This window comes from Xyrauchen texanus, chromosome 40, assembly GCF_025860055.1.
Source record: "Xyrauchen texanus isolate HMW12.3.18 chromosome 40, RBS_HiC_50CHRs, whole genome shotgun sequence".
Lineage (NCBI taxonomy): Eukaryota > Metazoa > Chordata > Actinopteri > Cypriniformes > Catostomidae > Xyrauchen > Xyrauchen texanus.
This window is the reverse complement of record NC_068315.1, coordinates 25,045,153-25,117,241: the sequence shown is the minus strand read 5'-3', so window position 1 is coordinate 25,117,241 and position 72,089 is coordinate 25,045,153. Positions and strand designations below refer to the sequence as shown.

At 41.4% G+C, this 72,089-nt stretch overlaps 2 protein-coding genes across 3 annotated transcripts; both read right to left on the bottom strand.

Moving 5' to 3' along the window:
- Positions 1 to 10,752: 10,752 nt before the first annotated feature.
- Positions 10,753 to 16,774, bottom strand: LOC127633913 (leucine-rich repeat-containing protein 18-like). Its single transcript, XM_052113292.1, has 2 exons — positions 16,573 to 16,774; positions 10,753 to 11,590 (listed from the first exon to the last, which is right to left on the bottom strand). The coding sequence occupies exon 2, from the start codon at positions 11,583 to 11,585 to the stop codon at positions 10,818 to 10,820; it is 768 nt and encodes a 255-aa protein (XP_051969252.1). The 5' UTR covers positions 11,586 to 11,590; positions 16,573 to 16,774; the 3' UTR covers positions 10,753 to 10,817.
- Positions 16,775 to 21,019: 4,245 nt separating this feature from the next.
- Positions 21,020 to 52,312, bottom strand: LOC127633912 (V-set and transmembrane domain-containing protein 4-like). Of its 2 annotated transcripts, XM_052113290.1 has the most exons (8): positions 52,223 to 52,312; positions 42,941 to 43,339; positions 28,184 to 28,237; positions 24,368 to 24,475; positions 24,136 to 24,169; positions 23,911 to 24,032; positions 23,017 to 23,081; positions 21,020 to 22,517 (listed from the first exon to the last, which is right to left on the bottom strand). In XM_052113290.1, the coding sequence occupies exons 1-8, from the start codon at positions 52,272 to 52,274 to the stop codon at positions 22,392 to 22,394; spliced, it is 960 nt and encodes a 319-aa protein (XP_051969250.1). In that variant the 5' UTR covers positions 52,275 to 52,312; the 3' UTR covers positions 21,020 to 22,391. The 2 variants fall into 2 exon arrangements, with proteins under 2 accessions (XP_051969250.1, XP_051969251.1); XM_052113291.1 differs by lacking the exon at positions 24,368 to 24,475.
- Between the last annotated feature and the right edge of the window lie 19,777 nt (positions 52,313 to 72,089).

Here is a 72,089-nt window from a genome sequence, read left to right as displayed (position 1 = left end):
GTGTGTCAATGAACTTAGACTAAAGTCATTCATGTATTGCTTTAACTTAGGATCTTATACATCATTTTGACTATTTATGTAAAAAAATATAAATTATTTATATTCAATATTTTTTTTACCTCACTTTACTGACTATAATATAACTCTTTTGTGATGACTTTATGGTAATGTACATGAAAATTCAAGAATCATGATAGATATTAGGGCAATCCCACTGATCTGTTCTTCTTCAATGGTATTGGTCCACAATTTGACATATGTAGCACTTGATGAATTAGTTGTTTGAAGCTGATTTGCAATAAGTTATGTGCTGTATCTGTTCTTTTGCATCACAGATGATTCAGGGAGGAGAGAGGATGAGTTAGTCGAGGATAGTACTAGAGTGGAAGATTTAGGAACTGTAGAAACAGGCCCAGCCAGAGCAAAACTCAAAGAATACCCTCTCACCAGCTTTGGACTACAGGGAAGTGGTTGCTTGTGTGAAAATAAAATTGTCTGGGCTAAGCCCCGGATGTCCTTCAATGCTGGAAACGCCTCTGCATCTGATGATAAATTACAATTTAAAAGTGGATTGTTTTGTGCATATTTTTCCATCGCTAGCAGATGAGTGAGGTCTGACACAACAAAAATCCAGTTTAAGCCCTATAGTCTAATAGGGGCCCTGTGCCTATCTCTGGGTACCTGGCTTAGAAAAAGATATGCACTAAAACAGATTGTGTGTAGTATAGCTTAATTTTGCGCCGATTTTTTCAATTGTTTATGTTGCCCCCCCAAACAAGCCAAATGCCCCCCCCAAACATGATATCCTGGTAACCCCTCTAATAAAAAATATTACATTTTCAAAGTATTTAATTATCTTTTGATATATTCTAAATATTTGTTTTTAAACTATATTTTCCAATAATTTGCATTGGATTTACAGTATATTATTTATTATAGCAGGTGATTTACATGAGGACATGCACAAGCAATTTATCATTACTGAGCCAAGAAAACGCACAGTTTAGCAGAAAATGTATAAGAAAAATATAAATATGATGGTAATACAAAGTATTGTATATTACTATATTTTTTTGCAATTGTCTTTACTAAATAACATAAACTTAGAAAAAAAAAAGTTTATGTGATTTGACAATTGATTGTTTACACACAGAACTGAGCCCAATATGTGTTTTTAATTGCATTTGATCTGTAGGGCAGTATTTGACAGGCTAAGGCTTATTAGGTCTTTGCTACTCCCTAGTGGTACAAACATACCTTAGACAATGTGGCAGGGCGGAGGGCAGGGCCGGGTCATGATCCTACACACCCGGTCCCGTATTAGGCAAATCAAGCCTTCGAGAGGGATAAAGGTTGACTGCAGAGGATCGTGTGGGAGAGAGAGATCGTTAACGGACATGTCCGTCACGTGTGTTTGTCTTTTAAGTTTATCATTAAAACTATTATTTATATTATCAAGCCGGTTCTCCGATACGCCGCAGCTTGTTCCTCGGCCACTCCTCCACCCTCTATCGGACAACAGCCGCACCTCTCCGGGCGGATCAGTGGCAGACCTCCAGCCCCTGGTGGACGGAATGCCCCGCCGCATTCTCGGGGAACAGAAGAGGTCTCCCCCACCCCTGGTAGCGGTTCTCCCGCTCCAGGCAGTCGGCGGTCTCAAACCCTGCTGCGTTTCAGCGGCCGGTAGGCAACTCTCCAACTGCTCCAGGCAGTCGGTTAGGAGCCCCTTCTCCCCTCGCGGTCGTCGGCCATCGTCCTCTTCCAGGCGGCTGGGCTCCTCGTCCCCCGGCAGATGGCTGCTCTGTTGGGGTGGACGGTAGTGGCGAGAACTCTACTACGGCATATCCCTCCTCCTTCCCGGGTTTCGTCACCAGTGTAAAGGGATCAATGGAAAAGAGGAGGCGAGAACCGGCTTGATAATATAAATAATAGTTTTAATGATAAACTTAAAAGACAAACACACACATGACGGACATGTCCGTTAACGATCTCTCTCTCCCGCATGATCCTCTGCAGTCGACCTTTATCCCTCTTGAAGGCTTGATTAGCCTAATATGGGACCGGGTGTGTAGGATCACGACCCGGCCCCACCCTCCGCCCTGCTAGAGACTACCACACAGATTCACTAATGGGGCTTCTCCACTGCATGGTATGGCTCGACTCTTCTCTGCTCGCTTTTTGGGGGTTTTCCACTGTGGATAGTACATGATACTTTTTTAGTACCACCTCAGTCATGGTTCCAAGCGAGCTGAGCCAATACTAAATGTGATGTCAAAACCCTGCAGATTACTGATTGGTCAGAGAGAATTTATAAGCTAAGTTGCAGGTTAGCCAACTCATATCGTTTCTGCTGGAAGAGATATTAGGAAAGCCAGCAGGGGGTGCACAACCTGCTGTCTGTGTGGGTCCTGATGCCCCAGTATAGTGATGGGCACACTATACTGTAAAAAGGCACCATCCTTTGGATGAGGCAAGGCAAGTTTATTTATATAGCACATTTCACACACTATGGCTATTCAAAGTGCTTTACATATGAATTTTAAAGAAAATACAAGATACATAAAAATACAAAATAAACTAATTAAGAAATACAAAATAAAAAGTTATAAAATAAATCTGAAATATTTTTAAATAATTAAAATGACTAAGAAGAAAAAGAATATTAAATTGTTAACACCATCCATAACTGTTGTCAACCTGACAAGTGATTTATAATTGAGTCATAGTGCCTTTAAACCAATTCTAAATGTATTGAAAGCCAGTGTAAAGTCCTGAGGACTTAATATCCTCAAATTATTTTGGTTTGGGTGAGAGTCCTGGCAGCGGCATTCTGAATGAGCTGCAGGTGTCTAATGGTATTTTTGGGAAGGCCAGTTAGGAGTCCATTGCAGTAGTCCACCCAACTGGTGATGAATGCATGAACAAGTTTCTGTAAGTCTTGACTGGATACAAAACATCTAAATCTGGCTATATTTTTTAGATGATATTAGGCTGATTTCGTTGTTGCTTTGATGTGACTATTGAAATGACAAAATGACAGCAAGATTTCTTACTTGATTTTTTGTCTTTAGGCCCTTGGAGTCTGTAACCCGCACAAGAAGAGACAGTCACAATGTCGAATTCAAACAGCTTTATTAGATAACAAAAGCGTGCAAAGTACACAAAAAGGGCAAATCCAGTGAAGTGTAGTCAAAGGGAGCGTGAGGTCGAAGCCGGGGAATCAGTAGATGACAAAGGGGCAAATCCAAAGAAGCGTAGACAAGGGGAGCGTTAGGTCGAATCCGGGAAATCAGTATACAAAGGGGCGAGACAAGCGAGAGGAAAAGACTGGGGATTCTAGGGGAACAAGGGGAGCTGGCAAGCTAAGGGGTAAACTAGAGGAGTACAAAACTAGGCGAGACTAGCGGGGGGCAAGGACACGGGAAACTAAATACAATAACCAACAGGAGTGAGACGAACGGGTTGTGATATATATAGGGGCGAGTGCAGGTGTAAACAATGATAGGTGATGAGACGAGTGCAGGTGAAACTAATGTGGTGACTGAGAGCGGGCGCAGGTGTACATAATGTTCTGGCCATTGGGAGCGGGCATGTGAGCCCGAGGGGGGAGATAGTGTACGAGCAAGAGAGCTCGTAGGAGCAAAACGAGCGTGGAAGCTCGAGGGAGCAAAACGAGCGTGCGAGCTCGAGGGGGCAAAACGAGCGTGCGAGCTCGAGGGGGGCGTAACGAGCGTGCGAGCTCGAGGGGGGCGTAACGAGCGTGGAAGCTCGAAGGGGCGGAGCGAGGGAGCGGGGTTCGTGACAGTACTCCCCCCTCTAAAACGGACGGCTCCTGACGGCCGCGCTCTGTAGCGAGGAGCGCGACCTCTGGGAAGTGGTGCTGGACGATCCCAACAAACAAAAAACCCTGAACAGACAACCCACAAAACATACAAACAAAATTGAGGGCAGTCCAAGGGGCACAGAGGGAAATGAGACAGTCCATGGGGTCAATGGGCAGTTTCAAGGCAAGGTCGGGGGGAACATAGTGGACAGGCGGGTGGTCGGGAGATCTAGGGGGCAGCCATAGGGCAGAGACTGGGTCAGGGGGTCTGGAAGGCGACTGGAGGACAGGGACTGGGTCCGGGGGTCTGGAAGGTGACCACCGGACAGGAATAGGGTCCGGAGGCCAGGGAAGAGGCCACAGGACAGGAAGGGGGTCAGGAAGTCCGGGCTGAGCCGTGAAAGGCGGTGCCGTCAGAGGCGGCACTGTAGGCGGCTCTGGAGGTGGGGTTCTGGAAGGCTCTGGAGGTGGAGCCGAAGGAGGCTTTAGGGGCGAAGGCCTGGAAGGCTCTGGAGGTGGTGCCGAAGGAGGCTTTAGGAGCGAAGGCCTGGAAGGCTCTGGATGTGGAGCCAAGGGAGGCTTTAGGGGGGTAGGTCTGGAAGGCTCTGGAGGTGGAGGCCTGGAAGGCTCGTGGAGCCGAAGGAGGCTTTAGGGGCGAAGGCCTGGAAGGCTCAGGAGGTGGAGCCAATGACGGTGGCGCCGTGGGAGGCTCTAGCGATGTAGGCCTGGAAGGCTCTGGAGGTGGAGCCAAGGGAGGTGGCGCCGTGGGAGGTCCCCGAGGCGATGACCTGGCAGGCTCTGTAGTCTCAGGGGGTAGAGCCGTAGGAGGCCCGAGAGGCGGAGCCGTAGGAGGCTCAAGAGGCGGAGCCATAGAAAGCTCTGGAGTCTTTGGGAGCAGAGCCGTGAGAGGCTCGGGAGGTGGAGCCGTGGGGGGCTCTGGAGGGGGAGCCGTAGGAGGCCCGAGAGGCAGAGCCGTAGGAGGCTCTAGTGGCAGAGTCCTGGAAGGCTCGAGAGGCTTGGGGGGCGGAGCCCTGAGAGGCTCGAGAGGAGGAGGAGCCCTGAGAGACTCGAGAGACGAAGCCGTGAGAGGCTTGAGGGGTGGAGCCATGAAAGACTCGAGGGGCGGAGCCCTGAGAGGCTCGAGGGGAGGAGGAGCCCTGAAAGACTCGAGAGGGGAAGCCCTGAGAGGCTTGAGAGGGGGAGGAGCCCTGAGAGACTTGAGAGGCGAAGCCGTGAGAGGCTTGAGGGGTGGAGCCATGAAAGACTCGAGGGACGGAGCCCTGAGAGGCTCGAGGGGAGGAGGAGCCCTGAAAGACTCGAGAGGGGGAGCCCTGAGAGGCTTGAGAGGAGGAGCCTTGGGAGGCTCGTGGAGGCGGAGGCCGCGAGGGCTCTGAGGGGCGAGCAGAGCCGTGGAAGACTCTGAGGGCGGAGCAGAACCCGGCAGAGCCGTGGAAGACTCTGAGGGCGGAGCAGAACCCGGCAGAGCCGTGGAAGACTCTGAGGGCGGAGCAGAACCCGGCAGAGCCGTGGAAGACTCTGAGGGCGGAGCAGAACCCGGCAGAGCCGTGGAAGACTCTGAGGGCGGAGCAGAACCCGGCAGAGCCGTGGAAGACTCTGAGGGCGGAGCAGAACCCGGCAGAGCCGTGGAAGACTCTGAGGGCGGAGCAGAACCCGGCAGAGCCGTGGAAGACTCTGAGGGCAGAGCAGAACCCGGCAGAGCCGTGGAAGACTCTGAGGGCAGAGCAGAACCCGGCAGAGCCGTGGAAGACTCTGAGGGCGGAGCAGAGGTCGGTAGAGCTGTGGAAGACTCTGAGGGAACCTCTGCGGTCTTGAGCACAAGACGAGACTGGGGAGAAGGGGCCCTCTTCCTTCTCTTACGTCTTCGGCCAACAGGGGACGTGGCCATGGGGACGGTCGAGGCTACAGGCTCTGGCTCGCTGACCGTGGCAGACATGGGCGCTGGCTCGCCGACCGTGGCAGACATGGGAGCTGGCTCGCCGGCCGTGGCGGGCATGGGCGCTGGCTCGTTGGCCATGGCGGGCATGGGCGCTGGCTCGCTGGCCGTGGCAGGCATGGGCGTTGACTCGCTGGCCGTGCCAGGCTTCGAGACTGGGGCCGTGACAGGCTTCGGGACTGGGGCCGTGACAGGCCTCAGGACTGGGGCCGTGTCAGGCTTCGGGACTAGGGCCGTGTAAGGCTTCGGGGCTAGGGCCGTGTAAGGCTTCGGGGCTAGGGCCGTGTCAGGCTTCGGGCTAGGGCCGTGTAAGGCTTCGGGACTAGGGCCGTGGTAGGCTTCAAGAAGGGGGCTGTGGTAGGCTTCAAGACGGGGGCCGTGGTAGGCTTCAAGACGGGGGCCGTGGTAGGCTTCGAGACGGGGGCCGTGGTGTGGAGCGCTGGTTCAGTGTCTGCCTCCCCCACAGTAAACGAGGAACCAGCGTACAGTAGGGCGAGGTCAATAAACTGAGCCAGGTTGAGAGAGCAGCGACCACCATGCATGAATGATGAGGCTGGCTCATTCAGTCCATATTGAAAAATGTCTTTTAGAGCCACCTCATCAAAATTCACCTGGTTAGCCAGGGCACAAAAGTCAACCACATAAGCCTCCAAGGGTTGACTCCCTGACGCTAAAACCAAGAGTTGGGCCGCTGGGTCCATAATGTTAAGGGCACGGTTTAAAGTTCTACAACCGCTGCCCTGCATAAACAACCCTTGGCAAGTGCCCGAAGAGCCATAAAACCTCTCAGGGGGTTGAAGGCTTACGGCGCTCAGGGATGTGTTGGGAGCATAACCGGGCTCAGGGACAGACACAGGTGGAACAGGGTGAAACAAATCAAAAATCGCACGTACCTGCTGTCCCTGGGCCGTGAGCGCTCGGTCATGCCTCCAAACCGTAGCTCCTCGCGCTGAATGTGACGTGTACCTAGTGAGCTGCGCGAATCCTCAGCGTGGGACATTGTGACTGTCTTCAGTAAGGTTGGTTATTCTGTAACCCGCACAAGAAGAGACAGTCACAATGTCGAATTCAAACAGCTTTATTATATAACAAAAGCGTGCAAAGTACACAAAAAGGGCAAATCCAGTGAAGAGTAGTCAAAGGGAGCGTGAGGTCGAAGCCGGGGAATCAGTAGATGACAAAGGGGCAAATCCAAAGAAGCGTAGACAAGGGGAGCGTTAGGTCGAATCCGGGAAATCAGTATACAAAGGGGCGAGACAAGCGAGAGGAAAAGACTGGGGATTCTAGGGGAACAAGGGGAGCTGGCAAGCTAAGGGGTAAACTAGAGGAGTACAAAACTAGGCGAGACTAGCGGGGGGCAAGGACATGGGAAACTAAATACAATAACCAACAGGAGTGAGACGAACGGGTTGTGATATATATAGGGGCGAGTGCAGGTGTAAACAATGATAGGTGATGAGACGAGTGCAGGTGAAACTAATGTGGTGACTGAGAGCGGGCGCAGGTGTACATAATGTTCTGACCATTGGGAGCGGGCATGTGAGCCCGAGGGGGGAGATAGTGTACGAGCAAGAGAGCTCGTAGGACCAAAACGAGCGTGGAAGCTCGAGGGAGCAAAACGAGCGTGGAAGCTCGAGGGAGCAAAACGAGTGTGCGAGCTCGAGGGAGCAAAACGAGCGTGCAAGCTCGAGGCGTAACGAGCGTGGAAGCTCGAGGGGGCGGAGCGAGCGTGGAAGCTCGAGCGGGCGGAGCGAGGGAGCGGGGTTCGTGACAGAGTCAAGGTATGTATTCACATTTGGAGTTTCACCTTTGTTGCCAAATACAATTACCTCTGTCTTGTCATTGTTTAACTGAAGGACATTTTTTATTTAATCAGTGCACTGGCACAGTGAGTCTATGGGGCTGTAGTCATTTGGCGATAGGGCTAGATAGATCTGGGTGTTGGTATGCAATTTGGTTCTTTTTCACAATTTGAACTAGTGGGAGCATATACCGGTTGAACATGAACGGTGCAAGAATTGAGCCTTGTGGGACTCCACACGTCATGTATGTCCACTCAGATTCATAGTTGCCAATGTTCACATAGTAACCCCTACCTTCTAGATATGATATCAAACAACTGAGGACTATCCCAGGAAGCACAACCCAGTTTTCCAATCTGTCTAGGAGAATGTTGTGGCCAGCTGTGTCAAAAGCAGCACTGAGATATAATAATGCCAGCATTAATATTTTGCCTGAATAAGTATTTAGCTGAATATCCTTAAGGATCATTTTGAGCACCATCTCTGTGCTATGATGCGGTCGGAAACCAGACTGTAAGTTTTTCAAGTAGCCATTCAAGATTAAGAATTTGTTCAGCTGATTGAAAACAAACTTTTCAATGATTTTGCTTATGAAAGGAAGATTTAAAACTGATCTGTTTCATCTTTTCACTTGTGATGACTTAGAGAATTGTCACTGGACTGAGCACAGATCAGCAAAACATCTGCGGTTTTCAGGGAAATGTGCCTGAATTGAGTCACAATTTACTATTTCTAACAGATCTTTTTCCAGATAGTTAAATACAGTTTTTAAAAATGTTATGGGGAGAGTGTCAAGACAGCAAGTTGAAGTTTTAAGATGCTGTACTATTTCTTCCAGGGTTTTGCCATAAATTTCCTAAAAATAAGACATAGTGAATAATTTCTGAACTTTTGTGGTGGGTGCAGTCTGACCTCAGTTCAATATGAGGACGAGCTGGACGCCATTCTAATATCATTGATCTTCTTCAAGAAAAAAGATGCAAACTCATTGCATTTTCTGTCAGACAGCATTTCACAGGCAACCTATGTTGGGGAGTGTGTCAGTCTCTCTGCAGTGGCAAAAAAGTGTGGGTGTTGTTTATATTGCTGCTAATAATGTTTTAGAAGGTCTGCCTAGCTGTGCCTAATTCCAAATTGAAAGCATGAAGGATGTCTTTATAGATATTTTAAAGGACTTCAAGTTGTGTTTTCCGCCACATTCATTCTGCTTTCCAGCATTTACTTTTCATGTTTTTCACTTCTCTTGTTTTTTTTCCAAGGTGTTTTACGCCTACCAGTGATCTTCCTGACCATTACAGGAGCAATGCCATCAATAGCATTTTTAACTATAAGTTAAGTTATTGAAGAGATCATCAACACTGTCTGCTGATATACTCGGTTTAAGATATAACATTGATAAATTGCACACTAGTGTTCTCATTTATGTACCTCTTTTTGACAGAGACAGATCTAACTGCAGTGGCAGGAGAAATCAATATTTCAAAGAAAATACAGAAATGGTCAGATAGCGCAACAACCCTCTGAAATGTTCAGACCCATGAGCAGATCAAGAGTGTGTCTGCGACTGTGTTTAGGTCCATCTACATGTTGAGTCAGATCAAAAGTGTTTAAAAGTGTTTTGAGTTCTTTGGCAGTGTTGTGTTCAGGATTATCTATATGAATGGTAAAATCCCAGCAATAACAAAATAGTCAAATTCAGAGGAAGTTGTTGATAACAGTTCTGTTAAATCATCAACAAATCCAGGAGAGTATTTTGGAGGCCTACAAATAATTATAAATAGAATGCGTACCTTTTTGAAAAATACTTCGATATTCAAAGGTCAAGTAACCACCAAGTGACACTTGCTTGCATTGAAATACATATATAAATATTGCCACTAATCCTCCACCTCTCCTAACAGCTCTGCAGACACTCATAAAAGTAAAGTTTGGAGGGGCTGATTCATTGAGGTCTGTTGCACTGCAGCTGTCATCTAACCAAGTCTCATTTTAAATCAAATCAAATCAAATCCCTTTATTGTCACTCAACCATATACACAAGTGCAACGGTGGGAGAAAGTCTTTAGTCATTTAGAAACATAAAGTCCAGGTTGTTTGTGGTGATGTGGTAATTTAATAGAAATGACTTGTTCTTTAGTGAACAGTGTTTAAAAGTGCTAACTTGACAGTATCTGTTTTTGGCCCCACAGTAATGTTGAATTGATGTCTAGTATGCAACATATTAGATTGGACTGCCATATGTATTCAGAAAGCTTTAGTCTTCTTATCACTTAACACAACAGATATTGAAAAAGCTACTGGCACAGCAGGTTCCTGCTTGTTCTGTAAACATTTGTGAATGTTGCTGCTACCGTAGCCGGGACCCGATACACAATAGAGATGTTATCAGTTGTTTGTTGTTCACCCGAGAGCAGAAGAAGGACGAGATGTATCCTTGTGTTGTGGCAGTGGCCGGAGAGTTCTCTCAGAGAGCGGGTGAGCTGGGCCTGCAGACTTTAGTGGTAGAGGGTCCAGCCATTTTGTTGGTTAGTATCTGAAGGCTAACAGCAATGGAGTGGGAGAGGTTTCTACCAGCATACACTAGTTCCTCCATTTTCTTAGAGAAGCTCAGAAGTGGGGATGTTGACGAGCGGGAGAAGGTGTGTGTTGACAGAGACTGTGGCTCTGGTGTTTCTGAACGCTGATGTATGTTGTTGTTGTCTTGGCTCCCTTTGATAATAATTAAATCCATGAATTGCTCTCCTCTCTCCTCTCCACCAATAGCTGGTGTGTGGTGAGCATACTGGTGCAACATGGCTGCCGTTGGATCATCCAGGTGGATGCTGCACACTAGTGGTGGTTGAGGAAAGTACCCTGTTCACTGTGTAAAGCACTTTGAGTGTAGTGTCAGAAAAGCACTATATAAATGTAACGTTCAACGTTCATTTGTGCTGTGAGATTCTTTGGGAGACTAATGATTATGATATACCACATGAAATATGACATTAATTGTGTATCCCTTTATTAATACATAATTGTACTGAAATGAATGAAACCTGTTTTAGATTCAGTGATTTGATCAGTTTATTGTGATTATATGACATTTAAAAATCTAGTGCAGAAATCAATGCACAATGTTCACTGAAAATATTATTTTGTTATAAAAAGTGTTATGAATTAGATGCACACATATACCTTTCAGACAAGATGGATTTGGAATCTTTTGGGGATTCACAGGTTAATTCAGCACTTCTACATTTCACCTCCATACAGCCTGATTCTCTTGTGCTACAGAATTTGGTGTAATAAGCCCACCAAAGATGGACTTCTTTTGTGTAAAAGCTGCACTCACATGAATGTCTAACCTCTCCCTTTCCTCCTTACACCTTTTCAAGCAGTCGACACACAGATAGTCCTCCCTCACTAAGTACAGACAATCCACTCTCTGGATGGATTCCACCTCTTGAGGGTCATCTGTAGCGATGGGGTTAGACTTGATGTTCACCTTTTGTAGTTTTGGGAGGCTCTGGAGGCACTTGGGCAAATGTGTCAAGAGGTTGTTGAAAAGCCCCAGCTCCCGAAGCTCTTTGAGAGCAGCCATGGAGGGAGGGAGGGTCTCAATGCGGTTCATTCCCAGATTGAGGATCCATAGGTTCCTCAGGAGCCCCAGCTCATGCGGCAGGCCCGATGTGGTCAGATGGTTGTTGCATAGATTGAGATTGTAGAGGTTATGCATACGTCCTATAGCTGAAGGTATCTGCTCCAAATGGTTGCTGTGCAGGTCCAGCCACCGAAGGTTAACAAACCTGTCAATTGTGTCTGGAATCTTCTTGAGCAAGTTGCGGCTGAGGTCCAGCTCATCTACATCGCAGAGCTTTAATATGCACTTTGGGAAGGTTTCAATGTCCATGTTGCTGAGGTCCAGACGACGTTTGCCATCTATAGTTACCTTCAGAGCTTTCTTTGCCATCTTGAGTGTGATTTTTCTACCTGACGGATCATTTAATTTCTTCTTCCCCTTCACCATAGTGTCTATGAAAAAAGAACATTGTGTAAATTAACACTACAAACACAAAATGTGAAATGTACTCTCTCAAAGACTTTAGATTTTGGAGATATTTGAAGATGAGGTGCATATAAGCAAATGCCTTTAACCATTAAACACCACATTTATGGCTGTTCCAAAAAGCCATTACAGTATGGATGAGAAATCAGTAGCAAAATCAGTGCATTTTTAGCATTGCTGTGAGCTCAGTGAAAACAAATCCATCAAAGATGGCAGACAAAGCAAGAGAAATGTCAATAAGAAATAAATTTAAGTTGAATTTGACCCAAATCGTAATCAATGGATATACATTATTGATTTCAGCCTACAATAGAAGATACATTGTGTATTGGCAATTTATCGCTAACAAGTTTTTAATTATATGCTTTGAAAGCTTGAAAAAAGCCTAGGCTATATATATAAAAAAACTGCATAATAATGTCACCCTTTATGTTTCAATTTGCACAGTTGCATTATATTCTTTATATATTTTTTGTCTATACCATGATTAGATTCACTGTTTTGGACTGCCAACATCGTGGTATATGTGTGATATCTGTGCTTGACACTTCTCGTCTGGTGTGCAGTGTGTTAGGTTTTGGAACAGAGCCATTATATTCATGCCATCACTGAATGTTGAAGGTCTACCAATGTACATACACAAATTGTCCTTTTTACACCCAGGAAAATTATGAATAGGAATGTAATCCCTTGAGACATGTTACATGCTGTATTGGGACAAAGTGTGGCTGATAGAGGTGACTGTCATGCTTCAGTGCTGCTGATGAAGGACACACATCATAGGTGACACTGATGCAGTAGGGGTAAAATCTTTCCGTGGCAGGGAAAGCCGTCACGGAGACAGGTAGCCACAGGTAGCTCTCACTCGTCTCAACACTGTTCTTTGCATCTCCCTCTTGATGCGTCACCTTTCTTCGCATCTCCCTTTCGATGCGTCACAGTTAGTTGCGTCTCCCTCTCAATGGATCACTGTTCTTTGTGTCTCCCTTTTGATGAGTCACAGTTAGCTGCATCTCAACCCGATGCATCACAGTTAGTACCGTCTCCCTCTTGATCAGGACACAGCTTTTTTGCTAGAATGGGTGGGACTTAAGTGTGAAAAATTTGGCTTTACTTTCTGCCCCGTTAATATTTTACTCTTCAGCAGCCTCGTTTGAATCTTTAGGTTCAAGTGCAAGTCGTTTTATGTTTATTCAGTCCCACCAGAAATTTGCAGGCACATTTTCCTGATTTTTTTTTGGATTGTTTTGCAGTGAAATCTCACAAATCATCATTATATACCTCTATAACTGTGTTAATTACAGTGTAAATGCAATTACATGTAAATATTTTAGTGCACAATAACTGAATATGCAGTTGATCAGAAAAAAGAAAGAATAATACAAAAATAGGCTACTATACATTTAGGTGAAAACTATTGTTATTGGAAGACCCTTAATTGTTTTTGAATTACAATTTTCTGACTCAGACAATGCAAGCAAACGTCTCAGTTACTGTTGTAACCTCCATTGGCTGATGGAGGGAACAAGATGTTGTGTCAATTTAGTGACACTAGGGGTCACTCTTGAGAGCCCCAAACACCTCTAATCTTTGAGAAAAGGCTAATGAGAATTGGCGAGTGGAATTTGCATGCCACTCCCCTAGACACACAGGTATAAAATGAGATGGAATGTGGCCACTCATTCAGGTTTTGTGCTGAGGAGCCGAGACAAGGTCCCGGCCATTTCAGCGGCTAGTACAGCATTGTGGCAAGAGGGACATCAGGGAACGGAGGTTACAACAGTAACCGAGATGTTCCCCTTCTGTCACTCACTCAACGTTGTGTCAATGTAGTGACACTAGGGGTCCCTATAGAAAAATGCCACAACAGCTGAACTATGTTACTTGAACAGCCAATGCAGGTGCGTAATAGCAGGTGCATCAGTCTGCACGTAACCTCCCCCAACGCCACACAAGACGTCATGCAGTTCCCCACACCCTGTGAGGGGGAAGCAACGTAACTAGTATGGGAGCGCCAGCCGTGGCCTTTTCTCTATGTTTTCTCTCTCTCCTTCTTTAGATTTGGCTAGGGCTATCTAAAACTATTATATGCATCGGGGAAGGTGTTCTTTTCCTTTCCTACTCTTTCAGGGGGAAAAGACCCTGTGGAGACCACATCCTGCCCAAAAGGGAGATTAACATGTGGCAAATACATCACGTGGGATCAACAGCTGCACATGGGAGAGGCGTGGTGGTAGGTCCTGCCTCGAAGGGGAGGAGGGAGACGCAGGTCTTCTGACAGGGAGACCGTACCACTAAAAAATGTATGAATATTTATATTCAGCATAAGTGTACAGCATATATTGCTATTTTCAGATTTGTAGCCTACTGTATTAAGCAATTCAAATTCTAATCACATTTTACTACACAACTTATGGGGATTTTAAGTGAATGTTAGGATTCTTGTCTATAAAGACAAAAGATTTGAAGATTTAACACTAGTTGTGATGTAGCCTATGTGTGCTGTTTAGACAAGGATTTTGATAGTAAATCGAAACTGTGGAGGAGATGAGGCAGAGATATGTTGGCATGGCAGCGGCCTCCTCATTGGTGCCCCTCCAAGCTAGTGGTGCCCTAGCCAACCACCTAGTTCACCTATGCCTAAAAACGGCCCTGCTTACAGGAACAACACTTGGCACATATGACATACATGACCAGTAGAACCATGTATTCATAAAAATAACAATGGATCTTCACAGAAAAACAATAAATACAATCAATAAATTCAGAACATTTACAATTAGGGGTAATTTACAGTGAGCTAGATATGGGAAAGTGGTACACACATCTTACTCTTAGGGCTTTACATTGTGAGGTTGCAGCAAGTTCTCTTGTGCAAAAGACAGAATACATATGAATTGTAGAGGCAAGAGAAGTGCTAAAGAAGTATATATATATATATATATATATATATATATATATATATATATATATATATATACTGTATGTTTTAAGTAGTTGTGTATGGTAAGTGTATACATTATGAAACTGCCCATATATCCAAATGTTTATGAGTATATATATTGTTTATACTGTATATTTACGGTGACGGATCGCGAGAGAGATGCAAATAACAGTGACGGATCACAAGGGAGACACTTATGACTGTGACCGCGTGAGTGACAGGAGGTGGCAGGTCGAGTGAGAGCTGCCTTTGGCAGATCGAGTGAGAGCTGCCTGTGGTGGTGGCAGAGCTGCATGTGGCAGTGACAGGTAGAGTAATAGATGCATGTGGTGGTGGCAGGTAGAGTAAGAGCTGCATGTGGCAGTGGCAAGTCCAGTGGGAGTTGCCTGTGGTGGTGGCAGGTTGAGTGGGAGCTGCCTGTGGTGGTGTCAGGTCGAGTGGGAGCTGCCTGTGGAGGTGAAAGGTCGAGTGAGTGCTGCCTGTGGCAGGTCGAGTAGGAGCTGCCTGTGGCGGTAGCGGTGGCAGGTCGATATGGAGCTGCCTGTGGCGGTGACAAGTCAAGTGACAGGTCGAGAAAGAGCTTCCTGTGGCAGTGACAGGTCGAGTGACAGCTGCCTGTGGCGGTGGCAGGTTGAGTGGGAGCTGCCTGTGGTGGTGGCAGGTCGAGTGGGAGCTGCCTGTTGCAGTGGCATGTTGAGTGGAAGCTGTGTGGTGGTGACAAGTCAAGTGACAGATCGAGTAAGAGCTGCCCGTGGCGGTGGCAGGTTAAGTGGGAGCTGCTTGTGGCGGTACTGGCAGGTCGAGTGGGAGCTGTCTGTGGCGGTGGCAGGTCGAGTGAGAGCTGCCTGTGTCAGTGGCAGGTCGAGTGAGAGCTGCCTGTGTCAGTGGCAGGTCGAGTAAGAGCTGCCTGTGTCAGTGGCAGGTTGAGTGAGAGCTGCCTGTGGCAGTGGCAGGTTGAGTGAGAGCTGCCTGTGGCAGTGGCAGGTTGAGTGAGAGCTACCTGTGGCAGTGGCAGGTCGAGTGAGAGCTGCCTGTGGCAGTGGCAGGTTGAGTGAGAGCTGCCTGTGGCGGTGGCAGGTCGAGTGAGAGCTGCCTGTGTCAGTGGCAGGTCGAGTGAGAGCTGCCTGTGTCAGTGGCAGGTCGAGTAAGAGCTGCCTGTGGCAGTGGCAGGTTGAGTGAGAGCTGCCTGTGGCAGTGGCAGGTTGAGTGAGAGCTGCCTGTGGCAGTGGCAGGTTGAGTGAGAGCTGCCTGTGGCAGTGGCAGGTTGAGTGAGAGCTGCCTGTGGCAGTGGCAGGTTGAGTGAGAGCTGCCTGTGGCAGTGGCAGGTTGAGTGAGAGCTGCCTGTGACAGTGGCAGGTCGAGTAAGAGCTGCCTGTGTCAGTGGCAGGTTGAGTGAGAGCTGCCTGTGGCAGTGGCAGGTCGCGTGAGAGCTGCCTGTGGCAGTGGCAGGTCTCAGTGGCAGCTCTCCCTGCCATTGAAATTACTGGCCTGCAAAATTATTCCACCACACAACTTGCCATGCAATTTTAAACAGGCAATGCAGGTTATATAAGCAGGTTACAGGCAATGTTAAATTTGTAAAACAAATGACAATAACCTAGCAGCTCCTAACATGACAGAGAGAGAGGATAATAGTAGTTTGATGTTTTGCAACTAAGCAATGACAACATATAACTGTCAGGTGAACGGTTACAGCAAGCAAACTCTTAAACAAACTTGTTAAAGACACAATTTGTGCTACACACATATGAATATGCCACCACAGCTCAAAATGTAAGAGCATTCACAATGACAACAAGGTCACCACTTCAATATACTTGAATCACTTATACAGTAGCCTAATAATTAGTTTACAATTAACAGTGCAACTGAACTTTACTGTTACAGTGTAAAATATCCCATTAAATATTAAATCAGATGAGTCCCACCCCCGTTCAAAATGACAGGATTAAAGCGAAGTTGACACAGTAATGTTTACGTTATTTAGATAGCTTGCATTCTTACCTGCTGTGATTGGGTCTCTGTCTCTCAACGCAGCTTATGTCACGTCTTTAATTGTCAGAGACTACTGTGTGCTCATCATTGCAGTCCGTCGTTAAGGATCGTTCCATGTGAATAATGTACAAGCGCCTCTCGGAAACCCTGTAAATAAAAACCAGCAGGATGAACCTGACTTACTTCATTTCCTCTGAGTAGACAGCACTGCTTGTTGCTGCCTTTATGGGATTATTGTAACAGTCGTGGCTACCATGAGGACAGTTTTGTTTTCTTCTGTCTCCAGGCAACCGAAATGTGCAGTTCTGCCTGGTAGTTTTATGGATTTGTTGTGGGCTTGTTGAGTGAGGAGCACACTTTACAGTGGCTTGTTTTATATTAAATGACAAAGATATTTTGTATTGTACTTTAATGAGCTTTTATTTTAATCAACATTACGATTTTAGGTGCAATATATATTACAGTTATGTTTAAAGGAAAGTGTATATTTTAAGTGCTGTACGTGACTTTTTTTCTCCATTTGAACCCTTGTACACTTATAAACAGAGAACCCCATTTCATCTGGTCACATTAGAAGTGAAACCCCCGATATATATATATATATATATATATATATATATATATATATATATATATATATATATATATATATATATATATATATATATATATATAACGTTTAGAAATGTAATTACAATGTCTACAGTTATGGCACTAAATATATGCAATTCTTTTGGGATTCTATGAATTATTATTATTATTTTTTTTGCTATTTTATTAATCAGTGCTGTTGCAGACAATGCAGGCAATTTATATACCTCTAAATTACTCCATGTTCATTTAAAATAAGCACATTTTATATTGTTATATTCACAACAATAAACACATTTCAGTCAATTGAAAGATTGGTCAGTTTTGTTGCTGGTAGGGGCCACAAATGTCATGCATTGGGGTCTCTGGTGACATCTGCTGGAATAAAAATAGCAATTACATGAAATTAAAATTACGGTCAGTTGATGGCTTCAGTGCTCCAAGCATTGGGTGATGTCTATGAGCCAAATATTGTAAAAAAAAAAAAAAAAGAATATATATATATATATCAAGATATTATCACAAGTTATGAACTGGATATATATTAATACATTATGAAAGTTGATTATTTGTAAAATTGTAGTGTTTTTTTTTAAACCACTTTTTATTTTTGCAATGATTCCACAAATGCTTACAGTCAAACCTGATCATGGTGAGCAGCTCCCACACCTGAACATAAACTTTCTCACAGTGGAGTCAGAGTATAATTCAGTTTTGACACAAATGCTTAGTGTCTGCGGACAGTCTAACTCAAGCCTGTCAAAATATACTTCATATGACTGTATGCGCATACACAGGTGGTTGGCGCATTCATGCTACCTGACCTGGAATCATTGTGAACCCCAAATACCTTTATATTTAACAAGAAATATCACCTCATTTGTCATTGCATTTTATCACCAAGAGAGGGCAGTAAATTGATGTAATAAATAGGAAGGATTTGTTTACTTAACTGACAGATGATGGAAAGCATTTTGGAACAAAATATAAATAAAAAATGGCAAGGAAATATGAATATAAAACATGAAGACATATTTTATCTTTTAGAGTCTGGTTTTAAACTGTAACTCTGCTCAACTTTTAGGATCTCATAATTTTTGTAATCATAAAAGACTGGCTTACATTATCTCAATGTTTGAACCAGACAATACAATCCAGTCACTGATCCAATTACAGTCAGGCAGTGACTGACATGGCAAGGCATTTCACCTCAAGTCACCTGAAAGTTTTATGATATCTGTTGTTGGTCGATTAGAAAGCACTAAGGCTGATCTGAGTTATGCATTACGATATCAAATATATATATATATATATATATATATATATATATATATATATATATATATATATATATATATATATCCAAACGGTGACTGAGATTGGCAAGTAGGACATTTGCCTGGGTTAACATCCTTGTTGGTCCTGGAACACCATTCCAATAAAGTGATTAGACTTTAGGGTTAGGTTTATAGACCAACAAAAGAACCAGAAATGCATTCTTGGCAAAATTATGGTCACGCATCTGGAATGCTATAGACCCATAAAGATGTCTATCTAACCTATCTAATAGGTGGTCTTTTTGCCAGAGTTGAAACAGGACTTGCTTAGCTTAATGTATTTGTTCTAGGAAAGTGGTTTTTATTTAATTTTTTATGTTAATGTTTTTCAATAATTAAATAATAATGGAGGAAAAAATGGTCTGGGTTAAAAATCAATGGATTTTTAAGCCCATTTGTTTCAATGTTTATGACTATATTAAAACACCTTCTTTTAAACTTTTAGACATTATTCACTCATTGTATAATTTCCTAATTTTCAGCATTTGAAGTAACATGTGTATATCTGTGTCACTATTAAACATTGATATCTTACCCAAAGACAGTCAGCAAATTGCTTGTGTGGGAAAGGTGATCTAAAGGCTCCTTGGAGAGGACATGTCAGAACCTCTTTCCTGCAACTCACAAACTGCCGCTTGATAGACATGCAAGGATCTGGTTTCTGGTTCTGAGAAGCCAAACATGAGAACCTCTTGTTTTCTCCTGCTCATCTTGTCACATCTCGAGTTAGACGAGCTTGGATGGAAAGAGTGATGATGGGAGAGCTCAGGACATTTATGAGGACCGGGGCATCAAGCATGTTGTCAGTCAAAGAGCTGTAAACCTGATTTTTACAATTTCTGAAGAACATGCGAGTGGTGCTTGCCAGTGTAAAACATTTTTCTGACACAATGTTAGGGATTTAGTGGATGATTGCAGGATAATGCCATTGTTTTTTCTTCATTTTTAAAAAATTGTGCTTAATATCAGAATTTATGGTTAGAGAACTACATTACCTTTAATACTGAGGAGGAAAATCCATCAATCAGAAAAAGCTGGTATAAAATGTGCATTCCTGATTATTGTATTACACCCTGTACAGCTGAAAACAACATGCTACATAACTCGCTTTTGGCGCCCCTCTGTGGACATTTCAGTTGGCAAATTAGCCCCTGCGCCCAACAAAACTTACCACCTTGGCCATTGGAGGCAGTGTTTTTAATTTCGTTAAACACAGACCAATTGGTCTAAAGAAAATTCAATCTGCTTTTTTTCCAATTTTACAGTGTAGAATTCAATGAAATTATCCTGACCTTTCACTTTTGTATAACTCACTTCATAATTTACATGACTTTTTTTTATGAACTCTTCATTCCTGAGTGAGTAAACAGTATGTAGACCTCTTATTTTGTCATGAATTTGGTTCTGTTTGCACTGTCCCTTGAAATCATTTTAAAAATGGGAAATGTGTGACAGAATTATAAGCTTTCAGACACTCTCTGGAAAACTGGCAAATGAAAGTCAGTTTGTTTGAGGAGTCAAGGATGTGGTTTTTGCTCAGTTTTTTCCCCAGTATGTCATAGGTGGGGCACGTGCAAGTCTCAGATGACCTACTTCATAAATGTTTCTCTGGATGCCACTCAAAGAATCCTGTCTGGTCCTAAATGGAAACCTTTCTATTATGAGCTAATCCAAACCCACGTCTACTTTTAGTGCACTCTTTCACTGGCTTTGGTTTGTCTCATAGAGCTTGAACATATTTTAGGCTGATTTAGGGCATTTTGAAGCAATAAAAGCAGTAGTGTAGTCTATGGCATACGTAGGCATACTCCGTATGCCCATCAAACTTTCTTAGGATTTTTCATATGCCCACCTAAAAGAAGTAATGATATGTATAGCCACCAGAACAATGAGTAGGCTTTTGTTAATCTACTAATGCGATGCAGTAAGGGACGGGAAATTTCCAGCATCTAATGCTGATGCACAACCCTGGAGTAACCATCATTTGTGCTGTAAATGTATTTCCCAGCTAAATGTAAATTTATACATTTAAATGTAACATATGCAATCAAACTTTGTGAAAATACTGCATGTTTTTGCACAAGTGCAAGATTTTGATGCTCTTCACAGATGCTGGATAACTGTGTCCTTTAATTATACTGTATAAAATGTCTTTTATTTTGGCCTTTTACTAATGTCAGTGGTGCCTTTTTCTCATGATATCAAATAATTTCAATTTATAGGAAAACAATATAGGACAACAATTTCACTATACTCAGAAAAGCACATTATAGTACAAAAATAAAACAAATAACCATTAAATCTTATGTAGATTATATATGGTAATTCTAAATAACATGTTAATGTGACATTACTACACTCATATTAGCTATGCAGTGCTTAATTAATATAATAATTAATTAGAGTAATTATAAAATATCAACAATTTTCAACATTAATGCCACCTGTTAATTTAAATACATATTGTTTCTTACCCACACCTATCATATCACTTCTGAAGATATGGATTTAACCACTGGAGTCATATGGATTACTTTTATGCTGCCTTTATTTCCTTTTTGGACCTTCTGAGTTCTGGCCACCATTCACTTGCATTGTGAGTACTTACAGAGCTGAGATATTCTAAAAATCTTTGTTTGTGTTCTGCAAAATAAATGAAGTCATACACATCTGGGAACAGTATAAATGATAAAATAATTTTCAATTTTGGATGAACTATTCCTTTAAAGACTGACACTGAAGGGGTCAAATCAGTTGTGCCTGTATGTCCATTCAAGATATGGTTCATATGATTCAAGTTTCATTAACTTCCATTATTAAGTCCATGAAGCCATAAAAAACAAAACAAAACAAAACAAACAAACAGGCGTAAGCGAATTCTGCAAATGTAAAGCTATGTTTTGGGTCCAACACAAGTTAAGCTCAAATGTTTTTTTTTTTTTTATTACCACAGAAAATTCTTTCAACTCCCATCCCTCAGTTTGTAAAATAAACAAAAACACTTTTACATTAATGCACTGTACAATGAAGCAAGACATTACACTAGAATACATTTGTACATAATATTTGTTTCAGGCATTAACATTACACAAATGTAATAAATCACTTCCTAATGTTTGCTGTGCAAATTTCTATGCTTGCTTCATTTTTTTACTCTTATCATGACTATGTAAATTCGGTTAACCTGGTGACTTCTACACTGAATGTGCAAGACTACCCTAGAGGACACGATGTAAATATTTGCAAAGCACTGTTTTTATTAATTGCATTAATGAGAAATTGAACAGGTGTTCCTAATAATCCTTTAGGTGAGTGTATATATATATATATATATATATATATAATTCACATTTCTACTTTTAAACCCTCCAAAATCCAAAAATACATGCTCCAGACATCCATTGTAAGTGCATTAGTGTAAATGTGATTTTTGATATGGTAATGGACATTATGCAACAGATGCTTTTGTTTTGTTGTTGACTGATTTGGACACATTTACAATAGGGAGTTCATCCACAGGGATAGGACACAGATCTGAAGGCTTGTTTGATAACAGGAGTGTTTTTGTCTGAGACTTGTTGGCTCCTCAGCTACTCAGTTGTTCTCAGTTGTGTGAAACATCAGATGTAAAGCTACAGTATGTTTTGGGTCCAACACAAGTTAAGCTCAAAAATGTATTTTTATGTTTAATGTATTTTCAGATTAGAATTATCTGTCTACTGTACATTTGCTTAGTGTCCAGTTTTACATATATATTACACATAAACATTAAACATTTGGAGAGTCAGCACAGATAGAAAGAAATATGCATATACAGAAAAAAACGGTGTCGGTGATGACAAAAATCAATATAGAGCTTTTATAAATAATATTTTTTTTACCAAGAAAATGGAGTTAATGCTAGACTTGCTTATCCTCAAAGAGTATTTGAGCATACACAGTTCCTGTCTTTGCAGTTTTGGCATCGGGCAATGGCTTCATCAGTTCAAGTTCAGCATATGTCAGACTCTCCTCTGCAATTTTGGGCTGTTGGTTCAGGAACAGGAACAGCAGGGGACAGATATGTGAAGATTTTAAATAAGGTAAATATCAACATGGAATCAAAATTCTAAATTCCTATTTACTTTCTTCATGCACATTTATTGTATTATTGCACATGTTTCATGCATTTAATTCCAAATAATTGTTTTGCCTTCTTTTATAAAACCTTGTTTCGCCTTTGTAATAACTTTCCTTTTTAGCTGTCACCAATCCCTCAATTTCCTCCCCTCCAAACACCTATTATAAAAACACTTTCCATAATTGAATTAATGAAGGGTAAAATTATGTCTTGCACTGCATATTTATTTTAAATTTTTTTGTCTTTTTGAATATCCCGTTTCACTTGGAAATACATTGCCGACATACAACAAGTTGTGAATACTTTTTGCTTTTGACTTTAAAAAAAAAATGAAAAAAGAAAATGAGATTAATTACATGTATTGGCAGTTTTGTAATAAAAACAGTTAACATACAAGGAACTTACCAAAACCACTTTCCTGGGTTGAGGTTTTAAAAGCTTTGGCTTTCGGATTTTGTCTGCAATAGGGGCTGAAATGGAATATTTCAAAGTAACATTAAAAGAGTAAAATACTGTTATACACATACTGTTATACACAAATGTTTTTCTTACGATGACTTGACGAAGCCAACAAACTGTCATTCTAAAAACTTGATTTAGGGTTTTTTCAAAATCCTTAAACCGAGACCAACATTTTTAACACTAACACTTCCTAGAGCTTTCAACCTACATCTTGCAGACTTGGTATATGCCTTTAGACTACTCTGACTTTGTGTACTATATCTTTTCTAACTGATTGGAGACACGATTTACACATGACGGACAATCAAAAATAAGAAAAATCCCATAGACTAACATTGATGGAATGTTCAAACAAGCCAATGGAATTCTCATTAGTTCAAACTCTAAAACTGTCAAAAAAAATGTAAACCCACAAAAGACCTTTAATGTGCTTTAAGGTGCTCACTCTCTCTCTCTCTCTCTCTCTCTCTCTCTCTCTCTCTCTCTCTGTCTGTCTGTCTGTCTGTATATTGGTTTATCTGACTGTTTGACTATCTAGCTAGCTAAATGGCTGTTAAACTTACTGTAATGACTGTATAACCATTAAACTGCAAAATTTTACAACTAGATTAAACTTTCATACAAGGCTTTGTCAAGCCAACATCAAAGTTTGTCCTGACAAATTAGTTTATATTTACCATACAAATAAGATAAAAGTACACTGTAAAAAGTGGTAACCTGAAATTGTTACCTCATGGATTGTTGCATGCATTCCTAACACTGATAACAGCAGCAAACCATCTTGCACACTGCCTCAGAGTTCATGAGCAATTACAGGGATTGTTTTAGGAATGTTACCTTTAGCCGGAATCTCTGGTGGCACATCTGGCTGTTCCGTGATTTTCTTTTTCTTGTACTTTCTCTCCTTTTTTGGAAGAGCCGGGGACAGGCTGACTAAACTAGTGACTGTCTCTCCTGAGCTGAACACAAATAGACAAAATTCCTCTTTGTGAGGACAGTTGAACTTCTCCCCTGCTGTTACAAATTTCCCCCCTGCTGTCCAATTTTCTTCATGTTTCTCACCTGTTCTGTGGGCTCTTGACCAAATGATAGTTTTCTAGAAAAATGATGAAATACAGATTATTTAAGATGGTCATCAGACGTTTTCACAGGGGCATTAAAACTGTCCAACCCCAGGATCACATCAAATGTATAGAGTATAAATACCAACATGCATGTTAATTGCACTTCATAACTTATACATAAATTGTTTATTAGACTATTTAGTCAACAAAAGCATGATGAAAGTTCATACCTTTTAAACGTCTCTTCCTCTGCAGATATTTACAGCTCACAGCTAAAGTGAACATGCACATGCACAAAAGCCCAACACAACAAACCAGGACTGCACACAGATACACATCTGAAACACACAAGCAAAAATACACCTCATGCAAATCTACTCAAAAAGACACAAGTGTGTGTTCAACAAGTAAATGTAAAAAAAAATATCTCACTACACACACTCACACACACACATACAAATACACACACTTGACAACAGGATCTACACTGACATTTTTTTTTTGTGGTGAAATAAATATAGCAGAAAAGATTAAGTACTTTCTACATTGAATAAGATTAAGCTTGAACATGAAGATTTTATGTAAATTCTACATTCAATCATGCACTGGGCATGAATAATTAATGAGCTTGCTTGGTTTTACTGTTTTCAAGTTTATTTACACTGTTTTATTGTTAATTTGTTGTTGCATTTAGTGTCAATAATCATGGGTTCACTGTTGATTGTCACCATCACTGTGTTTTGTGCATCGAAGTGTAGCGGACAGTGTGTGCAGCTCTTTATCTTGTGTCTATCTCCAGTAATGCAAGATGATGTTGTCTCATAGGCCACGCTTCCGCTGTTGGGCCAAATAGTCCCGTTTCCACTGTCGGGCCAAATTAAGGCATACTAAGGTATGCCAAGGCCAGTTTTGTCCCACTGTCACTTTCTGGGCTTAATCATGCCTACTCTGAGCTTATTTGGGGCCAACAGCCAATGGCCTTTTAAATGGCCACCGATTACCCTTGGGCCAAAGAAGGTCAATTGGGGATTGAGTCGCAGTCCATGTCAAAGGCGGAGATAAGCGAGACACTTGTGCTGCATTTCATTCAAGTCAGATGTGGGATATTCTACTTGAATTCTCCGAACTCTGACCATAAACTAATTCCATTTCCAGATACTTGGAAAATGACTTTTAAACAACCAACACTGCAACACTCCCGTTAGCATAACAAGGTTTTGACTTTTTCCTAGCAACCCAACTGATAAAAAATGGTGCTATGCTATCATTTGTACTACTGGTGTACAATCAGTGTTTTGTACACCAGTCTCAGCAAATGTTTGATAAACAAGCTTTAATATCTAGTAATGTAGGAACTTTGACTAACTGATCGATATCATTTAATAAAAGTACATGTATATCACTAACTTTGTACCTCTCTGCTTGCCGACATATTTGTGTGACATCACGCACCTGCATCTCAGTGAAACAAATTGCGGACACATTACAAATCCATTAAGATGCACAATGGACAAAGTGGTGCCCAAAGGAGGAACTTTCCATGGGTCGAGATCATGGATGGTGTGCTGGGACATCGTCCCGCTGTTAGTGGAGAGACCACTCGGGACATGGCAGTTAAAGTCAGTGAGTTGTCAATGGTTATTTATCTTGCTAGCTAGCTAACGTTTACATACAATATAAACTTGATATTCTAGATAACTAGATAACATGGGTATTTGGTTTGGCTTGTGAAATGTTTGGGGTGTGGGACATTTGAATCAGGGCGGCATATTAAGGGTGGGTTTTAGGGCAACGTTGCGGGGCTTTAGGCCCGATGGTGGGAATGCAGAGCGATTTCAGTCTCGTGGCTCGATGTCCAAGGCTATTGGCCCAGCTGACCAGTTTATGGCCCTGAACGGAATCACTTTTGCTGATTTAATAAGAATGGTTTCCTTAATCTCAGCGGTAAAATAATTGATGACTTCCTCCACTTGCCATCTGAACATAAAAAAAAAATGGACATGATTCAATAAATCTAAAGGCACGGTCACACATATGGCCAAATTCTGCGGGCAAACAGTAACCTCAAAAGGGAATCCGCGCTATCGTGAATTTTGTGCTATGGACTTCCGATAGCAAAGTATTTCCTCACGCTGATTTTGCCTCGAGTTTGGTGAACTTTGACAGGTGAAATTGCCACGTTGAACAATAGTTCTCCAATTGACTAATCATTGGTGGCACCAACTCCCCATTAACCTCTCCCTTCTTAAGCTCCCCTCTTGTTGAGTCCTGTGTCGAATCGTTAATATTTGTCGCCAGTAGGTTGGTTCCTGTATCTGTTATAGACTTCAGTCGGTTTCTGGTTTATTGCTTTGTGAGTGTTTTTGTTCTGTTTGTTTTATCTCCTGTGAGATTTTTTTGGTTTGTACTTATTTATTATTATTAATAAAGCCTATATCCTTGCCTCCCTGCGTTTGGGTCCTGCCTTGCTCTCATACCCATGTCAGAATGATTCAACAAGATTTTGACCCAGCAGAGGCATTATGGGCATCCTCCTTTTCCCATCTCCTACCCCCTGGGGCACCATCAGAGAGCATTCAGCTCAGCTTGACTGGCTTTTCTCCCTCCATCAAGGGAAGGCTGACATGAAGGTTTTTGCCTGCAAGATCCTGAAAACAATTGAGGGGTTGAATTACAATGATAAGGCCGACCTCTGCTGCTGGGAGATGGGAAGTCTGGAGGTTTTATAATTTGATGGGTTTGTGAGTTACCTGTCACACCGCATTGGGTTACCCCTGACTACGGTCAGCCTCCCATGATTGGCAGGCCTGTTGACTCAGCCTCATCTGATCAGACCTCCAGATCTCCTATGACTCCTCAGCAGAGGAGCAGGAGGAACGTTTCAGCTGGAGCCCCAGTACCCTCCTCCCAGGCCACCAGACCCTGCCCCCGATCTGTACCCTCCTCCCAGTATGCTGGACCTCGCGGTGTGAATAAAAGGTACTGCAAGGTACTCTACACTATCTGCAAGGTACACACCATCGTTTCTACACACTGCCACAGATTCATGAATGAATAAAGACATTGCATCATTCTTTAATGTTCTTATTGTTTTTATTGTTTACTGTTTGTTCTTTTTATGCCTTTTATTGTTTATTATAGCTGTTCACCTCACTTATTTTAAATAAATTTTTACTATAGAAAGTTTGAAATTGCTACATGTTTACTCTGATTCTTCTTGATCTTACATGCTAATAGAATTTTCACAATTTTGCCGTTCATTTCTGTTAACAGCAAAAACTGACACTTTAAAATCCATTTTAAAATGGTAAACTTTGATAAATTATAGTTTAATAATGTCTAAATACATATCCAAATGCGTAACAGGTTTGTAAAAATAGCTGCAGTTAATGAAATACAGTAGTTTACCCAAAAATGAAGATTCTGTCATAATTTACTAACTTCTTCTGTGTAACACAAAAGGTGAATTTTTAAAGAATAACCTGGCTGCTTTTTTTTTACAAGAAAGCAAATCTAGAAAAAATTAATTGAAATTTTCCAGTCATAGTATATTGGGAATTAAAAATGTTTGGATACATTTCGGTCTGTCATTTTGCACAATATCGTCAACTAAACCAAATGTTATTTTAGTTGACTAAAATTATATATAATATATGTTACTCATACAAAACTATCGTATGGCTTCAGAACACTTGAGATATTTTGAGTCATAATACTACTTGAATTATATTTTTAGGGTGCGTTAGGTCATTGGAGCTTCACAGCCCCAGTCATTTTTCGCTTTATACACTGATTATATGGAAAAGACAGGCTAGTATTCTTCAAAAATTCACCTTCTGTGTTCCACAGTAGAAAGCAAGTCATATGGGTTTGGAATGATGCAAGGGTGAGTAAATTATGTCAGAATTTCTATTTGTGGGTAAACTGTTCCCTTAAGAAAAGCTATCTTTCCTTCCATTTCTAGACACTAATTGCATTGGAACATCATGTTCAGCATGTTTCTTTTTATCCAAGACAATATGGGTGAACAAAGTTCTGGGTCTTACCTTCAAACAGACTCCAGAGTTCTTTCTTTGGTCTAGCAGCTGGGAGAATATGAACTGTGAAAGGAAGAAGAGAGAATTGCACACTCATCACTGTGGCTCCAAACCATCGTAATTACACAACACACACACAGTTAAATCATGTTAATTACAAGGGGAATTGTGTGTGGGATGACAGCAGCAAGGCTATCCCTCTCTCTCTCTCTGGATATCTTCCTGCTCTGTCCACAGCTCGTGGTGGCTAACACCCACTGTGACGCCCTGAAATACGCATAACCACGGCAGCAGCTGATGACCGTAGGGCTAGCTGGTACTACAAACATAGCCACCCTGACTGCCCAGGAAAGTTTACCACCTATTTGGGTGTGCAACTGACCACTGAACAGCAAAATTGTATTTACAATCCTGTGTTGACTGTGATTTCTGTGTCAGCAGTATAGTTAAGCAATAATGTACAAGAAACCTTGAAATATTGTGAATATAGTCATAGCTAAGGGCCATTGTTAGGCACGTCATGAATATGTTTACAATACACACAACTTTGAATGCATTATTGCTTTAGTAAAATGGTTACTACATAATAAAAAATATTAATGACTCAAATTCTCATTAAAATGCTATAAAGTGACATACTTCTGCTAGAATATTATCCCTGACATCGCCTAACAGGACATTGCTATGTAACAAAAATACAAGCTGCTATTTGTGCTACACAATGATATTTAAAACAGGTTTTTTTTGTGTTAAAGCTGGTACCATATTTTAACTGGGACACTGTTCCCCTTCTGTCACTCACTCGACGTTGTGTCAGTGTAATGACACTAGTGGTCGCTCTTGAGATCCCCGAACAGCTCTATTCTTTTGAGAAAAGGCCAATGAGAATTGGCGAGTGGAATTTTCACGTCTCTCCCCCTGACATACAGGTATAAAAGGAGAAGGAATGCCCACTCTCATTCAGATTTTTTCTTCAGAGCCTAGCAGTTGTACTATCAGCAAGCTGAATACATTCACCTCTTAAGAAGCGTATGCTGTTGGATATATGGCGCATTTCCAGCGGCTTTCTCTCCTTCTGCACGATGAGAGCTGATTTCGCCCATGGGCACTTCGACAGCACTAAAAGTGTATATATTCCTGCTAAAGAGTATATTTTCTCTATTAGAGCACACACATTGACGTTGAATGTCTTGTTAAAGACGCATCTTTATAAAGATGCCTTTCCGTTATTTCTGGATGCAATCGTTATCTCTCCACCTCTGATGGTCACGAGCACTGCCTCAAGTGTCTGGGCAGTGATCACACTGAGGCAGCGTTTGTGGATGGTTCATGTTCTCATTGCGAGAATATGACCATGGCAACATTGCAGTTACATTGCCCAGATACTCATTTCAAGGAGTTCAATGGCCGTGGTTTCGCCGGGTATTTCCCCACAGACCACCCGCTCCCCAGCTCGCGACAGCACATACCTGGCAGATTCCCCTGAGGAAGGACCTTCTTTCTCAGGGATGGGGCACCATCTGGCACCCATGCCCAGACCTCTGGAACCTCCACGTCAGTGCTTTCCATCCTGCAGGAAAGGCTGGAGGGGCGGCTGTCCCCCTCCACCTTGAAGGTATATGTAGCCTCTATAGCGGCTCACCATGACACAGTGGACGGTAAGTCTCTAGGGAAGCACAACCTGATCATCATGTTCCAGGAGACTGAATCCTCCCAGGCCACACCTCTTCCCCTCATGGGATCTCTCCGTGGTCCTCCTGGGACTTCAGGAAGCCCCCTTTGAACCACTAGAGTTAGTCGAGCTGAAAGCCCTCTCCTTGAAGACGGCCCTCCTGATTGCGTTCACCTCCATCTGGAGGGTTGGGTACCTGCAAGCGTTTTCTGTCAGCGACACTTGCCTGGAGTTCAGTCCGGCAGATTCTCAGATCCTGAGACCCTGGCCGGGCTATGTGCCCAAGGTTGCTATGACCCCCTTCAGGTATCCGGTTGTGAGCCTGCCAATGCTGCCCTGGGAGGAGGCAGACCTAACCCTGTCGTTGCTGTATCCGGTGCATGCTTTGTGCACCTACTTTGATCGCACACAGAGATTTAGATGCTCTGAGCAGCTCTTTGTCTGCTTCGTCGGACAGCGGAAAGGGAACGCTGTCTCCAAACAGAGGCTTGCCCACTGGATCGTGGATGCCATTGCTCTGGCATACCAGGCCCAGACCATGCCCGCCCCTTTGGGAATCTGAGCGCACTCTACTAGGATTGTGGCATCCTTGTGGGCACTGGCCCATTGCACCTCTCTAGCAGACATCTGCAGAGCAGCGGGCTGGGCTACAGCAAATAACTTTGCAAGATTTTACAATCTCCAGGTTGAGCCGGTTTCATCCCGTATTTTGTCAGGTACAAACAGGTAGAGTTTGGTAATACAGAACAACTGACCATGTGTATCGCTTGTTTATAGTGCCCTTCTCCTCCCCTGAGGCACTTTTATCCCTTGTCGAGTTCACGAAGTTGTGGACCCTGGATGTCCTTCATCCCTAGCCTTGTGGCTCACAAATTCGTTGGAGGAGCTAGACCCACTACGGATACTAATATGTCCTGTACTGTTACTCAGGTAACCCCCTGTGATGTAGTTTCACATCAGCAGACCTGAGTCTCCTTTGGGCAGAGTCCTCTCTGCCCCCGGCTGCCGTGTTTGTAGAGCTCCTTTTTGGGGCATTGGGGGAGGTTACGTGCAGACAGATGCACCTGCTATTACGCACATTGCAGCTTGCTTGCAACAGCATCAGCAGTTCACGTAACACGGTTCAGCTGTTGTAGAATTTTTCTATAGTTAACCCTATAGTCTCTACATGACACAATGTCGAGTCAGTGACAGAAGGGGAACGTCTTGGTCCTTGATGGAGGGAACGAGACGTTGTGTCCCTCTTGCCACAATGCTGTACTAGCCACTGAAATGTCCGGACATTGTCTCGGCTCCTCAGCACAAAACCTGAATGAGAGTGGGCATTCCTTCTCCTTTTATACCCGTATGTCCGGGGGAGTGGAATGCAAATTCCACTACCAATTCCATCTGGGAACGGAGGTTACGACAGTTAACCAATCAGCATTTTTATATATATATATATATATATATATATATATATATATATATATATATATATATATATATACACATTTTATTCCATTTTTATTTATTTTTTTGTTCAGCTAGCACATGTGCATTCTCGAGTTGATTGACAGCCAATGTCTGTATCTAAAAGGTGACCTGTAAGGTGGAACTACTTTTCCTACATCCGCCATAATGGGCATTCAAATTTCTCCCATTAATTTTAATACAAATGCTCTGTCTCGGGCTTAATAGACTCTGACTGTGGCTCAAAGTGTCAAAGCATGTATGCTAATCATGTATAACTAGCTTATTTAAGTCCTGATGAATTGGTTTCATGAGTGCAGTATTCTTTATTGTATTACAATTTTTTCTTTCTTTCTTCTGAAGAACACAAATTAAGATTTTTAAAAGAAAATCTCAGCTCTGTAGATCCTCACAATGCTAGCTAAAGAGTGCCACAATTTTGAAGCTCCAAAATCCACAGAGAGTGAGCATAAAAGTAATACATATAACTCCAATGGTTAAATCCATGTGTTCAGACACAATATGATAGGTGTGGGTGAGAAACAGTCATTTTATCATAAAATCTCCTCTCTGCCCAGTAGGGGGAGATATGCATTAATACTGTGAATCACCAAAAACAGAAGAAGAAGAATGGGAATGTGAAGATTGCTTCAGCAGGGAGGAGAATTTACAGTAAAAAAGGACTTAAATATTGGTTTCTCACCCACACCTATCATAATGCTTCAGAAGACATTGATTTAACCACTGGAGTCATATGGATTACTTTTATTTTGACCTTGTGTGGATTTTGGAGCTTCAAAAGGTTGGCACCCATTCACTTGCAACGTATGGACCTACAGAGTTGAGATATTCTTCTAAAAATCTTAATTTGAGTTCAGCAGATGAAAGAAAGTCATACACATCTGGGATGGCATGAGGGTAAATGAGAATGAATTTTCATTTTTGGGTGAACTTTTCGTTTAACATCACAGCCATGAACATGCTTTGCTACTCGCTATAGCTATGTAGGTGGTATTAGTGAGAGGGAACATTCTTATTCTAGAAAGCATTTGATTGGACAAAATGAATGAGTCATGCATGAGACATCAGTATTTTTTTGTTTTCCCGAAAGCGAGTCTATACATTTTAAATAGGTAAATCTGCTAAAACATTCAGAAGTACACTTGCATATAGATGGTTTCAAAGCTAACAGACATGAACTAAAATCCACACAACTTAGATTTTTATTCCATTGGGTTTATTCCATTCCAATCTTTAACTAGATTTTTTTTTTTTTGCTTATTGAGTATCTAGTACGTAGCCTTAGACACAGATTTAGAATTTAGAACATGTATGGCATTTCCAGTTGTCTATGTATATACTGTCTTCTGCATATAGCTTTTTCTGCTTGCACATGGACTACTTTAATGTGTAGGTGCTGGAGTGAATGACCCAGTAGCAGTGGTAACAATTCCAAAAATATTTATTGATAAAGTCAGTAATGCGCCACTGCGCAGAGTAGAGAGTAGTGTGTCCGTCAGTGGAGTGTTTGTGTCATGGAAGTCAGGAGGAGCTTGGCAGTATCCTCTGTGGAAGCTTGGTGATGAGAGAGAAGTCCATCGGACAATAATAGCAACAATCATGCAGGCATAAAGCAAAATTCCTTAGTGGATTGCCAGGCTGAACTCAGCAAAGACTGGAAGGCAAACCACAACCTGAACAATACGGGCAACAAGACAGGACCAGCTAGACTGAGGGCTTCTCTGGCGGCTTTCCAGGTGTTGGCACCTCTGCAAAAAGGCGTGAACTGACGGAACCTGGACATCGGGTTCTTGTGCGGGGAAAAGAGGGAGCTGGTAACCGAGGCTGCAAGGAGTTATTGGTGTACTCGACCCAGACTAAATGATCGCTCCAAGAAGATGGATTACGGAAGGCCACGAAACGCAGAGCTTTCTCCAGCTCCTGATTTGACTGCCCAGATTGCCCATTTGTTTGGGGATTGAACCCAGAGGGCAAACTCACTGTAGCCCCCAGCTGTCGGCATGTGACACAAACCATGTTGACCGAGAGGCCATTAATTTGTAAGACGTGATTAATGACTGCTACCGCAAGTCACCCTTGCTAAAGATCCGGTCCACTACAGTCAAAATGACTGTGTTGTTATGGGAGGGGGCAGACCAGTAACAAAATCCATGGCTATGTGCACTAGTGATGGCCACCAGAATCGTTGTCTAATGAGCATTTGGGTACGAGTTGCCACAGATAATAGTTCCAAAAATACTTATTAATAAAGTCAGTTATGTACCATCTCACAGAGTAGAGAGTAGTGTGTTCATCAGTGGAGTGTTTGTGTCATGGAAGTCAGGAGGAGCTTGGCAGAATACTCCGTAGAAGATTGACGATGAGAGAGCTGTCCAGTGGACAATGCGAGCAACAGCAGAAGTGTAGATCCCCGGCATGAGGGCATAGAGTCGAATTCACTAGTGGATTGCCAGGGTGAACTCATCGAAGACTGGAAGGCAAACCACAACCCGAACAACGCAGGCAAACCAACAGAGTGACAAGACAGGACCAGATAGACAAGGAGAGTGAGGTAGTACTCAAATTAGCATACTAATCTGGCAAAGAAACAGAGAAACATGAGGGCATATGTAGGGAGTGCAATGAGGCTGGAACAGGTGTTGCTCAACAAGCAATAAGTGGAATGATCGGCACCCCCTTTAGAACAATGAACATTCACATGAAAACGCTGATCATGCCAGTCGAGCACGCCTGTGAAAAAGGAGGGAGAGAAAATGACAAAACAAACAAAACAAACCTGCAGGCTTACCAGAAACATGACGGACTACAATTTATTTCTCTATTCTTGGATCCTGCAGTGATGTGCTTATTTTTGAAGCTCTTGTTCATGCATGACAGAACTTGGGATGAACAGAAGCTCTTTTGAATCATAGAGCTCAAAAATGAGAAGAAAAAAAAAACTAAAACAAATGCCAGATAAAAAACTGCCAGTGGTTTACAGAAGGCTTGTGTCACTGTATAGGATGCCCTCGGAACAAAAGTTTTAAAAGTGTTTTAAAAAAGGCCTAAAGAATCCTTGCAGAATATGCATGAATACATGCATGTTTCAACATAGCAGCTGCATGAATTGACACACTAATGATTTCATTGCATGGCAACGGCATAATCAGTATTGAAAAGAAGTATTGAATGTATGAAAGAGTATTAAAAGTTTGTGAATATGAAAGTAAATAACAGTTTCCTCTGTATTTGCAGTGTGAATGGTTGCAGTGTATGACAGCTAAACCTCACAAAGACTTATTGGTTGAATGCCTTTTTATTTAACATGACAAGTTACTTGCCATTTAGCAATGGAAATAAAATTAGCACAGCATAAATAATACAAAATTTTTTGGAATTGTGCAACTTCTGGACAACAAGAGTAGCCAAATGGAATCATAAGAAAAAAACAGTTTTCCAGAACAAACCCCCTCTTCCATTGGTCAGCAAACAGTTATCCCACCCCAAACTCGCGCCATTGGTTGACAGAATTCTGCTGAAAGTGCTACAGAGCCACAGTAGGGGTTGGGAAATGAGAAATTTTTTTTGTTCAAAACCAGTGCCGTTTAAAAAAAAAAATATATATATATATATATACTGAAATGATGGTGGTTCTTGAATGTGTTTCACCACTGTAAGATTCTTCACTGTACTAAAATACTTTGACAGTGTTTCTTGTGGCACCGCTCAGCAGTACACACACACACACAAAACCAGTGCAACCAGTGTAGTCCGATTCCTGAATTAATGACTCTAATAAACCAGTTCTTGAATGTTCAGTGCAAAACATACACTGTGATCAGGGTAGTACGATTCCCAAATGAATTGCTTGAGCTAGTTCTTTTGAGTTTACACCACAAAACATACAGCTCTAACTGTCGAAAACATTTACTCTTATCAGCCTGTTCTTTAAAGGTGAATGAAAAAACTTGCTGAACAAGCAAGTAGTTCATTTTGTCATGACTGACCAAAATTAACCAAGAAATGTTACTGTGTTATGTTCTTAAGGCTTGTGAGACTTAAATCAGATAAATTACTGAATGGTTGTTGTTGATATGACAATGTACTGAAGATACACATTGTAAGTTTTGTTATAATTAGTGGTATCTTATAAAATTTAATGAACTAAGAAAATATTTTAATTTAAAAGTCTGTGTAAATACACCAAAAATTATTAAATCAATTCATTATTCTGTAACCGGTTGTAGAGTGGAGTAAATCCAGTAAGAATTGCAGTTCTTATAAATAAAAAGGCTTCTTCAAAATTACTAATATAATTGTTAATATAACCATTATGGAATCGCAATTCTTAAGGAATTGGAACCAGGATTTTTTAATTCTTTACAATTCCCATCCTTAGCCACAGTGATTACACTTTCAGGAAAATTAGCCTACGAATGGCTTACTTATGCATGTAGTTGTCTCTGCATATAAAGCAGGATGGGAGAAAGTATTTTAAAAATGAAGAAATTACACACTTCAACTTTTACTCAAATTGTTGCTTTTTTTCTCCATAAAGACAGAAGAAGAATTCACCAATTTACCCTATGAAGGCTTTATTTATGTCTTTCAAAGCACGTTCTGAAAAGAGTGGCACAAAACATCTCCCTGCAGCATCATAGAACCCACAAACAGTATTCAGGGTCAGTATTCCCTGCTCTTTCTGTGCTACTGTGTATTTAAAATCTTCACCACATCCTCCCTTACATGGCAGAGCTCTTCAGATCAGTCTTCTTGAAATTACTCTCAGTGGAAAATATGACCATGTTCTAGGGAACAGAAAGTTTTAGGCTTAGTGATATGGCCTGGTTTTAGGACCACTTTGCTTATTTGTTTGGAAGACCTCAAATGAAATGTTTTTTTTTTGTTTAGAACAGTGTTTCCCAACCTTTTTATTCATACAGTATGTCCCCAACAGACCCATCATCATATTCAGAAATAGCGTTATTGTCAAGTATGCTTACACATACAAGGAATTTGTATTGGTGACAGAAGCTTCCAGTGCACAAACAACACAACGACAAGACAGAGATAATGAAAAAATTTAATTAAAATAAAAAGTGAATAGAAAATATAAGTACAGTGCATCCGGAAAGTATTCACAGCGCTTCACTTTTTCCACATTTTGTTATGCTACAGCCTTATTCCAAAATTGATTAAATTCATTATTGTCCCCAAAATTCTACAATCAATACCCCATAATGACAATGTGAAAGAAGTTTGTTTGAAATCTTGGTGGAAAAAAAAAAAATCACATGTACATAAGTATTCACAGCCTTTGCTCCAATTACAGCCTGAAGTCTTTTGTGTATAATGCTACAAGCTTAACACTTATTTTTGGGCAGTTTCTCCCATTCTTTGCAGGACCTCTCAAGCTCCATCAGGTTGGATGGGGAGCGTCGGTTCACAGCCATTTTCAAATCTCTCCAGAGATGTTCAATCGGGTTCAAGTTTGGGCTCTGGCTGGGCCACTCGAGGACATACACTGAGTTATCCTGTAGCCACTACTTTGTTATCTTGACTGTGTGCTTAGGGTCCAGAGAGCTCTGGAGCAGGTTTTCATCAAGGATGTCTCTGTACATTGCTGCATTCATCTTTCCCTCGATCCTGACTAGTCTGCCAGTTCCTGCCACTGAAAAACATCCCCACAGCATGATGCTGCCACCACCATGCTTCACTGTAGGGATGGTATTGGCCAGGTGATGAGCAGTGCCTGGATTCCTCCAGACATTACGCTTGCCATTCAGGCCAAAGAGTTCAATCTTTGTTTCATCAGACCTTCAGGTGCCTTTTGGCAAACTCCAGACGGGCTGTCATGTGCCTTTTACTGAGGAGTGGCTTCCATCTGGCCACTCTACCATACAGGCCTGATTGGTGGAGTGCTGCAAAGATGGTTATTCTTCTGGAAGGATCTCCTCTCTCCACAGAGAAATGCTGCAGCTCTGTCAAAGTGACCATTGGTTCTTGGTCACCTCCCTGACAAAGGCCCTTCTCCCCCCGATCTCTCAGTTTGGCTGGGCGGCCAGCTCTAGGAAGAGTCCTAGTGCTTCCAAACTTCCATTTATGGATGATGGAGGCCACTTTGCTCATTGGGACCTTCAATGCAGCAGACATTTTTCTGTAACATTCCCCAGATCTGTGCCTCGATATAATCCTTTCTTGGAGGTCTACAGACAATTCCTTGGACTTCATGGCTTGGTTTGTGCTCTGACATGCACTGTTAACTATGGGACCATATAACACAGGTTTGTGCCTTTCCAAATCATGTCCAATCAACTGAATTTTCCGCTGGTGGACTCCAATCAAGTTGTAGAAACATCTCAAGGATGATCAGTGGAAACAGGATCCACCTGAGCTCAATTTTGAGTGTCATGGCAAAGGCTGTGAATACTTATGCACATGTGATTTTTATTTTTATTTTTTATTTTTAATACATTTGCAAAGATGTCAAACAAACTTCTTTCAAGTTGTCATTATGGATCATTGCTTGTAGAATTTTGAGGAAAATAATGAATTTAATCAATTTTGGAATAAGGCTGTAACATTACAAAATGTGGAAAAAGTGAAATGCTGTGATTATATATATATATATATATATATATATATATATATATATATATATATATATATATATATTATACAGTATGTACAAATACAAAGCTATTATATAAGGTATTTTGGATAAATATAAATAGACTAGGCCCTGCGATGGACTGGCGACCTGTCCAGGGTGTCCCCCGCCTTTCGCCCAATGTTAGCTGGGATAGGCTCCAGCCCCCCGCGACCCTGTACACAGGATAAGCGGTTGACGATGGATGGATGGATAAATAGACTAAGCTGTGTATAGCACATAATTATTGCTCAATTGGGCAGTTTTAACCATATCTCATTCACTTAGGAGATCAATTGAGCCATCACATCCACAATCGGAATGCACAAACCCGCGTGGAAGGAGTACGCTCCTCGCCAAGTCTGTCAAAATCATCGGCTCTGGCAGCAGCTGATTTCCATTAGAAATAAGTTCTTATCATATCCATCAAATGCATTCAGATTCAGTCATGGGTCTAGGCCTTCTGTTGCCATGCTGGCTGTTCATCATAACACATCTGCATCAATATCAAAAGCCAGTATTTCATGTCAACAGCGCATTCGGTCTCATAGTAACGGCATGCAATCACGTGTTCTCAGCGTGATCACACGAGGGTAGCTAGGTCAAGGTTCACTTGCATGTCATTCACCGTGTTGCATGCCCGAGTGTTCCCCATCGGGGAATTAAGATCATTATTCAGGCATGTCATTCCGTAAAGTGCTTATTATATGAGGTCCCATCACTCCATTCAGTAAGATATCCCTGTTTTGTTGGTCGCCTTCGCTCTAAATCACGTAGCAGGTTATTTCCAATACAATGTATCATCCCTATGCCCTACTTACTAGGAAAGACAGAGCTCATGATGTGGGTACTCTGAGGGACCATGGCATCACAGTATACTATAGCATTTACTAAAGTCTTGTGATAGGGTCCTTTATGAAATAATTAACTTATTTTGTTCGGTACAACATTTAGAGCTGTGTTCCCTTGCCGAGCGCTTCCATGGGCACAATAATGCCACTTCGTAAAACGCAGTGCTTTCTTACTCTATACATACTTCCACTATCTACTCAGAAGCACCACTGTTGTGGCGCATCCCTAACACCTAGCGGTATGCTTCGCACTGCATTCCCTTATTCCATGCCGAGTCAAGCTCATTAATATCATCTTGCTACTGTTAATTTCTGTTCCTGCTGTCATAGCTCCCTCCTAATGCTTTGTTATTTCTTCAACTATGTTGCCAAATGCCTTATTGAATTTAAAGCTATCGATGTTTTCGTAAACAGGCAAGCTTCCCTGCCTAAAGATAAACTCGACAGCATCAGGTCTACTTGCACGTCGTTCTCTGGTCTGTTTGGGTCTCATAACGCGATCTCCTGTCCCTATTAGGCCACCTCAATTTTGCTATGTGCATTCCTCGAGGTCGCTCCTTAGACAACCTCTCCTACGTATAAATCGATGACAGCTGCCACTCGGACCTCCACTTCTGGTCACAGCTACAGTATTGTGGACATACAGTACACTGGAATGGCATTTCCTTTTTTCACAAAACAAAAAACTCCAGATGACCTGTCCCTTTTAATGGATGCAGCTCCCTCCATAGGATTTGGGGGATATTTTCTAGGATCATGGTTCACAGGGAAATGGCCAAATTCATTTTTCAATATAGCTTCCTACGCTCCTAAATCCACTCTCTTTGAATTTTATCCCATAACTATGGCAAACATCATATGGGGTTCCCTTTTGACATGCAAACACATCGTAGTTTTGCAACAATTCCGCAATCAATACAATCAATAGTCTGATGTGGCAAAGCATTTCCAGCAACTTTATTAACTCAGCCAGACACATTTGGTTTTTTAATGTAATCGCTGACTCCCTCTCTCGTATCGCTTCCAGGAGTTCGACAGACCATGCCCCCCACCAGCAAAAAAAAACAAACTCCAACTCTCATGCAGAAAGAAATTGCCTGGTCCACACTTCCTACAACTCCACCTGGGCTCTTTATTCCTCCTTATGCCAATCACACAGTACTCCTCTATTTTCCATTCTGATCTCCCAGTGTGCGTGTTCATTTCCTTTTGCTTTCACACTAGACATCTCAAATGTCCTCCCCTATTCATCACTCCATCCCCCATGTCGCGCTACTAGTTGAGAAAATACCTCACCGCTCCATAAAACATTATGGTCTCTCCCCTCATGTCTTTTTGTCTTCATGCATTCATTTTGCATCAGAGCAGCTTCTGCTACTGCTCTTCGAGGTATAGCGTAGTCCACTGTCAAGATGCTCAGCCACTGTTCTTCCTCATCCTACATGAAATATAGTCGACCTAACCCAAATCAACAAACTAGCTCAACTATCCATCAGCCATAAGTTTTCATACCTATCTGGTGGTGGTTGGTGGCTCTCTCGCATCACATCTTTCCTTACACAATGATTCAATTCAAGCAAGGATAATGCATAACTATGTCTACCCAACTCACCAGGGCTTTCATAATCTCAAGCATGGTTTCCTTTGCATAGGAATTGCAAAAGCCAGCTCACCCTCGCTGGAAAGCTCACATAATCATGGCATATCTTTCAACAAGGTATTGCATGACAATATCGCCATTATCGTATGGCTTTATGTATGCTGTTCACCTTGGCAAAGATAACAATTAAACAGCGGCCACCCTCGTTGGAGGGTTTGAGCTTCATGGGATATCTTTCAACGAAGGGCATTGCACGCAGCGTCGCCATTATCGTATGGATTTACGCATGTTGTTCACATTTCAGCAAATATAACCATCAAACAATGTCCGCCCTTGTCAGAGGGTTGATAAACAAATGTTGTTTCCTTTCAACAAAATGTATTGAATGCAACGTCGTCATTATCGTATAGCTTTATACTACGTTATTCATCTTTCGGCTAAGATATCTCGAACAACTCTTCCCTCGTTGGAGGGTTCTCATAATCAAATGCTGTTTTCTTTCAATGAAAGGATTGCATGCAATGTCACCATTATCGTATGGCTTTACACTACGTTGTTCACCTTTTGGCAAAGAGATCTCAAACAACTCTTCCCTCATCTGAGGGTTTCCATAATCAAATGTTGCTTATCTTTCAACAAAGATACTGCAACGCTACCCTAACGCAGGATATCATACCACGCTGTTCGTCTTTGGCAAAGATTCTGGACAACCAGAGGCTCCTCGACAAGGAACCCAAAATCACTCTCAAGGACCAGGATAAAATTAATCTAAAAAAAAAACCCAGACAAGGACAAAATCAAACTCAAGGAAACAAAAACAAACAAAACAAACAAACAAAAAAAAAAACGCACAGCTTTTCCTATTGCAAAGATAATGCACAACCATGCCAGAGATGTACCATGTCAAATCTAGGTGTTCACATCTCTCCTTTCTTTTTCCCTCTTCTCAAGAATGAACACCTAACACAAGACCTGGACCTGACTGGATCTTCTCTTTTGGGGGTAGTATTTTACTTTCTCTCTCTCTTTTGGTGTAGGCTCCTCGCCTCTGCCTCCTATCTCATCATAGGAACCGATTACAGCAGGGGGCGGAGGGTGGGATAATGTTTCACCACCAGGTAAAGTTTTCCCAAACAACAACAGTAGCTACCGTATACAGCAAAGAGTTATTTGCTCCATGATAACAATGAAAAACCTATACATTTATCAGGCATAAAAAGCGCTCAGGTAACGCAGATGAAACGAGCACTCTACTTGCGATATGGTCTTAACAGAGATCTGAGATAAACTAGAGATATTGCAAAGGAAAAAAGTCTATGAAAGAGAAACGGCATGAAAATGATCCACGCCGGCTTCAAACGGACGATTGAATAGAAACACACGTAAGGGAGTACAAGGACCATAAGAAAGATCCAGGCAAAAGCGGAGGACGCAGCAATGATGTTTTGGACACCGTCCAGCCTACTTTCTAACCGGGACATTGAATTCAGTCAGTCATGCTCTTGATTAACACTGTATCTCCTGTGACCTCTGCAGCTGATCTCAGTAAGTTATTATATTTGCCAGCTTTGATAGCTTTACACGTTACACCTTACAATGTTGTCTTCTTATTTTGTGCATTGTTTTGTCCAGTAAGGTGATTTTTGGCCTACTCACCAAGTTAGGAAGATCCCGGCTAAGTAAACTGGTGGGATTCTCAATCAAGACGTAAACACACTCTTAAATGCCATGGCAAAAATCGAAATATGACCATCTGCTACACCAATGTTTATAACGATTTTACAGTTAAAGTTTACAGAACTTAGCAAGTTAAGCCATAGTTCATACAAAATAATGTAATTACATTACCTGTTGTCTTTAGCGTAAATTTAATAACACTACATGTTTGTTTGTGATCAGGTGAGGTAGTCACGTGAAACTACCACGTAGCCCGTTACGTTGGTTCTCAAGTCAGTGGAAATGCATGGCTGGTTTATGATACGGCACATGAACCGTCGTCATTTTGGTGGAAATGGGCTATGAGAAACGAAGCTGCTTTTCCACTATCGAGCTGAATGGTTGTGTTTTAGGCAACACCTTGATGACCCCCCCAGTTGAGATTCAGAGATCAAATACAGCATATTCAGCATTGCTCGTTGTAGGCAAATGAGAAAAGGAAAATCACTTTGATATTCCAGTAGTGTTTTTAATAGTCGACTAGCTAATAGTCGATTACTCATTATTACTCAATAGTCGTGCACATTATTATTCTTATCCTGATTTTACATCACCACAGTGGAAGAATTTACCACAACAGTGCCAACAAGCCTGGACTGGTACGATACGGCACTCTTCTACAACAAAATCTGTTTGGCCTGATGGTGAAGCGGCTTCTCTCTTAGTTCCTATAAGAACTCTAAAGATGGTAAATACCTCCATCATAAGGAAAAGGTTTTGAGGCACCAGCACACCAGCATCTGATGCCAGGGACCAACATATATGGTGACCATCAATGCTGGTCTTTTCAACAAGATATGGAATTGTAAGTTAGGAAATGTCTTACCTCTGAGCTGTGTGGAGGCTGAGCTGTTGGTTAAAGCTTTCCAACGTTCCTGATGCTTCTTAAACTCCTGAACCCTGCAGCTGTAAAGACCCCTGTCCTTCTCTGTGATGTTCAAGATGAGGAGGTTATACATCTTGCCCTGTTTCACCACTGTCAAATTTATTTTGGGCTTGTGGAAGCTCTTGGTGTAGTTTCCGTAGAACTTTGCTTTCTGCATGTTAACTCTGGCCACCAGTAGTTCCTCTCCTCCACACTCAGGCAGGAACATCCAGCGTACAACGGGCAGGCTTACTGACCTGCGCCGTTGGGTCACCTGACAAGACAAGGTGGCGTTATCCCCCTCAGCCACCAACGTGAATGGAGATGGAGTGACTGTTACGTTGATAGCGGAGCAAACATCTGGAATCAAAAAGTACAAATGCAACATTTAAAGGTGAAGTTTGTAGTGACTCCAAACTGAATTACAATCTGTTTGTTTAAGTGGCTTGACTGGGCCAGACATAAAAACATTGGCTTCACCAGTGCCATGAGTTTGGGAAAGAACTGCTTTTTGAATACTTTTTTAAAAACTTGTTTGAAAATAGTCATTATTTTGCAATTCTATTTGGTGATGTTAGTGCTGAAATTACACACTTTATCTTTAAATTTAAGACAGTTGAGGCTTCCAAGTGATAAGAATAATGTTTTTGTGGTAAATGTTAAACGAATACAACATGTTTAGAAATAACCCAATTTATTATTCACAGCTGCCTCGCTTCCCAGTAAGTCAATACTGTAACTTCTTGTTGCCTTCCTTCATATACTGCCTGCAAACTTTCAGACACGGCAATTGTCTTGGTCATGGCTTGTGTACGTATCAGACATTTGTCTGCAGACATTATTGCAGAAGTAATGCTTTGCTGTGAAATGTTTCCAGATTCTGCTTAGTCTGCTTTATGTGCTCTCTTTGAAAGACAATCTGGGGAACATTATTTGGGTAGATACTGGCACAAGTCCCCACAAATAATGGAAAGGAGAGAAAATGTTTTATTACGTTGATGAAAAAGTTGAGCCCCTATTTTCAAGGTTAATGCTCTGTCGAGTTGTCAATGAACAAAACCATAATCCCTACCCTAAACATAACCGGTTGTTTCAATAAAAGTATGTGACATAGAAAACGCAGTTGCTGAAGCAACCATTTAATTTTGTGGTGCTTCTATTACACTTACGACTCTCCTTAGTCAGGGTATGGATTTAACTTTTTTGCTCACTAGACACAGTGGCAGGTGAATTCCCAATTTGACCATAATATTTAAACTATTAATGCCGTGATCATTTTTCAACAGCACAGAAGGGAAACTTATTGTTCAAGAAACATATCGTAAGCTGTACTGAATTATGACACATATGACAGTTCCCGTAGTCCCAATGTTGTTGCATCTTGATATGGTCTGATATCCCATGCAGCATTCTGATAGACAGCACTATTCTTGCAAATTGTTCCCAGATGACTGACAGAGAAAAATAATGAGAACTTGCTGTTCGCATAAGCATCAATAAATCTCGGAACTCACAGAGAATCAGACACGGGCATTGACAGCTTTTCTTTCATCTGTCCTTCAAAATACAAGCAAGTGTGCTTCTTTAAACTTGCGTCTTTGCATCTATTGGCATTTATAGTCATTTGTCACTCCGAGACGTCATGCCTGCCACAGAGGCGTGTTGATGTGCAAAATTAATGCTAATTTTATACCCTGACCTGACCCCCGATCCTTAGCATCGCAAGTGCAATGCACTTTCATTTTTGCTGCGGCAAATTTAGATTGTGTGTGAACAAGTTTGTTAATGCAGTTGGTTATTTAATGCAAGGATTCAAATTTATCAAATAACAAGTTCCCTATCAAAAGCTACACTTTGATGCTGCACTTGATTTAACGCTTTGGGAACGTCTTTTAGGAGTGACCAGCTGTGATTGTTCAACACGTCAATGAAATTGACTGGAATTTATAGCCACTGCCGGTGACATCACCAGGATGCGCTGGTACCAGGGGCTATAAATAGTTGCGCCACAGGTGCATCATCAGGTCTTTTGTCTTCAGACCATTCTGAGTGTGTTGTGCTTCTCAAGCCTGTCAAACTTTCTATTTTCCTCTGATAGGAGTTAGATTTGTTAGAAAAAACAAATCAGAATTGAGCAGAAAAATAAAATTCTTCCTAAAAATGAGCAATAAGCAAGCCAAACGATGTGTGTTTCCGTGTTTACGCCATATGGCTGAAGCGAACACACACCAGGTTCGTTTTGTGTGTTTGGGGGAAGAACATGCTGCTCTTGCGTTGGGGTGGGCGGGTGTGAGCATTAAAAGCTGTTTACAGTGAAAATACTTCGCACTCGTCTCGCTTACTTCCGAGAGCCAGCTCCCACCCTTCCATCTTGGGGCTCTAGTATGGATCTGGCTGAGGAGCGAGAGACAGGTCCGTCCCTATCGCTCGCTCTCTGTCCAGATCCAACCGGTCCTTCTCATGATTTCGAAGCGCGCCCGGCATTGCGGAATCTCTTTAGTCTGCGGATTTTGAGCTACCTACATCTGAGCATTCCTCACATGATAGTAAAGCGGTTGGGGAATTACTCGAGGTAGTTACTTGTGCGGTGGCCAGATTACAGTTAGACTGGCCACATGAACAAGAGACCCCCAAACGCTCTAAATTAGAGGACAGATTTCTGTCTGGTGGCCAGAGAAAGGGAATGCAAAATCAGTCCCTTAACTTATTTGATGACCTCCATGATGAGTTTTCTTGTTTATGGGGGAAACCTTATACTTCCCATATTTTTGTGCCTTCGACGTCGACATATTCGACCATCGTGGGTGCTGAGGCACGGAGGTATTTGATGATGCCGCAGGTAGAAGAGACACTCGTGGGTTATCTCTCGCCTGGCTTGGTATCATCATTAAAAAGACTTACTCTCCCCACAAAGCCGTGCAGGACCACCTCTATGCTTGTGGGTAAAGCTTATCAGGCAGCAGGTCAGGCTGGTGCTGCCCTATACACCATGGCATACAAGGTGATACAGGCATACAAGGCTGATCTGTTGAAGAACCTGAGTGTGGGCAGTACGAGCAATGAAGAGGCTTTTTCAGAGCTTCGTTGAGCCATGGATCTGTCTCTCCATGTGACCAAACAGATGGCTCGCGCCATTATCTGGTCGATGGCTGCTTTGGTTAGCACAGAGAGACATTTATGGCTGAACCTTTTGGGCATCAGAGATAAGGACAAAGTGTTCCTTCTTGATGCCCCGGTTTCACCTTCTGGACTGTTCGGTGACTCGATGAACACAGTCATCACCAGGTTTCAGGAGGTGAAGAGTCACAAGGACGCCTTCGGGCAATACCTTCCTCGCCGCACTCAGGAGGAGGGGCCGTCGGCCACCCAGCCCTGCCCTGGTCCTTCCAGAAGGGAGGCTCAGAAACAAAGTGTGGCAGCTAGCATTGCCCCTCGTAAGGACTGGGGACCGGTTCGTTGCCCTTAGCAGCCTCCAAAGCAAGACATCAGGACCATTATCTCCAGAAAGAAAAAGTCCTGACGGTTTTGCGCCCAGCCTTGTCGGGGTAGCCCCCCTCGGGACGGGTCACGTGAAACATTTACCTGCACCTTCCCGATACCCCCACGAAACCTCTCCATTCCCGCCGCCTCTGGTGTTTCGGGAGTTAGCAGTTTCCAGCTAAATGTTGGGTGTTCCGTTGCTTCCTGCCATAGTCCAGGACACAGAACAATCGACATTCCCTAAACAGGAAGTGTCAAAATTGATACCCATCTCAGAGAACCTGGCAGCATGGAAGCTACTGCTGGGTGTTTCTATGTGGGTCCTAAGGACAGTAGAAAAAGGCTACAGAATTCACCGTACTCCTTGTTTCAACAGAGCACGGGCACAATAGTCTCCCGCTCAAATCGAGACCATTCAGAAAACCCTGAGCAAAGTCAGGCTAGGCCAAGGTTGCACTGTTCTTCAGTATCAACGAATACTAGGTATCATGGAATCTGCGTCCTCTGTATTCCTTTTGGCCTTCTGCACATGAGACCGTTTCAGTTGTGGCTCAAACCCAGGGGATTTCATCCAGTGGCCAGTCCCCTAAGGCATATAATGGTTATGCAACATGGGCTATGTACCCTCTTTATGTGGTTCAGACACAAGTTCCTCACCTTGGGTCCCACTCTAGGTGCGTCTTGCCGTCGCAGATTGCTAACGACAGACGCCTCCCTGTCGGGCTGGGTTTCTCTGCTCCCGGGAGTTCTGGCCAGAGTTCACCAGCAAGGGTCTTGCCTCTTACTGATAATGGCGCATTGGCTGAACAGGGTATGGTTTTTGAGATAATATCTCTCCTCGACGGCTTGCGTTGGGCGATTCCGGACAGGAGAGACCTTCTGACTCAGGCGCAGGGGAGTTGTGGAACCTTTATGTTTGGCCCCTGAATGGTACCAACTGAGGAACACTGGGCTTTCACGTGAAGTTATCGAGACCATTCTCAGTGCTAGGGCTCCTTCCACTAGAAAAATATATGCAGATAAATGGGGTGTTTTTGAAAGGTGTTGCACTGCACGTAATGCAGATCCAGTTAACTGCCAGATTGCTTCAGTTCTGGAATTCCTGCAGGAGAAATTATCAGCAGGCACATGCCCCGCCACTCTCAGGGTTTATGTGTCCGCACTGTCGGCTTGCTACGCCTGATTGGCGGGGTACCACTGGGGAAACATCCTTTGCCTGCTCACATTTGTTCGTGAGGCAATGCGACTGAGGCCTCCCGTTAGAACCAGGATCCCTTTATAGGATTTAGCCCTTTTGTTTTGTCCTTGATGGTCTGGTTGAGACCCCCTTTGAACCTTTGAATCTCTAGAGCCAGCGTTTTACAAGCTTCTGACTCTAAGATGGTTTTCTTATGGCTATTACTTCTTTAAGAAGAATTGCAGGCTCAGTCTGTCTTGCCATCCTGCTTAGACTTTGCCCCAACAATGGCAGCTTGTGAAGCTTTAGATAGGGAATGTCTCTGGTTACTTAACTGTAACCCTTGTTCCCTGAAAAAGTGGAAAGAGATGCTGCGCTTCATTGCCACACTGGGGATGCCCCGGGACTGCTCTTCAGACAAAAATACCTGATGATGCACCTGTGGCGCATCTATTTATAGCCCCTGGTACCAGCGCATCCTGATGATATCACCAGCTGAGGCTATAAATTCCAGTCAATTTCATTGACGTGTTGGACACATATTCACAGCTGGTCACTCCTAAAAGACGTTCCCAAAGCGCTAAATCAAGCGCAGCATTTCTTTCTGCTTTTTCAGGGAACAAGGGTTACAGTTAAGTAACCTGAGACATTCTGCGCTATAGTAAAAGTTTGTAGATGTCATTTCATTTATTTCATTTATTGTTTATTTTTACAGGGACAATGCACAATTAAAAGTAATTGCGCCAGAATTAGCTAATAGCTAGTTTACATCTGCTGTCCCTGGGCAGGAAAACAAATAAAATAACATACATTACATATACCCCACATAAAACATCACAATACATACATGTACAGAATATAAAATTTAAAACCAGAATATAAAACATATATATACAACACAGTCATTAGTGGTTGCAGATCTGTTGTGATAGTAGCCAGTACTTAAGCTTTTTTTTAAAAATTGAGAAGCTATTGAGGCTTCGAATGTTTGTAGGTAGGGAATTCCACAACCCCACTACTCTAACTGAAAAAGCTTTTTGCCCAAAGGTTGTTTTTCTGTACTGCGGTACCAAATCTCCCCTGGCAGATGCTCTAGTCCTACCTGCACTTCCATTATGGATCACGCATCCCTGAAGAGGGGTGGAGCAAGGTTATTAATAATTTTGTAAATCAGGCACACATCAGTATAAAAAACAAAATTATTCATATTTAAAAAATTTAACCTTTTCAAAATAGTACAGTGATGGTAGTCCCTTGGTTTTTATCTAACACTTTCATAATTTGTTTATGAAGGGAGTACACAGGCTTAAGTGTAGTTGCATCTGCTTGTGACCAAGTTGTTATGCAATACGACAAGTGAGGTAGAATCAAAGTATGTACTAAAAGAAGTGCAGCTGATTCAGAGAGCTGGTGCCTGATACTTTTAAAATTATTCAAATTAAATTTAACATTATTTATTACCCTTTTTACTTGCTTTTTAAAAGACAGGTGTTGGTCTATTATTATTCCTAAATATTTAACATGCGTCACAAATTTGATTGCTTCACCATTAAATATGATATCTGGATTCACAGAGTTTTGTTTTCGTGCAGTGAAATACGTGCATACAGTTTTACTTACATTTAGAGACAAACAAGACTCATTCAACCAATTTGAGACTTTCACCATTGCAGATGACAGTTTGTTTGCAACTAGTTGTTTAGTTCTTGCATGAGTAAAAAGCACAGTATCATCCGCATACATTATAACATCTATACCTGGACATACTTGAGGCAGATCATTAATATAAATACTAAATAAAATCGGTCCTAAAATTGACCCCTGAGGAACCCCGTAGGACAGCTAGCAAATGAAGAGCATTTATCAGCCACTCTTGTGCATTGACTTCTATTACTGAGGTACGATTTCATCCACATCAAGGCAGCATCTGATAAATAAAAATTCTGAAGTTTTGACATTAAACAGTTATGATTCACTGTATCAAATGCCTTTGCTAAATCTAAAAACACAGCTCCAACAACACCACCTTTGTCAAGTTTACTTCTAATTTGTTCGACAAAATAACAATTAGCAGTTTCAGTAGAATATTTTTTTGAAACCCAAATTGCATTTGGTGTAGATTTACTTCACTTTCATTTAAATAAGAAACTAATTGATCAGAAACTACTCTTTCTGCAATTTTTGATGCTATTGGAAGGATACTTATGGGTCTATAATTTGATGGAAGAGTCCTATCACCTGCTTTAAAAATAGGTGTCACTACTGCCGCTTTCCAGCAATCTGGAAAATATGAGTTTGTAATTGACAGATTTGTCAAGTGTGTTAGAGGTTTGCAAAGAATTGATTTATAAGTTTTAAAAAATCGTGCATCAGTATCATAAACATCTTCAGACTTAGATCCTTTTAAATTATCAATTATTTTCAATACAGTAGATTCTGAGACATTTTCAATAGTGAAGACAGGCGTTTCATTGTTTATGGGTTCTAGTACTCCAAATCTCGCACCAAACTTCCTAGCCAGACACTGTACAGAGTTCAAGAAGAAGGAATTAAAAATTGTAGCTATTTTTTCTTTATCTTCTATTAATTTCGATTGGTCCCGTATTATCCAATTTTGAACTGATTTATTCTCCTTCTTTGTAATTTTATCAATACTTTTCCAAATTAATTTACAATTTCCTTTAGAATCCTCAATTAATTTAATAAAATAATTAGCTTTTGCCTGTCTTAATTCTTTTACTACTTTATTTCGCAAATTCTGGAATTTTCTCTTATCATGTGGTAATTTAGATTTAAGAGCAGCCTTTAATGCCAAGTCTCTCTGCTTCATTAGCTTCCAAAGCTGTTCATTTAACCATGGCAAATGTACCTTACGTGAGTAAGATATATTTTTACTAAATTCATTTTTAGTCAGTATTAACTCTATCCATCATATTGATAAATGCTTGTTCTATGTCACCAGACTGCATAATATCATTCCAGTCCAAGTGCTTTAATTTCTCCTCGAATTGGCCGATTAAGGATTTTGGTATAATATTAAAAAGCTTTTGCCTTCTTGTCTGTATAAAAACCTTTTTTTGTCAACTTTCTTACGATTAAGGTCAAGTTGTGGTCTGACATACCTGTTACCAAATTAAATGATTTTGTAATTCTTTCAGGTTTATTGGTAAAAATTAAATCTATCTGAGTTTGTGTTGATTGAGTAATCCTTGTTGGGCCAAGGATCATTTGTGTAAGATTAAACTGATCTGATATGCTTTTAAGTTGATATCTCTTAGCTTTTTCCGCCCAGTTTATATTAAAATCACCTAGAACAATTAATTCCATTTTTGAACCAATTTCCTTTAGTACAGATTTCAATTTATCAAAAAATGTCTTTGTTGAATTAGGGCCTCTGGTGTTTATCACCAGGGAAATGCCACGACATGTACAACAAGCCATATAAATAATCTTGCAAAAATGCAGTTATAGTAACTTTAATATCTGCCACAACTGCAATTTTCCACAAGCAGTAAGCACTAAGCATGTTTTTAAAGGAAGGAAACAACCTCAACTGGTGTGTCAATTCTGTCTGTGAGGATGCAATGCTATTTATAGACTCAAAGTGACCACACACACACACACACACACACACACACACACACACACACACACACACACACACACACACACACACACACACACACGTTGGTGCAGCTATCATTATGAGGACTCTCCATAGACATAATTATTTGTATACTTTACGAACTATAGATTCTATCCCTTAAACCCACCCCTAATCCTAACCATCACACAAAATTTTCTACATTTTTTTAATTTTCAATAAAACATAATTTAGTATGTTTTTTAAGTGATGTAAATTATGGGGATACTAGAAATGTCCTCATAAACCACATTTATAGCATAATACCCTTGTAAAAGTCCTCTTAAACCACTTAAACCTGCCCAAACACACACACACACACACACACACGCTCCTATATATAAATTGAGGATGTTCCCTATACTGGTGAAAGATGAGTCAGAAACCACAAAATATTCTTAGACTAAGAGAAAAAGTGACTTGGCTGCAAAAAACAAAAACAAAACAAAACACACAAAAAAATGTGTTATGGTCACACATTTTGTCTGAAAATGTAATTTTATGCTATACATATTTTGATTATAGAGTGGGGTCCAAGATCCATGCCATTAATTAATTACAATTTATTTACTTATTCTTTTTCAAAAATCCTTAAACGTTCTATCCAGGCTTAAATGGAAAATAATCCAGGAGATCTCAGACATTTGGACCACAATTTAAACCAGCTTCACTGACTTGGACAATGCAAAAGCCAACTAGTCTATCTCTTGTATGACTGTCTGCAAATACTCACAACTATTACATTGTCCATCACCTTTTATTTAAATAAAAATTAATTAATAAATTAAATAATAATAAAATAAAAAATGTACATGAATGGAAAAAAAGAAACACACATTAGATATATCAGTTTGCAGTTAATGGCACACATAACATACTGTACATTAGGCTGAGATTGTCTTGGCTATATTAAACATAAGATTTTGTTTCAGACTGCACATACCTCCAAAGAAGACGCTAGTCAGGAGAGCTGTTACCACTGTAGAGATCTTCATTCTCCAGTCTGATAGGCTCCATGCAACTCAAGTTGAATGTGTTCTCAAAAAAAAGAACCCTTGAATTCCTCACCCCCCTTTTTTTCCTCTGTGTAACTTGATACAGGCCACACTCTGTTTTTACTTAGTGTACACCCCTCTCTCCTCCCCATTTGTATAGATCAACACACTACACTCAATAAAAGAAATGCAATTTCCACTCTGTTCTGTTTATGTTCAGTGGTATTCTTAACTAAATACAATGAAAATGTGCTGATTTGGAAAAACACAAACCACAGCTAGTCTCTTAATCAGACTAGATCTCTGTGCTGAGGTATTAATTATTCCATCTCTTAACTTTACATTTTGTGATTTACATTTCCCCTATCTAAAGTTATATTCCCCCTTTTAGAACAAAACGGTTGTTGATGCGGGATGTAGTTTTTAGGTATATATTGACAGATAAGAATGGATCTGGCTGCAGGGTCCTGCAGAAGTAACTGTATTTGTTTACAAGATCACTCTTATTCTTAAGACTAATGGCTTTCCAGCCGATAGTGGAAACAGATGTGCAACAGCAGGAAACAACTGACTGCCCTCTTCTGGATAAAGTGTGATATTGCATGCTTCTTGAAGCGAGAGTTCACCCAAAAAAATGAATCCTGTTTTCATATACTCACAAAAAATCCCATAAAAGAGTTCCATATGACCATAGGAGTATTCTTAACCCATATGATGGCTCATGTGTTTGAGATACACTGATAACTGACAGTCTTACCTTGATCACAATTTAGCATTTTTTGGGAAACTATCCCTTTCAAAGCACCAAGTAAGCCTTTTGCATGTTAATTCCACCAAAAAGTGTAAACTTGCGGTGTTGCTTTTAAAACACTGCCAAACAAGACAGTATTTGTACATGTTTAATCATGAGTGCAGGATTGTGACATTTTATTCAAATATACATCTTAGATTAACATTTACATTTATGCATTTGGCAGACGCTTTTATCCAAAGCGACTTACAGAGCCCTTATTACAGGGACAATCCCCCCCGGAGCAACCTGGAGTTAAATGCCTTGTTCAAGGACACAATGGTGGTGGCAGTGGGGATCGAACCAGCGACCTTCTGATTAACAGTTATGTGCTTTAACCCACTACACCACCACCACTCTGATTAACAGTACAACTCCCTTTTAACATCTGTATGTTAGAGTTGATGACTTGTGAACAGATTGTGATTGGAAATTATAGCATGGCTTGGATCATGGCATCTTCTCTCAAAAATTATATTTAGAGAGACGGAGGAAGTGACTATTGAATGAGAAGTGTCATTTTGTGTATATATATCAGGTTGGCAAAGCAAAGAGAGTCAAAAAGCAAGATGTAATGAAATGTTAAGTTCCCCATCCTTAGTTCAAATTTAGATTGCCCTCAAATTTAATTAAAAGAAAACCTGGAGTGAATCTTTTATGTGCTCTTGATAAACATGATTTAGATATTTACATTTTTGCCTTAGCAGACACTTTTCCCCCCCAAAGTGACTTATAGTGCATTTAAGATATGCATTTTGGAAAATTAAATCTTAAAAAAAAAAGAAAATGTAAAAAATGTGTTACATTTCAGTCAGTTTAATAACATAATATTGGTTTGTCTTCAGATGTAGCTAGTTTCTCCTGCCCCCCACATAAGCGGCCCTATAAAGAAGAGGTCATACATTTAAAAAATACACATTTAGACAAACAACTATCATACATGTGGGAAAGTAACAGCATAGTTTTATGACCTGCATATAAAATGTTCTTACCGTACAGATGGCCTTCTTAGTGTTCCCTCTTTAAAAATGCAAATATATACATATTGATATTACATATTTTTTCCCCATTTAATTAAAGCTGTTATGATTTATGATTATGATTCAATTACAATTATGGAGCAGTTCTTACCTGGTGGCTCAGTCTCAAGCACTTGTTTTTTGATCATGCAGATCATTATTACAAGAAAACAGATGGAAAAGACAAGGCCAATCATTGCTCCTATGACAGCATATTTTATTTCTGAGGCCTCGGTGGAAAGAAAAAGAAAAGAAAAAGACCTAATTAGGACAGCAATCACCTTTAAATGTCTTTTGAATTGTTTAATCTCATACTAGATCCTGTGTTTGTAGTCTCCTACCTGGTTCATCACTGGAGGAGTTTTGTCCCATTACCAGACTCACCAACAAGCAATCTGTAAGATATTAATCAGTTATCATTATTCAACATAGTTAAATTACTTCATGTGTAGATGGTTACCTTCAATTCATATTAAGGAACAATTTTGATTTTAGCATTATGTTGTCTTTAACGCTCATCATTTTCTTCTTGTCCATGAGAGAATTTTTATGTCATGCTTTATTTTCCATAGCCACAAAACTAACAATGAAATGTGTAGTTTCTGTAGTCAGCCATATAAGCCTACTGTTTTTATGTGTCTCTACTTTTCAGGTTGCTTCAAAATGACCTATTTACAATTGGTAGAACAGGAACTGTTTGAGGTCAACAGTTACAAGACCTGCACGGAGGAAGTGAGATTATATCTCTACTAGCTACATTACATCACTACATCACTTTACATTGAAGCATGTAAGAACTTAAAAAAAAAAAAAAAATTAATAAATAAATAAATAAATATACATATATATATATATATATATATATATATATATATATATATATATATATATATATATATATATATATATATATATAAAGAACAACAATACAGCGAAAGGCAGAGTCAAACTGTTACAAACTAACATGTGAAGTGATCCATCACACTTTGTATCGTTCCGACTTTCTACACGCCTTTTACAAGCTTATTAAGGGTTTATTATTTTTAAATAATAGCATGGCAGTAAACACTTGCTTCAGGATATCTATAGTTCACTTGCTACTAACTGAATATCTTTAGAATATCTGATGTCACTAAGTTGACAAACTTTGGCGAATTCAGTGATTATTTCATCCTCAAAAGCACTTGTTTCATTAACCCAGAAGCAAACATGACTTTTGTTTCCAGGCGGAGGTATATACAGTCTTTGTGCCTTTACTTGTGGAAACTGTCAAATCAGCCAATCAGATTAGAGATTACTAGGTATAAAGTGTAGTCCAATATTGTGTGCGTTATGTATCAGACAGTGAAAGTGAATGGATAGTTCTTATCCAGAAAATAAATAAACAACATATACAATCCCAATCCCTAAGTCTATGATGATATTCTGGTCCCTTGATATTGCTTGGTCCCTCCTATAAATCTATGGGATTTCCCACAAACACAAGTTTTATTGTCTGCCAGGAGAACATGGTAAGTTCTCTCATTAAGAAAAATAACAATGCACCTCTCCTCAAGATGCCATGCGATTTGAGGTATTATTTATGTTCCTACCACAAAAGGAATTTAATACTTAAATAAAAACTAAACTATAAGCAATAGTAATAGTGATGCTTGCTTTAGCAGACAGCATTCATTTATTCCATTCTATAAGTCAAAGTATACTTTTGAGGTCAACACATACAGTATAAACATTCTATACTTTGAAATCTAATTAATGTTTTATTACATAACTACTTACCAATTGTGAAGATAAAGGAGATGGCTGAGCAGTATCTTGCATGGTCAAACATTCTTAAGTGTTTTTATGTCTGTCTGTTACATTGTGTTTACATGCTGATATGCTGCTTACAAAATAGAACCATTTCCTGTGCGTTAACCAGTATGGTTTCCAGAGAAGATGAGAAGATAATTAAATGTGTGCTGCTCTTTAATGCTCTTTCCATTTGCTGAAAATCATTGCTGAAAGGCAATTAGTCAGTGCATTTCATAGTATGTTTATACAAAGATGTATCAATTCAGCAAATTCTCACTCTGATTTAAGCATCACTCTTTGATGCACTGTGTACAAAAAAAATATTGTACAATGAAAATATTCTGTCATTTATAAATCTTTCTCTCCTTTAAAAAAAGACCATTTCAACTCCAAAGTGGAAGGTCAGACAATGAAGAGTTTTATTAACCCTACCCCAACCAGGGCCGTATGAAGACAGTGTGGTGCCCCTGGGCACTATACCTCAAAAGCCCCCCAAAAAAAGTTCGATCACGCGCGCGCACACACAAACACACACACACACACACACACACACACACACACACTCCAGTATTGCAATCTTGATCAGACTGTTCATTATGCGAAATAGAGCGATATGTATCGCTATTTAGTTTTATTTATTTTTATACCGTGTATTCTCCGTGTAAATTCGTGCACCGAGACGTGACGCCCGTACCGTTTCAGTTCAATACAAATAACTTACATGTACCGTCCCACCCCTAATATTTATCTTCATTAATGTCCTCTTCCTCACCTGAGTCTTCCTCGCTCCTGTCTCCCCCAAGGACAAGGAGAATATCCTCATTCGCCTGGCGGTCATCGCCGACGCCCTGACTAACATTAGCAGCTGCTGCATCTCCCCCGCTAGCAGCGCCAGCGGTGTCAGACTAAGTGCTGCTGGTGTCTGCAATTCCCGTGTTCTCCCAAAAAACTAGTGATTTAACAAAAAATTTGTCGATCCCTGGAACATTTTTTATTGTAGCTAAACGTCTAGCATCCTTCTCTTTCTTTAATCTTCTTTTTGCGAAACCACTCAATTGCCGTCTGTCCATTTTGGATTTTGATTCATTTTCTGTAGTAGCCGTTAAAAAATGACACATTTGCTGCGTAATTGTTGTGGACCAACTCAACTGTGACAGATTGGGGAGGGGGAGTGATAGTGGTCATGTAATCTTCATTTATTTATAATTTATTATTATTATTATTATTATTATTGTTAAATTAGTGTTCATAAACAAGTTATGTATGGTCTTTCAAGAATTTCAAGTTAATAATATAACAATTTACGAAAAATATTTTTAAAGCTTGTGTCATGTGGTGCCCCCTAGTGGTTGTGAATGGTTGGTGCCCCTGGGCACTGGCCCAAGTGCCCTTATGTATAATCCGGCTCTGACCCCAACCCTAAATCTAATTTTACTCTGTGGAGTGAAAATGCAACCTCCAAATAGTTAATATCATTGATTATGTGAACGCAGTTACTACTGGTGTTCATGGGACCAGAACCTGTCTCTGAGGTGGCTAACACAATGCACAGTGAGCAATCGCGCAATCAGTAGCGCAACAAGGAAAGATGACCATGCCTGAATTGATGTGAAAATTTCTGATGGAGAATGCCGCTTGTCACTAAGTTGGTAGAATGGTGTAAATTTTCAGAAACAACATGTCGATTTCCTTAGTTATCATTTTGGTTATTAAAGGTTGGACTGGACCCAGAGCTCGTGAGTAAAGGTGCGTACACACTGCCAGCGACATCGCGCGCGACAGCGACTCAATACCATTCATTTTCAATGCGAGCACAGCGACTTCCGGCGACACGAGCTGTCGCGACCGTTGGCGCTAGATGTGGGCGTGTCCAGCGACGCGACAAAGTTGAGAAAAGTTCAACTTTGGAGCGACTAACGGAAGCGACAGCCAATAGGAGAGACGACGGGAGAGCTCACGTGATCCTTCTCTCTCTCTCTCTCTCTCTCTCTCTCTCTCTCTCTCCTGCAGTAACGGAAAGATGGATGAAAGGCTAATTCTTGCTGTTAGAAATTTTCCAGTGCTCTATGATATGTCTCTTCCCACGTACAAGGACATTTTAAAGAAAAACACTGCGTGGAAAGGTGTATCTGAGATCGCGGGGATTTTATGGACCCAGACAGACCAACATTTGCATTTTCGCCGCAGATAAACAGCCGCTATGGCAAACAGCACGACTTGTTTCTCATTCATCTTTGATATAAAGCATTTTATGTACTGATTCCATTTATATTTAGTCTTTTCCCTCCAAAATGTTTGTTTTTAGTGGCAAGAAAAGAGATTCGCTGTCAACAGCAATGGAATGACATCCGTGAATGTCATTTATAAACGTTACTAGGCAACCAGTAGTGGGAACACCCACTAGCGACTTCACCGCCAGCCACTGGCGACCTGCAGCGATAAAGTCGCTGGCAGTGTGTACGCAGCTTAAGTGCAGCTATGCACTGTATCTCATTTCACATGTGAAGAGGGTGTTTACATACAGTAGAAGTCTTAAAGGCACAGTAGAAAAACACTGTTTAATTCTAAGGATAAGAAAGAAGAGAGAAAAGAGTCATAAAAGTTAATTATGACTGTTTTAGCACAAAAACATTACTATGATTATAAATGTGTTATATGATGTTAAACAATATTATTTTAATGTTCACTTAAGTTTTACATGATGTCAGTGTAGTATTTTTCACTTATTCCACACAACCAGCACGTTTTTGCTTAATGGATCACTCAAAAAATGCAAAGCATGCCACCTCAGCTCAGTGCTAACTTTTAAGAGGTTTTGTTGAATGTTTGTTTTGATAAACTGCAAGCAGTGATCAACCTTTACAAAAGCAGCTTGGGCTCACTGTCACTGCCTTGGTCCCTCATTCTCCCAGCTGTTGGCCCCTTTGGACAGAAGGGTAAAGTTCTTTGAGCTTTGTTTGATCTTTCCTTGGGCAGGTTAATTTTAACCTTGGAATATATAACTTTACTTTATTGGGGACAACCAGTGAATCTCATTAGTATTTGTAGATATGTGAATGTAAAGTTTATATGTACATTTCTGTATGTTTGGAAATACGTTCGACTGAAACGTACAATATCAACTTAATCACAGGATCTAAAACGTAATGGCTTTTTTACGCATGAACAACTTTGGAGACACAAGCCTAATTTTGCTTTAAAAGTCTCATACAATAGATTTACATGCATCCAAGTTCAAAAACAAATTAATTTGCCCATAATTTAAATTGCAGCATTACCTTTTTTTTTCCCAGTGTCAAAAACGACTCGTTCAATGATCCGTTCTAAAGCATTCATTCTAAACTCCTCCTTTCAGAGAGCCTACTCTGCTCTGATTGGTCAGATGTCCCAGTCTGTTGTGATTGGTCTACCACTTAGTGTAGTGTTTGAGGGTGGGTCAAAGCTGTTCGCGAGCAGCGAATGAGGACCAGAGGCACTTTTTTTGTTACCAAATTACGTAGGTTAGTACAGGAAGTAAGTCTGGAATAACTAACGACCCATTTCAGGTGTTCAGAATCGGTTCTTTCTTTTGGGATTCAATAACTCAAGTTTTCGTGATTTTTTTTACATTCACAAATAGCTATTTAACACACTACATGAAAGGTGATATTTGAAAAACCATAACTGGTGCTCTTTATGAATCCTCTGCCAATTCAAACTACAAGTTCAATACATAGCAGGACTTTAATTTATCAGCGAATGTTGGTGAAACTTTGTCAGTTAGATATTTTAGCATTTCTCAAATTTCCTGCTTTGTGTGTGTGTGCCGTACCAATTGTTTGAGATTTTTGATTGTTAGAACCCCAAAGTTGGTCAGATGTAAAAGGATTTATGTTTCTGATGGCATAATCTGAAACATACAGTCAGTAGGCTTGTTTGGCGCCGTGGGGATGCCGGCACCGCCACCGCCTCCTGGGGATACCCCAGCAAGATGCCACTCTGCCCATGTTTCCCATGCCTAAACCCGCCACTGCATACAGTAGTTTCATAGTTTCATACATTGTTTCTGATGGTGTGATTTATGTTTTCGGATGCTGTCTGAAGATTTATGTTCTTGTATGAGGCGTTCAAAGTTGCCAGTACACTTTAAGTAAATGTAACGCTCCCTACCTGTCTTTAGTAATCAAGTAGGACAGCGCTCCAGATTCATTAACTATATACCTACAGATGTTGAAGTTAGGCCCCTCTGGTGTCACTAAATGAATTCATTTACCTGAATGCAGGGATGGGCAGTATTTCAGATACATGTATTTAAAATACGTATTTGAAATACAAAATACTATTTTGTATTTTGTATTTTAAAGCCTTTGGAAAAAATCAAATGTAATTTGTATTTAAATACATTTAAGATGAGTATTTTTGTATTTTCAAAATACTCAAAATACTTTGAGCCAGTCAACCTCTTTATCAGGGTACTGTTTTCATGCATCAACTAGTTCAGACCAGACACACCCATCCCCCAACCCCAACATTCATGCACGTGAGCTGAGCTGCAGCTGTACAACCCAGGCCAGCATTGGATTAGCGACTTTTTGAGGTGAGGATGGTCAATTCTGCTTGTTGATTAAAGTAGCTTGTCAAATGTGTTTAAAGCATTAACGTTACTGCATGTTAGGAATGGGGATATCATATGACATACATATCGTAGATTCATAGCGATGATGTAAATTGTGAATCGATTGAACTTTTTCTAAATCGTTTACATAGATAGGCCTATCGGGTAAGAATATATATATATATATATATATATATATATATATATATATATATATATATATATATATATATATATATATATATATGTGTGTGCAGCTTTTAGTGGGCAGAAATAATTGGAACTTTGGAGTGGAAAAAGCAGCAAGGGCGAATGAGTAATTGGGTGTGATGTGAATGTGATTTGTGTTATTATAACTGCCGCGAAAGGAAATTCAAATCCACACTTGCACGTTAGAAGGCAGTTTTTTGTGCGCGCGATCCGAGACTGAGTGGAACGCTGTCAAATAGGCCTACACTTTTGACTTTAAAGGCCCTTTCACACGTGACGCGGCAAGTGCTGATATCAGCGCACAGTTGCTGCTTTCTCTTGTAGCTTTGTGCAGTTTAAGTCTTGTTTATACTTTCGAATTCGAATGGCTATACGCCGTGAACCTGCTTACTACGCACGCTCCTCAGTAAACCGACGAGGCTTTTATGCTTGACGTGCTCACCGTTGTGTAATTCTGTGAAACGACAGGGGCTGACTCGGAGTAATTGTTCTCCAAACCACCAAAAAGCAGCAATGAGAGGAAGTAGTACGTTTGCCGAATAATTTGTCAAACACTCGTCTCATGAGAAGTTTGTGAATAAATGGATTTCTTCACATATAAACTGATTAGGTTGTGGGTCATTTTGAAAACACATGTGAAAAAGTACACATACTTTATCGAAAAAGTACACTTCTTAAACCCTCACCAAATAATCAAGTTATTGAAATTGTGTATTAGAACAAAACATATTAATATGTATAACACTAAATTGAACAATACTGTCTTATATGTGTTTTTTAATTCATTATTTTCTTTTAATTAACGATTGTATTAAACACTGACCATTACTTTATTAATTATTTCTGCTATGCAGGCTCATTTTGTGAATGTATTTGTAATTGCCAGCAGGGAAGTAATTGGCACTTAAGGAGAGAGAGAGAGAGAGAGAGAGAGAGAGAGATATTATGTTGACAGAGAGACCAGAAATGAGGTAAGGAATTAAAAGTCAGTAGGCCTGTGTAGTTTCTTAATTGTAGTTTCTTAGTGTAACCCATCCATACTTCAAAATGCGCTGGCTACCCCAACAATTGTCAGAAAGAAAAAAAAGAATTAATGAACTAGTGCTCCAGTCAGCAGCAGACCTTGGGCTTGTCACTGAAAGCGAGTCAAGTTCAACACCTGCTGATGGTGATGTGGAAGACTTTTTTGTCTTTACCGAAGATGTTGAGGTCTCTGGCAAGTCTACACACAGCAAAGCTGAACTGGAGACATTGCACTTCCTAGAAGATCAGAGGAAGGATTTGGACATCTTGAACCAGTATCCACTTATTAGACAGCTGTTTGTGAGGTTCAACACAATCATTCCCTCTTCAGCTCCTGTAGAGCTTTGTTTTCCTTTGCGGGTTTAATCAATAGGCCACACAGACGACGCCTTAAACCCAAACTTTTGAAAAGCTGGTGGTGCTAAAGGGTTTCGAATAGATGGATGTCTGAAACATGTCTGAAACACACAGGTACACCACCTGGAGGAGTACACCATCAGTTATTTAAAATATAATTGACTTTGTGTTATTGAGTTCTTGTTACTGAGTGCGAGGTAATGATGGTGATAAAACATAATAAAAGATGTTTGAAATTAGTTTTTTTTTGTAGTTTTGTATTTCCTACAGGGCGGGGGAAGGGAAGAGGTATATAAAATGAAAACGAAAGTTTCTAAGTAGTTGCACACATCTAAATAATTGTTGGCATTCAGAATAGGCCCAGATAGATTTCAGCCTAATAGGGATGCCTGCACTGAATCGCCAATTTCACATGTATTTTGTGTATTTTCCAAATACAAAATACTGTATTTGTATTTAAATACATTTTTCCACACAGTATTTTGTATTTGTATTTAAATACATTTTTCCACACAGTATTTTGTATTTAAATACATTTCCATGTATTTATGCCCATCCCTGCCTGAATGAAAATTATAATAAAAATCTATACTCACGCTTAAAATGGTTCAGTATAAACTCTTTATGAAGGAATAAAACTCTTTGAAAGTAACAAAATGAATTTAATTTGTAAAAAATAAAGAAATATCAAATGCGTTCGTACACAAATTAACAGTATGTGAGTAATTCACACAGTACACTTCTTATCTCAAATCACGAATGGACACAATATCACACCAAATATGCAATATATATTGAGTCAAGCTTAACTGAATGTGTCTATCACACTTTCACTATGAATCAAATGGTCAGAAATCACAGTTTTTAAGTGCACTGAATAACCACATATGAATGATTACTAAAACACTGTGGGCCCACACACACACAACAGTTAGTCCCCACACACACACACACACACACACACCGTTGCAGGCCTGAGACGTTGCTGGAGTTCGTGGTGGCCTTTAAAACAACAAACTGGCCGCTTCACTCTCCTGAGCGGGAAACAAACACACAAAGGTACCTGAATTCAGCTTAGAACAATAAGTGACTCAGCTGCACTGAAGAAACCCAAGGAAATCTTCCTCCTGTCGTTGCTGCGTTGCTCTGAATACGGGCCACCGACTCCGCTGCGCGATAATAGGCCTCCCGGATATCGTCCTCCGGTGCGTGGCTGCGCTCTCTCTGATGACGAGTCAGACTCCTCTGTCGCGGCCGGCAAACTCCCGATTCTCGCGTTAAACTGAGCACTATCTGTTCCTCACAGACATCAACAAACAACATCTGAAGTGAGTAACTTCAGTCTCAGAGTCTGCCGCAAGTTATCTTTAGAATAACTTGTAACACTGTCGGTATTTGCGATCTGTCCCACAAAAGTGAAGGGAGAAAAAAGAGCTGCGATGTCGATCGAACATACACAGAGAACTCAGTTACGCTACAAAATAACCCTCGTTAACAAACGTGTGTGTCTTACACACGTTACTATGCACAATTCGTTTTTTAATCAGATGAATAATCTATTTAACAACTTTTTGGTTACCGCAATCTCTCAGTGTATTTCTGATTGGCTGCACTTGTCAACATCTTCTCTCGTCTCCTCTAGAACAACCACTCACGTTACACAAAAACACCCGTGAGGGCGGGACTTAATTCCCATAAACCAATAAATTAATGAAACACCTAACTTGTTTGTTAATGCCACGTTTTTCACATGTACATAGCAATCAAACTCGACATAGGAATGACGTTCTTAAAGGAACACACGCATCTTTATACATCACTATATTGAGCGGTATATTTATACACATTTTAGCTCTGGATTAGCTACAAACAAAAAAACTAATAAATTGAGATAACCCATTACCTGAAGCATTGTATTCTACTGGGTTACATGCTCCCTCTTCTAAACATCTCATGACCCCATGAGATTACTTCGCAACACTTTAATGGTGACTTTAGGCTCAGTATAAGAGTTTACTTGAGTACAATGAGCACACTGTGCCATAGGGTGACACCATATGGTGTTACAGGGTTTCTTTTCTGACTCTTCCCCACCCTCTACATTTATGACCATCCCTCTATGAACCAGAGTTAAGGGTCGGTTAGTGGACTGGCCCAGATTATCATAGCTCAACTTGACTACTGGTCTTATTTCTCTTTTTGGGCGGGAATGAACAGTCTCTACTATCTCTTTAGTAGCATTAACTATTTCAGGCTCTCCCTCTCCTAAACCAGGATCTCCCATTTCATCTGAACTCTGAGCTGAGAGCTCTCCATGACCTTCTTCATTGAACATCAGCTCTGCCATTTCTGCAAGGGGTCTATCCAATTCACCTCTCCGGCTAACAGTTTCCTCCTCCACTGTACATTCCTCCAGTGTAACACACTCTGGCCTGGGCTGTCTCTCTACCCTATCCGAGTAGTAATACCACAGGTCATCCTCTTCACTATCAGAGTGGTTCCTCCCTTCACTCCCTTTCAGGGCCACATTCCTTTCTCTTAATCCCCTTCTCCGTTTTTTCTCCACAGATCTTGACCTGGTCTCCGGCGGAGCATAAACTTTCGTTGGTTCACCAGGATCTACCAACCTCACATGGTCCCCAACTGGTAAAAGATGGTCTCGGTGTAATGTTCTTACACTTCCTATACCGGATTCAGGTTTCAGGTGATACATCGGTAAGTTCTGTAGTTTTTCCACCACCAGGTAAGGAACAGAATTCCACTTGTCGCCGAGTTTGTTCTTTCCAGTCGAAGCCAGATTTCTTATCAGCACTCGATCTCCCACAGTCAGACTCTGATGTTTCACACGCTTGTCATACAACCGTTTGTTCCTCTGTTGACTTTTCTGGGCAGTTTCAATGGCTAATTGATAGGCTCTCTGTAACTCTGATTTCATTATTTCCACATACCGTCGATGGCTACCCGCTTCCTTTCCATCAGGCGAAGTCCCGAAACACACATCCACCGGCAGACGAGCCTCTCTTCCGAACAGCAGATAATATGGGGAAAACCCGGATGTTTCGTTCTTAGTACAGTTGTAAGCGTGTACTAATCTGTTAATGTGTTGACTCCATCTGTTTTTCTCTGCGGGATATAGCGTACCAAGCATGGAAAGAAGTGTTCTGTTGAACCGTTCGGGCTGTGGGTCTCCTTGAGGATGATAGGGAGACGTTCTGGATTTTCGGATTCCCAGCATGCTTAGTAGCTCTTTTATGAGACCACTCTCAAAATCTCGACCCTGATCTGAATGGATGCGGGAGGGTAAGCCATAGTGAACAAAGAATTTGTCACACAGTATCTTGGCCACAGTTAGAGCTTTCTGGTCCTTGGCAGTGAAAGCTTGAGCATAGCGTGTGAAATGGTCTGTTACGATGAGCACATTGCCAATACCTTTGGAGTCAGGCTCGATTGACAAGAAATCAATGCACACCAAGTCAAACGGCCCATTGCTGGTTATGTGGTTCAGTGGTGCAACCTTCTTGGGTAATGTCTTTCTCGTCACACAACGGCCACAATCCTTAACATACTGCTCTATGTAAGCAGACATTCTAGGCCAATAGAAGCGATCTTTCAGGAGTTCCGTAGTTTTCTCTACTCCCAAATGACCAGAGTCGTCATGCAATGAGTGCAGCACATGGGACCAGTACCTCTCATGTAAGACGAGTTGTGTTTTTTCTCTACCGCAGGACCTTTTGGTGACTCTGTACAGAAGGTGACTCTTTATCTTTAACTTGGGTCCCTGATGTTGTAACAGAGCAATGGTTGAATCGGAACTCCTAGCGACGTTAAGTATATTTCCTGACTCCACTTCTCGCTTCACTTCACCCACAATCCGGTCTTCCTCCTGAGCTTTCCTCAACTCTGCATTAGTCAGCTGTTCCATTTGACCCAGACCCAAAGCTGTGGGACAAGAGAATGCATCAGGAATACTCTGAGGTAAAACACCCAAGTGATCCACCATTCTGGATGAGGAACTTTCACATTCAGTAACCACAGCTAACTGACATATGGCTCTTACTCCTGACTTGGGTATTTTCTTCCATTCAGAGCAAGCAATCGATTCACAGGGGTAGCGAGACAATACATCCGCATCAATGTTGTGACTTCCTGGTTTATATTTCAAGCTGAAGTTATAGGTAGCTAATGCAGCTAACCAAGGATGACCCGTCGCACTCAGCTTGGCACTTGACAAAACATAGGTAAGTGGATTATTGTCGGTCTTCACCACAAACTGGGCTCCATCTAGATAGTCGTGAAACTTGTCCACAACTGCCCACTTGAGCGCCAAGAACTCTAGCTGATGAATGGGGTAACGTTACTCGGATGCACTTAGTTTCCTGCTTGCGTAGGCTACGGGCCTCAGTCCTCCAGAATGTTCCTGATTTAAAACGGCACCCAGTCCGCTCAGACTGGCGTCTACATGCAGTACATATGATTTGGCAGGATCAGCGAAAGCCAGTACTGGGGCATGTGTGAGACAGTAAATGATTTTATGGAAAGCTGCTGTACAGGTGTCATCCCAACGCTCTCCAAATGGCTCAGATACTCTGTAGTATTTCTTGCCATCCATTGACATTTTGTTTTGCCCAGATGTTGGTGGGTAACCTTTGGTGAGCTCTGTCAAAGGCCTCACAATGGCGGAGTAATCCTTTATGAATCGCCGGTAAAATCCACAAAACCCCAGGAACGACCTCAACGTCTTTAGGTCGGTGGGCCTTTTCCAGCACGTTATGGCCTCAATCTTGGCTGGGTCTGGTGATACGCCAGCAGCTGACACAATATGCCCCACATACCGAACCTGAGACTGGCAAAACTGGCACTTGTCAATCGACACTTTCAGGCCACATTCTCTCAGACGGTCCAGGACTTTTAACAGCCTCTCTTCGTGTTCTTCAAGTGTGCGTCCGAACACGATAATGTCATCGAGGTAGACTATTACTTGGAGGAGGTGCATGTCGCCAACCGCTTTCTCCATTAGTCGCTGGAATGTGGCTGGAGCTCCAGTAATTCCTTGAGGCATCCATTCAAACTGGAAGAATCCCAGGGGGCAGATAAACGCAGTCTTCTCTTTATCTTTCTCCGCCATGGCTATTTGATAGTATCCACTGCGGAGGTCCAGTACGGAAAACCATTTACTAGTAGCCAAACTGTCCAGGGCATCGTCGATCCTGGGCGTGGTGTACTGATAAGGGATGGTTCGTGCATTTAGAGTTCGATAGTCGATGCACATTCTGATTGCCCCACTCTTCTTCCGTGCTACCACAATGGGCGATGCATACGGACTCCTTGACTCCTTAATTATTACCGCTGATAACAGGTCTTTGATGTGACGTCGTACATCCTCGATGTCCGCAGGAGCAATGCGTCTGGAGCGTTCTCTGAATGGTTTGATGTCTTTCAGTCTGATGGGATGTTCAACCCCGCGAGCTAATCCAACATCCCATTCCTCTTTAGAAAACACATCACATCTGGTTGACAACTTTTGATGCAGTCTTCGTTCCCAGGCCTCAGGAATGGATGACTCACCAAATTTAAACAAGCTCGGGTCTATTGCTTGGGACCTTAGTTCTCCAGAACTTACGGCGAGTGTGTCAGTGAGATACACATAGGCAATTACGCTTCCAGCAGGAATGGAGATATTTTTGGATGTTTCATTATGGACCAACACTTGGATATTTTGTCCTTCTACTGCTGAAGATGGGAGTACCACAGGGGTTATGAATGCTCCAGCTGGAAGATTAGCGTCCTCAGGCGTGTCTACCACAAAGATCTCTTTTCTTAAAGACTTGTCAGTCTCCATTTTACAGACAGCACATACTTCTCCCCATGGTGGAACTATACAATCACCAGGTCCCATCCATCAGACTTTTCCTTCAGGTTTATCAGGAAGAGTTTCCATCTCTTGCTTCTGTAGCAGATGGATTGCAGGGTGTCGAGTCTGGATTCTCAAGGCATGTGCAACACTGGATCCTTCTGTATCATGACTAAGAGCAGCAAGGCGTTTGAAAAAACTGGCATTGGTACCAATAATGACTGGCAGTTGGGAAGGGCCTTGGGGTTCAGGACATATAAGAGCCAGGATGGACAACGGCTCCTCCACTGTAGTGACAGAGGCGGGAAAGGTGACATCGACCATGATATAGCCTTTATAAGGGTAACTGGAAGAACTGAGGCCCCATATGGATAATCCAGTCAAGGGGTGAATGGGCACGTCAGGCAGGTTCTTGGAATACCAGCTTTCAAACACAATCGTCACTTGTGATCCGCTGTCTAACAGTGCTTGACATACACGGCCATTAAGCTTCACTTCTACAGTGGATGCCGGTCCTACTAGTCCTTTAGGAAGACGGCTGGATTCCTGGATGGCGGTGTGGCTCTTTTTGGAGAAACAGACTTGGTTTGAAGCAGTGATCTTGTCATCCACCTCGTGTTTACCACTCTTTGCCTGCCTTAGAGAACGAATCAGCTTCTGAATCACCTGATCAGAATTTGGTGGAGCTTGACACTTTGTTGCAATATGACCATCTTCTCCACACCTGTAGCAGAAATAGTCCTCTCTTGTTCTGGCTGGTTTGTATCTTAAAGGCGTTGAAACAGACTGGGACTGTGATGGTTTTGTCCGCTGTTCTGGAACCTGAGGTGAGTATTGAGTAGAACTGACACTCAGAACTGCCAACTGCTGTTGCAAGTGTTGGACCTGTTTTCTTAACTCATTAACCTCTGAATCATCAGTTTTTTTCAGTCTTCTTGATTGGTTTTTCTTTAGTTTTAATGGCTAATGAGGAAGTAGAAACTGTTTGGTGCTCACCCCTGCTAATTTGGGTTCTCAATACTTGAAGCTTGGCCTTGAGTTCCTGGATAACAGACATGCTGGCTCTTTCCTCTTTGTGGAATTGTATGGCCTTAGCTTTTGCAGACATTCTGTGGCGAGCCCATTCACTCTCCTCCGCCTCACGTATTTCCTTCAACAGGCTCAGAAAAGAAGGTGGGTGATTTTTTCTTTCTCTCAGCCTCAGTTGGAGCAACATCATGTCAGAATTCACAGCCCGTCTAATCAGCTGTTCCACTCGTACTTTATCGACCAGACTGAGGGTCAGTCCATCTCTGTCAACTACTTTGCTGAGGGTCTTCTCCATCCTTCTCAGGAATTCAGACAAAGCTTCCCCTGTTCCCTGGCGCATAAGACGAAACTTGAAGTATAATTCCTCACCAGACTCAGATGATCCAAAGGTGCTCTCCAACACTTCCAAGTACTGCAAAGCACTTGCTTCAGGATCTGAGAATCTGACCGCTCTTACAATATCCATTGCAGGTCCCTTAAGGCTTTCCACAATTCAGCATCGTTTTTCTTTTTCGGAGCAGTCACACTCAGTTATCATCAGCCTGGCTTGGTCAATCCAATTTTCCATATTTTCCTCCCCCATGGGGGTTGGTACTACAGCTGAAAATGTGCTGCTGTCACTCGGGTGCTTTACTGTCTTTTCCAGAACCTCCCCCATGGCGCATATAATTGACTCAGGGGAACTGTCTGTGGCACTGTGGGGAGAAATCAAAGCTTTTACCTCACTGAGAGACTTTCCTTCTTCCATCAGGAACTTTGCAAACTTTTCAGTAAAACCTGCAGAAGTAGTGTCAGATGTAGATTCCTTTGTCTGGATTACTATGACTGACCATGGCTCTTCCTTGTCTCCCCTTGACACTTCAGGAGGTATACGCTTTGGGTCAATGGCTTGTTTGCACTCACATAACACCAGCAGAGAATGTTAAGTAGGTCCTTCTCTCATGTCTCTTACACGAACTCTTCCTAGTGCTATTACTGCTTCCATCACCTCTTCAATTTCGGACAAGTCTGTGTGCACAGGTACGTTTAACAGCATTAAAGCATGAGTCTCATCAATGCTAGCATCTTTGCACCAGTTGGCCAACTCTGCTTGGAGACAGGGGTCTTTTGTTAGAGCCATGATAACACTTGATGCACTTTTCCGTTACTTATAATGCAATTACAGGATATTATGCATTGAGCTTAATTTCTTCTTTTTCTGCTTTCAGCAACTATTTTGTGACTTGCAGAGGGAGATCCCGGACGAGCCCCCACTTTATGTAACGCCCCCTACCTGTCTTTAGTAATCAAGTAGGACAGCGCTCCAGAATCATTAACTATATACCTACAGATGTTGAAGTTAGGCCCCTCTGGTGTCACTAAATGAATTCATTTACCTGAATGAAAATTATAATAAAAATCTATACTCACGCTTAAAATGGTTCAGTATAAACTCTTTATGATGGAATAAAACTCTTTGAAAGTAACAAAATGAATTTAATTTGTAAATAATAAAGAAATATCAAGTGCGTTCGTACACAGATTAACAGTATGTGAGTAATTCACACAGTACACTTCTTATCTCAAATCACGAATGGACACAATATCACACCAAATATGCAAGTCAAGCTTAACTGAATGTGTCTATCACACTTTCACTATGAATGAAATGGTCAGAAATCACAGTTTTTAAGTGCACTGAATAACCACATATGAATGATTACTAAAACACTGTGGGCCCACACACACACAACAGTTAGTCCCCACACACACACACACACACACACACGTTGCAGGCCTGAGACGTTGCTGGAGTTCGTGGTGGCCTTTAAAACAACAAACTGGCCGCTTCACTCTCCTGAGCGGGAAACAAACACACAAAGGTACCTGAATTCAGCTTAGAACAATAAGTGACTCAGCTGCACTGAAGAAACCCAAGGAAATCTTCCTCCTGTCGTTGCTGCGTTGCTCTGAATACGGGCCACCGACTCCGCTGCGCGATAATAGGCCTCCCGGATATCGTCCTCCGGTGCGCGGCTGCGCTCTCTCTGATGACGAGTCAGACTCCTCTGTCGCGGCCGGCAAACTCCCGATTCTCGCGTTAAACTGAGCACTATCTGTTCCTCACAGACATCAACAAACAACATCTGAAGTGAGTAACTTCAGTCTCAGAGTCTGCCGCAAGTTATCTTTAGAATAACTTGTAACACTGTCGGTATTTGCGATCTGTCCCACAAAAGTGAAGGGAGAAAAAAGAGCTGCGATGTCGATCGAACATACACAGAGAACTCAGTTACGCTACAAAATAACCCTCGTTAACAAACGTGTGTGTCTTACACACGTTACTATGCACAATTCGTTTTTTAATCAGATGAATAATCTATTTAACAACTTTTTGGTTACCGCAATCTCTCAGTGTATTTCTGATTGGCTGCACTTGTCAACATCTTCTCTCGTCTCCTCTAGAACAACCACTCACGTTACACAAAAACACCCGTGAGGGCGGGACTTAATTCCCATAAACCAATAAATTAATGAAACACCTAACTTGTTTGTTAATGCCACATTTTTCACATGTACATAGCAATCAAACTTGACATAGGAATGACGTTCTTAAAGGAACACACGCATCTTTATACATCACTATATTGAGCGGTATATTTATACACATTTTGGCTCTGGATTAGCTACAAACAAAAAAACAAATAAATTGAGATAACCCATTACCTGAAGCATTGTATTCTACTGGGTTACATAAAGATTTTGATTTATTAATTCCCTTAACTACACAACAGAAGTACTGTCTCTTCAGCAACAGGCATGAACTGAACACAATCAGAGTTATTTGCATAATATATGGACAGGCTGTTGTAACCAATAAGAACAAAGCATGCATGGGCTCTGACAGATTATTGGCTTACGACCAACATAAGAATACCTCACTGTCAATACATCAGGTTTGTTTACAGATGTTTCTGTGAGCTGAAAATGTATGTGTAAGGAACCCCACTTTAAGTATGAATACCTATGAATATTCAAAACCACATTAGGGCAACAGCAGCATTTCTAAAAATTATTAAGTAACATTCTGTCAGGATTTACAATGAGAAAGAAGAATTTATGGGTGAAGTGTAGAAATTATGTGCTTAAACAGGCAATGCAAGCTATG

What these genes read in the sequence shown, in the direction of transcription:
- LOC127633913 (XM_052113292.1), bottom strand. Translation starts at nt 11,585, where the DNA reads ATGGTGAAGGGGAAGAAGAAATTAAATGATCCGTCAGGTAGAAAAATC.
- LOC127633912 (XM_052113290.1), bottom strand. Translation starts at nt 52,274, where the DNA reads ATGAAGATCTCTACAGTGGTAACAGCTCTCCTGACTAGCGTCTTCTTT. An exon ending in GACTAGCGTCTTCTTTGGAG is followed by an intron (nt 43,340 to 52,222) that starts GTATGTGCAGTC and finishes TTTTGATTCCAG; the next exon opens with ATGTTTGCTCCGCTATCAAC. An exon ending in ACTCTGGAGTCTGTTTGAAG is followed by an intron (nt 24,476 to 28,183) that starts GTAAGACCCAGA and finishes TGTGTGTTTCAG; the next exon opens with ATGTGTATCTGTGTGCAGTC.